General features: G+C 32.8%; 4 protein-coding genes and 1 long non-coding RNA gene across 8 annotated transcripts; 2 read left to right on the forward strand and 3 right to left on the reverse strand.

Moving 5' to 3' along the window:
- On the forward strand, positions 10,262-14,013 carry LOC109357630 (myb family transcription factor PHL7-like). 4 transcript variants are annotated; one of them, XM_019601604.1, is made up of 7 exons: positions 10,262-10,496; positions 11,247-11,462; positions 12,003-12,079; positions 12,190-12,238; positions 12,353-12,410; positions 12,478-12,547; positions 13,372-14,013. In XM_019601604.1, exons 2-7 carry the CDS (start codon positions 11,255-11,257, stop codon positions 13,744-13,746), a joined length of 837 nt encoding a protein of 278 aa, XP_019457149.1. In that variant the 5' UTR covers positions 10,262-10,496; positions 11,247-11,254; the 3' UTR covers positions 13,747-14,013. The 4 variants fall into 4 exon arrangements, with proteins under 4 accessions (XP_019457149.1, XP_019457148.1, XP_019457150.1 ...); XM_019601603.1 differs by having other exon boundaries at positions 10,263-10,496; positions 11,244-11,462; XM_019601605.1 differs by having other exon boundaries at positions 10,270-10,496; positions 11,244-11,462; positions 12,190-12,232.
- On the reverse strand, positions 14,798-18,629 carry LOC109357804 (ABSCISIC ACID-INSENSITIVE 5-like protein 2). The gene is made up of 3 exons (XM_019601858.1): positions 17,103-18,629; positions 16,954-17,025; positions 14,798-15,174 (listed from the first exon to the last, which is right to left on the reverse strand). Exons 1-3 carry the CDS (start codon positions 17,958-17,960, stop codon positions 15,094-15,096), a joined length of 1,011 nt encoding a protein of 336 aa, XP_019457403.1. The 5' UTR covers positions 17,961-18,629; the 3' UTR covers positions 14,798-15,093.
- LOC109358427 lies at positions 18,778-38,658 on the reverse strand. The gene is made up of 4 exons (XR_002108964.1): positions 38,647-38,658; positions 28,899-30,135; positions 24,013-24,018; positions 18,778-18,789 (listed from the first exon to the last, which is right to left on the reverse strand). It is a non-coding gene; the product is annotated as an uncharacterized LOC109358427 (long non-coding RNA).
- LOC109358426 (UBP1-associated protein 2A-like) lies at positions 33,401-37,263 on the reverse strand. Its single transcript, XM_019602634.1, has 2 exons — positions 35,669-37,263; positions 33,401-33,791 (listed from the first exon to the last, which is right to left on the reverse strand). Exon 1 carries the CDS (start codon positions 37,174-37,176, stop codon positions 35,686-35,688), a length of 1,491 nt encoding a protein of 496 aa, XP_019458179.1. The 5' UTR covers positions 37,177-37,263; the 3' UTR covers positions 33,401-33,791; positions 35,669-35,685.
- Positions 67,034-71,373, forward strand: LOC109357623 (adenylylsulfatase HINT1). Its single transcript, XM_019601595.1, has 5 exons — positions 67,034-67,173; positions 67,870-67,927; positions 68,839-68,928; positions 70,782-70,899; positions 71,033-71,373. The coding sequence occupies exons 1-5, from the start codon at positions 67,118-67,120 to the stop codon at positions 71,098-71,100; spliced, it is 390 nt and encodes a 129-aa protein (XP_019457140.1). The 5' UTR covers positions 67,034-67,117; the 3' UTR covers positions 71,101-71,373.

The raw sequence follows: 72,089 nt of genomic DNA on the forward strand, positions 1-72,089 counted from the left end.
TGCACACATACCTCAATGAACCTATCATTTGCCTATACTGAGTCTTATCAACCTCTTGATTTGTTTCCCCTTGACACAATCCAACTCTAGCTTCAACAAGGGTTACAACTGTATTGCACTTCATCATTTAAAACCTCTCCAATACATCAGCAGTGTACTTGCTTTGGAGCATGAAAATTCCATGCTTAGTCCTCTTGAATTCTATGCCTAGGAAATAGGATAATTCTCCTAGATCAGTCATTTCAAACTCACCTTGCATCTCCTCTTTGAATGCTAGGATATTGTTGATGTCTCCACTAGTTATGAGAAGATCATCCACATATAGGCAAAGTATGAGAAGATCTGCCATGTGTTTTCCCTTCACATACAAACCATGTTCAGTTGTGCATTTTTTGAATCCTAGTTGTTGCAGGAATGTATCAATTCTCTTGTTCCATGCTCTTGGAGCTTGTTTAATTCCATAGAGAGACTTGTGTAACTTGTACACCATATCTTCTCTGCCTTTTGCTTCAAATCCAGGTGGTTGTGTCACAAACACTTTTTTATCCAAAGGTCCATTCAAGAATGCAGACTTCACATCCATTTGATGTACCTCCCAACAATTGTAGCTAGCTAAGGTAATCACTAACCTTAAGTCCCAATCCTAGTTACTGGTGCAAAAACCTCATCATAATCAAATCCATACTTTTGTAGGAATCCTTTTGCTACCAATCTGGATTTATGTTTGGAGACTTCATCATTTGGGTTTAGCTTGATCTTAAAAACCCATTTAACAACTATAACATTCTTTCCACATGGTAGATTTGCTAAGGTCCATAATTTGTTTCTTTTAATGGATCTTAACTCCTCTTCTATAGCTTCAATCCAGCGTGTTTGTCTAAGAGTATTCTCCAAGCTTAGTGGTCCCTATTCTGCCAACAAAAGCCATGTGTACAAAATCACCTTCAATTGTGATTGTGGAGTCTGAAAAAACCTCATAGTCCCTAAGCTTGGATGATGGTTGTCACATCCTATGAGATGTCACTATGGTGTTTGAAGGTTGACCCTCACCTAACTCATCTTCACCAATGTTATCCATCCTCACTTCACTTTCACCAAGTTGTAGCCTAGTCTCATCAAGTTGCAGTCTAGTTTTGACACCAAAGTTATTGTCTTCCTAGTTCCATCTCCAACTTTGACTTTCATCAAATCTCATATTTCTACAAATCATGAACTTATGATTTAGAGGATCAAGAACTCTGTATGCACCAGTAGTGTGATAGCCCAAGAAAATCATATTCTCACCCTTATCATCAAGTTTTCTCCTCCTTGCCTCAGGTACATGGCCATAATAGATTGAACCAAATACCTTGAGATGACTCACATTTGGTTTAAGGCATGACCAAGCTTCCACATGTGTCTTGTATCCCAATCGATTGGTTGGACTTCTATTTATGATGTATGCTGATGTTGATACAACCTCACCCCAAAATTTCTTTGGCAAATTCTTAGTTTTTAGCATACTTCTAGCCATGTTGAGTATAGTCATGTTTTCCATTTCAATTGCGCCATTGTGCTGTGGTGTGTAAGGAGCTATTACCTCATGGTGAATCCCTTTTTTGCTGGAAAACTCATCAAACTCAACAAAAATGTATTCACCTCCACCATCTTATCTGAGTTACTTCAATTTCAGGTCACTCTTCCTTTCTACTTGAGCCTTGAATCTCATGAAATTCCCAAACACTTCACTCTTCCTTTTAAATAGATAAATCCATACCTTTCTTGTGTGATTATCTATGAAAGTTAGGAAGTATTTGTTCCCTCCAATTGAGTCTACTTCAAATGGTCCACACACATCACTATAGACCAACTCTATCCTTGAAGAAATGTTTGAGGCAAATGAACTTCTTGTTTGCTTGCTAACTAGGCATTCATCACACAATGTCTCAGGTGACATTATGTGTAGTAAACCTGCCACAAGTCTATTCTTACTTAGCAATTCTAAACTTATAAAGTTTAGATGTCCATATCTTTGGTGCCAAAGCCATGAGTCTTGTTCTGTAGTAGCCTTAAGACATCTTTGCTCACCAACTTGAATCTGAATATTGAATGTTCTATTTGATGAGAGTGGTGCCTTTAACACCTTCTAGTTGTCATTATCAAACAAAATCAACTCACCATTTTGCATCACCATCCTATATCCCTTCTCCAATAATTGGCTAAGACTCAGTAGGTTGTTCTTCATTCTAGGCATATATAGGACACTAGATATGTAAGACTTTCTACCATCTAGCCTTTTAATCATCATCTTGCCAACCCCTTCTGCTAAGACTAAACTATGATCAATAAACTTCACTTTGCTCTTGGCTGATTCATCAAGTGTTGCAAACCAATCTCTTATACATATCATGTGGTTTGAGCAGCCTGTGTCTAGGTACTAGAAGTCAGTACAACCATCATTTCCCTTATCATTCTTTATGGTATCTATCAACAATCAGTGGTCTTCATCAACGTCCTTAGAGTTTTTACCTTATGCCAATCTAGCTTCCTCTTCTTTACCCTTTTGCCATATGTTAATCTTGCACTTAGATGCAAAGTGACCATATTTCCTACAATTGTAGCACTGCACTTTCTTCTTGTCTTGTTTATTCTTGCTATGATCAGAATCAACAGTATTCTTCATAGCATTGTTGTCATATCTTCTAAATGAAGACCCTTGTTCACTTGTCTTCCATCTGCTGTTCTGACCATTCTCTTTGTTTTTCTTGTTCCATTGACTAGGAACTTTCTTAATGAGTCTAGCTTGAAAGGCTTGATCATCATATCTATCTACATTCCTCTCTTTCAGCCTTAATTCATGAGCTTCAAGAGATCCTTGCAATTCTTCAAGATTCTTGGATTCTTCTATTGCAACTACTATGTGATCAAATTTAAAGGTGAGTGTTCTAAGCACATTTTCAACAACTACTTGATCCTTTACTGCCTCCCTACATGACTTCATCTGATTTATGAGTGCAAGGATTTTGTTCATGTATTCAGCAATTGATTCATTTTCTTCCATCTGAAGTAGTTCATACTGCCTGCGTAGGATCTACAATCTCACATTCTTGATCTTTGCAACACCCTCATAATTCTTCTCTAAGTTATCCTAGGCTCGCTTTGCTATTTCTGCTCCACTTATCTTCTTAAAGTGGACTCCATCAACACACTGATGAATGAGGAACAAGGCTTTGTAGTCTTTCTTCTTTGCTTCCTTATAGGTTGCTTTTTGGGCCTCAATGGCACTTTCACCAATTTCTTGGTATTCATTTTGCGCTATCTCATAGATTTCCTAAAAACAAATATTGCTTTCATTTGGTTCCTCCATTTGTCATAGTTCTTGTCATAAAGAACTGGCAGGGTCATAGCAAAGTCATTGTTATTTGTCATAGTTAAGTTACTTCTTCACTTTCTTGCCTCACTCCTTGTTTTTTTGGTTCTTGGATTCACACATAATCATATTCCCCTTTTCTTCACTATCACAAGTCCCTTCTCCTCGAATCTTGATTCACACAGAATCCTACACAAAGCTCTTGATACCATTGTTAAACCAAGACCATAAGCATGCACACTCAATGTAAACACCAAGTAATAGAACAAAAAGATAGAGAAGTTTTGTGAGAAAAGTATATGGAAAAGTGAATGTATTCAAGTTGTATTGAAAGAGTATATTGAGTATAAAAATTACAACACACTAATTCACAATGTATAAGTATTATTTATAGTTTCTCATTAACCCAACTAACTTGCCAAATAAGGATACTTAACTGCTAACTAACAAACAGTCACGTTAATCGATTATCCCTATTGTTAATCGATTATTTATTCATATTCTTAATCGATTAACGAGTCTAGCAGAGATAATTACAATTTGTTTAACAAGATAAATAATACAAGATAATTGAATTGGATATCTTATTTTACCTTATTGACTCGACGATTTCTCGATTGCAACAAGATAGGATATACTATTATATTTTATCTATCTTATATTGTTTGCAAAACAAACCATATATATCTACCTGAGGTTGATATGTATATATCTTGAGCAACTATCATCATTGATATGAGGAAAACATAGAATAAGTCATATTCTATTATTTTTATTGTTGTCTTGCTTGTTTGTGACGTCTAACTTATAAACTAGCTCATATATTATAAAGTTATTTAAAGCTTATAGGATAGGAGTGAAAAACTAGAATGGGCAAATTAGTTGATTGAATCAAATGTAGTTGACAGGTGAATTAATATATAAATGTAAAAATAAGATAAGTTATCTCAAATATAGACTCATATTTTAGTACCTTATTAAATAAGTTACCTAACTTATTAGGTACTTCATGACCTTATCAAATATACACCTCTTACTCTCCAAAAAGATAGAGTAGGTTATTTACCAATAATGTGTGTGGGTGAATGTTGGGAGGTAGTCCATTTTGGAAATGGTGAACTCAGGCTTACTATTTTTGGAGTTAGTTTGGTTTGATTACCCACTTACCTGTGAATCCACTAACTTCTTTTATTTTTTAAAAGATCTTTTTTTCTACTAAATCTTGTAATAAATTATGATATTAAAAATTTGAGCTATAGATTTTGTAAAGAATACATCACCTGATCAGAATATTCGGGATCATATATATAACCATTAATCATGGTGTCAAAAAAACCTAATCAAATCATGACATTTATGTTGATTTTCTAACCACCTGCCTTCAAAAATGCGTCATAAGAGTAAATTTCACTTATGTTTTGTATATGTAGATTTTGTGACTTGGATATAGGGTATAATACCGACAAAATATATATATATTGAAGAGGGACAATAATATTTAATTGTAATTTATAATTAAGATTAATTGAATAAAAAATAAAAAATATAGATAATTGTTTGATAGTTTTAAAGTAACCTATTAATTCTAAATAATAATAATTAAAAATTAAAAACATTAAAAAAAATGTACATTCATTTAAAGTGCTATTCTTAGTTAAAGACTTCAATTCATCGATGATTGAATTAAGAGTAAATATTCCAGTTATTTATATTTCAATATAAATTATCATGTTATCTACAAGAAATTCATCTTCTATTTTACTATATAAGTTTATTTGGTTGTCTTCATTGTTGAAATTGTTCATCTTGTAGTAGTTAAATCAAATAGTTAAGATCATAAGTATAACTTGATCAAATAAATTATATGCATTCACTTTTACTATATCATCAAAGTGACATTTAATTTAGAGATGATTGGTAGTTTTTCAAATATGAATAATAAACGATAGAAGTTGACATCTCAAATAAATCTTTTCTTACTCGCATTGAAGTCCATAGGTATAATGTTTGCACAAAAATGCATATGTTATAAATATTAAATAATTTATAAAATACATAGAATGTCAGGAGCAAAAGTTTGACAAAGACAATCTATGATATGATAATATTTTCTTAAGTGCAAAATTATTATGAACTGAAATGAAGTAAAAATATTATAAGCAATATCTACATTTAACATGTAAAGAATTTTATCTATTATCTATAATTTTTAGAAGGAATATATAATTTGTATAAGGTAAAAATATATATTTGAAATAAGATAAATACGAATATTTAAAAAAAATTGCAATAAAATATCCAGGGGACAATTGCCCCCACCTGCCCTCATGAAGCTCTGCCACTGCATATATACTTCAGTTCTCTATTTCGTATTCAATCACTAGTTGCTTACACAAAGAAACGGTACACTAACACAAGGTAAAACACACATCTGACACACGTCTAAGGGATAAGGATGGACCCGGTCAATTTGGTTTTTGCTTCATCTAGACCATTAAAATCAATCTAACATTGGAGACAAAGTGATGGTTAGGGTTCTATGCCTATAAATAGAAGTGTCTCCTTTTTAGAAAAAGCACACGAGTTGAGACATATTTCCTTAATTTTTCTTCTTTCCCTCTCCGCCAAAGCAATTTTGGCTCCTTTCTCCCTATTTCTTTCTCTGGCACGATAGTTGACAACGGTAATTATATTGTAGAAAATTCGAGAATTGACATGAGCAGTTATATTATGTGTAATTAGAGAATTGATACTGGTAGATATATTGTAAGTGTTTAATATTGGTTCTCAAAATACACTAATTTTTCTTTTGGTTAAAAATACACAAAGGAATACTGAAAGTTATTATAACATTAAAAACATTAAAGATATTAAAATTTGAAACATTTAAAAACATGTACTAACTAAAAACTTGTTAAAAACTTTGAGAAACATTATTCATACCGATTATACCATGGGGCAGGCAGAAAAAACATCGCTACCTTTTATGCTATATTAGGAGTATTTGATTGAATATTACTTATTTTATTTTATTTATTTATTTATTACTCCAACACATTTTAATTGTTATTTCTTAGTATTTTAAAATTTAGTATTATAAAACATTGCTTGATTCACAATATTATCAAAATGTCAATAGCTCAATTCTTATGAGCAATTTTTGTTAGGAGAGAGTGCCCTTAGTAGTACCCAACAAAATATTATTAATTACTTTAGGAATTCAAAAAGTATTAACTAGTTTGTTAGGTTGTTCTTATTTACCCTTTTGTCTTATATTAATTACTCAAACAACTTTCGGAATATTTTTGTCAGAATAACATATTTAACATTATAGTTAACACATTCAATTATGACCTTAGTATATGTGCATTAGTCTAAATCACAATTAAAATGGGGGTAAGGAAGTATACATTCCTTTCTTTCCCCCTTATAAATTTGAAGATTACCTACTTCATTTTTTATTGAATTATTGTTTCTTTTTAAGCACCAATATAATATTTGAGTTTTGAAAACAATATTTTATCACATGATCATTAACATCACGAGTCATGTTACATAGCATCACCTAATCATTCAATTAAATTTATCATCAAATTTCATGAGTTTTGAAAACAATATTTTATCTTACCATCTGTAATTCATACATTATCTATTTATTATCTCAACATAACACCAAAGGGATTTGCATTCGACTAAATTTCAAAGGAGCAAGGAATCGGACGAAATTAAGTTATTTAAAGAGGTACTTTATAGGCCATGAATTCAAGGAAGCAAGGATCCAAAAAACAATTCCAAATAGGACTAGTTATTAAATAATAATATAATATTTGAGTTTTGAAAACAATATTTTATTACCTGATCATTAACAGCATGAGTCAAGTTACATGGCATCACCTTATTATTCAATCTTTTGTAATTTAAAATTTATTATTTCTTTACTTCTTTATTTATTAATGATACTACAATTTGAATTTTGCAAAAATTATTTTATCATCTTGTCATTCAACCATTTATAATCCATATATTATCCATTTATAATGCACAAGACCTGAATTTGAGTTTATTCAAGTGTGAAGTCTCACATTAGATATGCGGGGAGGAGCGAAAGAGTTTATAAGAATGAAAGACGCATGGAACTAATGCCTTAAGGTTTTTGTTCAAGACGTGGTGTCTCACTTGTGACTCCTCACTCTTCACATACCCATGTAACAATGAAACTCCCCGGTAGTTGGAGGCTCTCCGGTCGCAGTCTGGTTCAACAAGTGGTATCAGAGCCGATGGTTCAGCTGAGACATGGTGGACTCAAGGGGGAGCCGACCGGAAAGTGTATGATACCCACACTTGAGGGGAGATTGTCTGGTTTATTCAAGTGTAAAGTCTCACATTGGATATGCGAGAAGGAGTGAAAGAGTTTATAAGAAGGAAGTTCCCATGGAACTAATGCCTTAAGGTTTTGGTTCAAGACATGGTGTCTCACTTCTGGTCCAACAAGATTCATGTTATTAAAATTTGACTTCAACCTTGGAGATTTGGAGAGCTTGTGTTTTCTTTGATTCTGGATTGAACCACCTAAATTTTTTATCAAGAATTGACATTCCAAAGGCTTATCACTTATAGAGTCTGACGCCATTCTAGGATAACAACCTTGTTATAGTAGCTTCTAATTCTCACAACAATCAATAGGTTCAATATTTTTCTTCAAATATGTAACCACGTCAATAGTGTGTAAGGTTTTGTTAGATCCTTAGGATAACCAAAAAGTTTTGGGTTTAATTCTTGAAAGTGACACTCGTTTAAAATGACAGTCACACATCTTAAAAGATATTAATTTTTTATCCAAAAGGTGAGTGAATTTTCTTGACAAAGTACAAAAAAATCTATTTGCTTAGTCAATATCTTTTAAAGCATGCACGATAGTAACTAAACTCTTTTCTTCCTATTTTCTTCTATTAAAAGCTTAAGTAATCTATATTTTTATAGATAATTCAATTGTCTCTAATTAAAGGTTTAATACGTATTTGGTCCTTAAAACTTAACAAAGTCTTAATTAAATGGTTTATATATTTGAAGCTATCAACTAATGAGTACTCTAATATGAAATGATGGTAAAGTTGTAAAATCATGGTTTTTTCTTAAAACTTTAAGAAAGTTAAATTTAATATAATGTTATTGATTTATGCAATTCGTTTAAAAATATCATATAAAAATATAAGAGCATATATTATAAGTTGAGATTAAGACAAAAGACAATTTTAATTTTGGTTCTTAAAACTTGAAAGTCTTTCAAAAATATTTGTTTTTACTCATTCTATTTTTTAAATATTTTATAAAAATGTATTAGAAATCAGTCTAACACAGGTCCGCATTTATTAGAAATTAATATAACACATAATATTTACCACTTCATCACTTTAAATCAAAATCAAACTTAAAAAAATTAATAACCAACATCAGTACAAAAAATAAAAGAATTAAAACCAAAACTCAATTTACGTAAAGAATTAAAAGAACAACCAATATAAAAAATACTAGGATATACATATTTATGAAGTTTATAAAAAAAATTGTATTTTTCCTCATTTTAGTTTTTAAGTATTCTAAACAATTGGTATTAGAAATTAGTATAACACATGTACACATTATATTAGTAATTAATATAATAGATGATATTTACCCCATCATCACTATACATTAAAATCAAACTTTTAAACATTTTAATAACCAACATCAGTAAAAAAAACTAAGAATTAAAACAAAAACTGATTTTACTTTAAATGAACAACCAACATAAAAAATAGTACTATATACATATTTATGAAGTTTATTGAAATATCTTCATAGGAATCTTCACTGAGTCAAAGGTAAACGACGACTAATAATCATAAATAAAACACATAGATAATAGATAGCATGTACCACATGTACGGGACCCACACCATGGTCAACATTTTTCTCACATGGTTCTCTTTCTATAATCCAGTCATTTCGTGGACACAAAATAACAAAAAAAGACTCACGTTCACGTTCACACACACCATCAAATACCAATCCCTAATCTCATCAAATACTATTTTAGAAATTGTTTATTTAATATTGTAAGACCTCATTATAATAAAAGTAGGGATGAAAAAAAGTCTAAACTCATAGGTATACTTGGAGGTAAAATTGATATAGGTATAGTTAAAAGTCACAAATAGATACCCACAAATTTTATAATCGGGTTTTTTAAAATAATTTAGTACATACTGATGAGTATGAGTATTATGATACTTACGTCTGTGAGTAGCCATTATTTATGTGATTATTATATTACCTTTAATTAAAAGAAAAAGTAAATTACTCAAAACTTTCATTATACAATGTCCATCTTTTCCTTTTACTTTATTTATATTTTTTCATTGTTTACATGTTTTATTGAATTTGGTGATGAAACAACGAAAGAAAAATATATATTTTTGTTCAAAAAATGGAACAACAAATCACAAAAATAGAAACTCCAATAGGTTTAGCATTTTTGCTAAATGTTCAATCAAAAAGCAAAAAAATAATTAAACTTCATCTCATATGAAATATAATGAAAGTAGGAAATTAGAAATTCATTAATAATGTAGAAACTCACAGGTACCGTTGTACCTACAAAAAATACCTACGAAAAACTCATACGTGTATATATATACGGATACAAACAGGTATAGATAATTGTCTCATCATATTTTAAAATGAGTAGGAGGTGTCAGTTCATACCATTATCATCTCTTAATAAATGGTTAAATATTGATTTTGAAGAGTGACACTTGATTGACCCAAAATGTTGTACTAAAAAGATATCCCTCACTATACGTAAGAATTAATCATCTTTAGCTTAGTGATAGTCTGTCTCACTGTTATTCCCAGGAAGTGAAACACTTTATTTTATATTCAATCGAACCCTCAGTTTCTCATGAATACGATAAAATAAAATAAAAACTTATTTTCTCTCTTCGGAATCTCCTACGTTCTCTACCAGTTCACTTCATTGTTTTCGGTCCCCAAAAATTCCAACTACTTTCTCCATTTTCTATGTCCCAATCGAGTTCAACAATGAATACTCTCACACCTCAACAATCTCTGTGTTTTGATTCACTTCTCTAATCTTAACCCTCTCGAGGTAAATTTAATTTCCTCTCTTATAATCCTGTTTCACTTAATGTTAAGTGTATTGAAACTGATGATAGTATGGATAAGTTTTAAGGATTTGAGCTGAGAGAACGAATTGGAGAAGTGATTCGAGTGTTATTTGAGGTAGAAAAGTATCACTCAAGTTTCAGGGAAATTTTATATACTAATGAATGTTGAGTGGTAAAGAAGTTAATAAGAAAATAAATTTAAAGCAATATAGATGAGAATGTGGTGTTTGATAGATGGACTGACTAACATGGTAAGATTAATAATGAATGCATTAAGTTCGGGTAGAGACTGCAAATTAGATGTAGGATAGCCAAATCGTTTGAGATATAGGGAAACTACGAAATTACTATATGCGAAACTAAACCGTTAAGAAGGGTTTATATATAGAGTATAATATCTATGCAAATTTATACACAGTCCCAATACATCATCTACTATTCATTTGTATTACTTTTATTCAAGAGTCAATGATGGTAGAAAATGAATGATGGAAGATTCAGTGACAATATACATAACTTTTACACGATCAATGTATACATATTTTTCTCTTATATGTAAGTAGTTTGTCAATAGATTGATTTAGGATAAAACCGTTATAGTGTTGTTTGATTTATGTAGCTGACACTTAATGGAAAAGGTGTGGTGGTTGTTGTTTGTGGATGGTGATTTGATAATCTTATTTTTTGTTATATAGTGAAAATTGATCCGATTATTTATTTAACTGTAGCAGTACAAACCATGTATCACGCAAAAAAAAATTCAACGTCAGCCGTGGTGCCACATGAATCTCAATGCAGTTCTGAACTTGCAAATGTTGCGACTTTGGGTGGATCTGCCGTGAAAAGTGGCGCACCTGCTGGGGGAAGTGGGAAACAACGCTTACGATGGACATCCGATCTTCATGACCATTTTGTGGATGCCATTACACAACTTGGTGGACCAGATAGTGGGTATTTCTTTTCGGTGTTTAGATTTAACACAATTTTTAGGGAAAAATAAGTCATTTTTGTAACTTATCATGATCTTTGACTAAGTTTGGTAAAGAGAATGCCTTTTGGGAATGTAACTAATGATGCTTACATACTGCATCAGCATTCAGCAGAGATTACTTGCATGCTAGTAAGTAATACATACATGCTTTTTCGGAATGTAACAAAGCCATGCTTAGATAGTGCAATCACATGGATTATTATTAGAAATTAATGGTTTCAGGTGCTATGTGCTAGTACGTGATACTTACATGCTTTCCGGAAATGTAACTAAGTGATGTTTACTTACTGCATTAGCATGGGTTATGATTTGAAATTAAATGGCTTTAACTATGTTCCAGTGGCTGGTTATTTTAAGTTGATGTAGATTTGTTGCTCGAAAGTGGCTGTCTTCCGTTTTCCTTACCCCCTTTTCGTTTCGAGTTTTACTTCTTTAGCCTGATGATCTGGACAAAAATTAGCTAATTTTGTGGATTTTTTTGAATTGTTCATGGCAGGAGCAACACCAAAAGGTGTTTTGAGAGTGATGGGTGTACCTGGACTTACTATTTATCACGTCAAAAGCCATTTACAGGTATTGACATTGCCCATTGGTCTAATAATTTTGGTATATAAGCATAAAATCTCAGTTTGTGTATTAATTTGACATCGATTCTAATCTCTGTCTGATACCATTTTATGCAGAAGTATCGCCTTGCGAAGTACTTGCCTGAATCTTCAGCTGATAGTAAAGGTGCCTTGTTTCATTTTCCCTTGCTCCCCCAAAAGGAAATTAACTAGGAATATGATGTTGTTTTGATTTCATATTTTAAATTGAATCTGAGGGAATTCTTCTCTTGACTTTCAGACTCTAAAGATGAGAAAAGGAATTCTGGAGACAGCATTTCCGGCGCAGATTCTTCCCCGTGAGTATCTTCTTTTCCCAAGTTGAATATAACTCATGAATTTTTATTTTTATTTTCGCGTCTTCAGGGGATTTCAAATCAATGACGCTCTAAGAATGCAGATGGAGGTTCAGAAACGTCTTCATGAACAGCTTGAGGTTTGGTGCTTGGCCTTGCTCCATTTCGCAATTTCTGAAATAAAATACTATTTAAGCCATAAACATTCTTAATTATCTGTCTTCATGTATGCAGACAAGTGATTTAGAAATAGGAGTTATATACTGAAAGAACACCCAAGAAAAACTGATAATACATAGAAAGTTGAAAACAAGAAATCCAATGTTAATAATAGTGTCAGATTTCATTTGTGGTATAATTAAAATGTGGATTTTCTATTACTGCACCTGTTATTATATCATTTCCTTAAAAGTTAATGTAACTATGTAAGTTCTGCTATAGCTATACCACGTAGATGGCTTTCTTTTTGTTAATAGCTGGCAACCAGAGCATGTGATGTGTATCTTGAAGAGGAACAACTGAATAGGCCAATCATGTGGACGATCGAAGTGTTAAGTTTAATTTACAATAGAAACTTTAAATGTTATTATAGTAATTTGAAGAAATGGGTCTAATTACTAGTGACATTCAAATTTTATTTCAATTGTTTGTCACCATTTACCTAATTTTCTATACAGTAGGTAAAGCAGAAATGCAGTTCTTAATTTTTGACCTGTAAAATTTCTGTAATCTTTAAAATGTATATGCCTTGTTTGATCTCTGAGTCCTGTCCTGCATTTTTTGATAGCCGCTAAACTCATCACATATGCCTATGACATTAGCCTTCTAATGAAGAACTTGCATGAAATCAGATAAATTCTGCGTTTTAGATTTTCGAGTATTGTGCTTAGTGAGATGTCCTCCATACGTTGTAAGCATTTCTGCTAATGATAAGAGCCTTTCATCTGCTACAATGATATTCCAGGTTCAACAGCAGTTGCAAATGAGAATAGAAGCACAAGGTAAATACTTGCAGAAGATCATAGAGGAACAGCAGAAGTTAGGTAGTACCTTGACAACCACGGAAACACCACCATTGTCCCACGATGCTCAAAATAATACTCGGTCAAAGCCTTCTAGGTATAGCGATGCCCTTGCAAGTACTTTATCTCAGCTGAAAAAACAGAAAACCGATGATGATTCAAAGGATGGCTTCACTGCTTCACAGGTGCCTACAAATAGTACACAGAAGACTGATTGTAGTGCTGGTAAGATGGATCCAAACTTGCATGAAGGTGATGATGGGTTCGGATTTGATTTGGAGACTGAAAACGGTGAAAATAAGGAGAGTGAGGAGTAAGAACTAGGTTCTACTTGTAGCTCAAAATGGGTCTCACTGTAATGTCTAGTCAATCTTTCTGGTAGAAAATACAACCATGCTTGTCTGCATTATGTTTCATGCAACCCATTTGTATATACTAATTAAGCTAGACATAATAGATGCATTATTCTTCCTTGTGAGTTGGGTTGTGGTTATGGTCATGATTCATGAACTATGAATTTCAGAAGCAGGTAGCTTATCAATGTTCATATTATTATGCTCTGGTCAATATGAAAGTTATATAGACAAGTTCCTTGTAACGGGGGTGAGTTGCTTTGCTCACTTATTCTCATGTAATGTTATTCCAAATTGTTGTAATTCCTTTTTATGGAAGAAATTAAAAGAGATGAGAGATCTGGTCAGTTTATGCCAAACCACATTCACACAGTCTTTTATGTTTCCATTAAGCATTTGTTTTCATTATGTACTTTTTTATTGCTATATCATGTGTGTCAATGATAATTCCATTTTTGCCAATGATAAGTGAATCAGGTTGTATTCATAGTTGTTATAGGGTGAGCCTTTAGTGTATTCTTTTGCTTTATTAGAGACAAAAGCTTGTAACATACACTCAAGTGAATGAGCAAGGATCAACCATCTCAAAACATGTTCTGTATCAATGATACTGAAACAATAATTTTTTTAATTGACGTTTGTGTGATACAAGATTTGGACAACAAATCCTTATTCCAAGTGAAAAGTCCCATTATGATAAGTCCCATTATGATATAAAGTAAGTTGACCAAGTATTTTTTGAGGAGAAAATTAATGATCATTCTGTGTCTTCTTGATATTTTTAAGAATTAAGATTACATAAGAGAACTTTATCCCACATTCACAAATGGTGACATTTCACTCTTTTTGGTAATGTACGTACATGTCCAAATATTTTGCACCATCCACCAGCATTGAACCAAACCCAAAGGCACCAAGAGTATATTCAAGTTCCAGGTCGGTAACCCTATGGGTCACCCCAAACCAGAAACCAATTTTATGGGCCAAGACCATAACATTTACTAGGGACAAGTAATCCCAAGTCTAATACAACCAAAAAGTTAAGTGGTTAAAGCAAATGCAATAGTGTAATGGTTATAGGTTGCACAACACACACACACCAGAACACTGAAAATTTTGGTTGAAAAGCCACAATGTATCCAAAATTAGACTAAAATATATATATTAAGTGCTCGGAAAATTGGAATTCAGGCTTACAAAATGTACATGCAGGAAAACACTCATACAAGGGGGACAAATATGTATTCCAAATGAGAACCATGTGATGTAAGTGCATTAATGTTCACTTGGAACTCATTTGCAATGTAGGATTCAAAGGGGAGCTGAACTAGTTCTGCGAAGCTGATGTTTCGGGTCAGGTGATGGCAAGCTTGGCAACGCTCTCTCTATCTCCTGTAACAAAGATTCATAAGAAAAGAGTTACTACAAGCTGAGATGTATCATCTAGAATCACGTCTATAGGTTTTTTTTAATGTAACAAGTGTTTGAGTTGTTGGATAATATCGTAATTATTCCGAAAACAGAAGACAAATAACAGTAGTTAGTAAGTACCTAACTTAAAAGATCCACACCGAAAGATATATGATCTAGCACATTACAACTACAGACAATCATATGAAGACTCTCTTAACAAAATCACTTTTTTTTTTATGACAAGTACAAAATTTAAGTGTTTCCAAATGGAATTACTTAAGGTTACAGACAATTTGGTCACATAATTAAATACTTCAAATAATTCTACAACAGTACTAATCAAAACACCAATGCGAAGCAGAAACATATGATCAATGTTGTTATGACTAACATTACACATGCAGTGGCCGCACGTTTAGATTTTCAGTGTTAGTATAGATTATTATAGCATTTAACGTGCTTCGAAGTCCAAACTAGGTCTTAGCCAATGTGTTTCTACTTTAACAACTGAAATTATCATTTCTCAATATGAAATGATTTAAACTCAGGAGCTAGTAAGTAAAACCAAATTTGGAGAAATCATATGCTACCAGTAAAATTTCAATGCTATTGTATTTAAATCCTCGAAAGTCTTCAGCATAAAGACCTCAAATACTTTCTTGTATGATTTTTTATCTGAAATTCTTGATTTAGACTCTAAACTCTAAAGTGAGCCTTGGACCCGTAGCAACCAGAGCATTGATGTATACCCTCTAACCATTGCTCGGAAAAGCAAAAAAATATTAGTATGCAAGGATACAGTAAAGTAACAAAAGGCTTGTTATAGGTATGTCATGCTTCCAAAATTTTCAAGACAGTTGGGAATCATAGCCAATTGCTGTCAACAAATTACGAAACCAGTCAAATGGAAGAAATGTTCTGCAAGCCTTCTACCGCTACGAATTGCAAATAAGTCGGGGATAGCGGTAAATATCAAAGAAAGAATACTTAGAAACAGTGTATGAAGCAGGACAGAAGTAAGAAAACGTAAGAGTATGAGCACTCCAATGGTATAAGAGAAAGATCAAAATGAAAGCTATAAAGGAGAAACTAGAAATATTGTGTCTTTAGTTTAGTTTTATGGTTGACCATAAATAAGTGGCTTTGGAAAGGAGGTTAAATAAATGGTTGGTACAACACTATTTGCAATTACTTAGCTCTAGAATCTAGCAGGCGCCAAATTTTCTCCGGTAAAGATCAATTTCTTTTTCAAAGGTCATACCTATTTATAATTCATCAAAATATACATCAGCCGAAATACTTCGATTTCAATCTTTCCAATAATGACTTCCCTGGCTAGCAATTATTACAAAAGCAAAGCATAAAATTAAGAATGAAATATCAGCTTCGCCAAACAATGGAGTTTCATGCATTACATCAATGAATTATTCCTTCACTCAGGGAAATGTCTCTTTTATATTATTAGTAGATATTCCACCCAATGCTTAATAAGAAAATTAGAGGTACATATCAAAGCAATCACAACCTAGAAACAATGATAACAGAAAAGATCAACTGTTTGTAAAACTGTGTACTAGTTTAAAAATTCCATTTGTAAGCATGCACTGATCATATGAAGTATTAATATAAAAAAAAACATATCAAGTTATCAACCATTGATTTTCCTGCCGAGATGACAGGAATAGATCATCTGACCAACAAATATCGGCAGAAAAGATCGAACTACATATGCATATTGACAAAGGAATTGAAACATACATGCCGTCTTCTAAGCCTTTCATTCTCTTCTTCCAAAAGTGAAACTTTAATCTCCAACTCCTGTGTGTAAGCCTGTGCATTGATATAGATATTGTATGTATTAAATAAAACAGCAAAATGACTTCAAAGCAATAGCACCAAAATATTACCTGTTTTCTTGCCCTTGACCGCGCTGCAGATTCCCGATTTTTAATCATCCTCTTCTGCCTCCTCTCCACAGTTTTCTCAACCACAATACCAGATGCAACTCTTTTCCGACCCTGAGTCTGCGGATCTGACAATGTACCCATTAAAGAAGTTGGTGACATAGTCACCATTGTTTCTGTGTATCCTGCATCCATAACCGGATTCACTGCAGCATGAAAAGACTGTTGAACAACAGGACCAGCTATAAAACATGTCATCATAGTATTCTCCTGATTTTGACTCTTCTGCAGAGGAGCCTGCCACGGCTTTGCTGAAGGGAGCTGGTATTGATTCCAATGAGCATGCTGGGATGCACTTTGCTGTGAAGCCACATTTGAATCAACTTCAACACCAAACGTATCAATAGCATTATCCTCGGTAGCCACCCCGGCCTTAACCAAAAAATCCTCAAGGGTCATCTCACCTAGTGTAGATTGTCCTTCCTGAGTTTTCTTATCCTGACTAGTACTACTCTTCCTATGCTGCATATCTCTCCAAACCTCATCAACAGTTTTCTTGCTAAGATCCCTTGACATTGTTAGGCTGCCCTGTGGATTCAAGCACGATACCCGAGTCGGACCGTGTTGCGAGTTACTAGAACCCAATCCAGAGGGATGAACCTGAACCTGAACCGGAGAAGTTTCAGCAGTCCACACACTCTTGAGCAGCTCATCAAGATTCATGCTCCCTAGTGGTTTCCCTAAATTTCCAAGCTTGTTTTGCACCTCATCAAGGGTGAGATTGTACAAGGAACTTTCATGCCTAGCCAAAGAACCACCACCATTATTTGGCTCTTGGATTTCCATACCTTGAGATCCCATTATTTCAACAACCCCAGGACCAATTCTAAGACCTTATTTGTTTCAAAAAAGTTCCAAAACTATTTCCAATATCCAAAAAAAACACCAAAGACACAACCAATTTTCACTTAAGTTTTGAGATTTGGTTATAGTACCTCACTAACACAAGAAAATCTGTGTACAATAGGGTGGGAGAAAATTGACCACAGAAAAAGAAAATGACCCAGATCAGATATCAAAGGGAATTAGTTATATATTGGTAATGAAGAAAATTTCACTGACCAAAATAGGATCATAGTTGAGATAAAAAACCATCAACTTATTGTGCATGTCACTTTTTATCATCACATCCACCACTGTGCATTAAAGAACAAAAACCCAAAACTGTTCCTGCAAAAACTTCAACATAGAAAGTAGTTTTGGTCATAAAAACTAGAGACTTTAAACATTATCTGGGAGAACATTGCTTACACACAGTTTAGAAACAAAAAGAATAATGATTAAGCTTTCCCTTCTAAAGAAGAAAGAAGAATTTATAAATCAGTAAAGAAATTTTGGAAACTGTTGAAAGAATGAACTGTTCTGAGTTCTGACTTCTTCCTAACTTCAAACAAAACAAAACAAAATCTGAGGGACCAAGGATAGTACACTTTCAGTCTTAGATTAGGAAAATGTTTTTCCAACTTCATTTGTATTTGCTTATTGCATGCATATTTCACTTCAACTCCAAGTTCAATTATTTAGAGAATTTAAGTAAATACTATGTTACAACTAGTTAAAGAATTTATAAGTTTGATTCATCTATATACAAAAAAAACACTTTTAAAACTAATAAGAGATAGCTTCCTTGCTTTTGGGATCATATTTTCTGTCACAAAAAGTGCACCACTCCATATATCACTCTTTGTACTTAGTTGAAAAAATATGTTTAAGTTAAAAGTTTAATAATTAAATATTTTTCTAACCAATCATACATGATATGACACATAAAGTGGTACACCTTGTAAGCCAGAAGATGTCAAGGTTAAACTAGATCAAGCTAAAAAATCCAACTATAATTTCTGTATATTAAATTGTAGCACAAACCTACCTTAAGGAGGCTGTGGATCGTGGCAAGCCATCTCATATAACATTAAAAATAATTATTTAAAGTTTAATTATTTTTAATCTATTTAATATATATATATATATATATATATATATATATATATATATATATATATATATATATATATATATATATATTTTTAACACACTTGTTATGCCCAATTAAAATAAACATGTTAATCTAATACCTTAATTTTGAGTGAAGATATGATATTAAGTTCATTTATATGATTTTTAATATAACTCATTTATTAAATATTTCACTCATATTGGATTCTTATTTTCCAATACATTAGAATTTATGACTTCAATTTAATATATAAACCTGTGGACATTATTAAGAATAATATCATATTGTTTCAGTTTTTAATAATAATAGTATTGACTCAAATTGAAAAGAAACATAATATGAGATACTATAATGATGTTTCAGAATATTATTGTAATCTATAAATATTTATGTTATAAACATTACTTTTTTTTTTTTAACATAATATCAAAATGTATTATTTATTTTATATTATAAATTCATAGCATCATTATGTTGTAAAATAATCTTCACCTAAAAGCTTATTACCAAGTCAAAAGTCACAAAAAAGGAAAAGAAAAAAAATGGTAGCCTAATTGGATAAGCCTGAATGAAGTCTGGTTTAAAATAGTTTGCCGAATTGAGCTACAAAATCAGGATTTAATAAAAAAATATCTAATAAAATATTCAGACTCTATGAATTTTTTGGATTTGGCCGACTAACTCAGCCCACCCATTTTGATAAGTATAATTCAAATTCATAAAAGTAAAAGAAATTTGTGTAACTAATTTTCATCTAAGATGTCAAAATAGTGAAATTTATATGGGAATTGAGAGTAGTGAATAAAAGTTAGCCAATATTTTATAGGTTTTTTTAATGTGTACTGGAAATGTTTATTGGGAAGATGTACATTCAATACCCTAATAATCTAAAGTTTGTACTTTCTAATGTAATTATTATATGTTTAAATTCCTTAACTAAGATCTTTAAGGCATGATTGATATGACCCTAAAACAATTTATATATTTCTCTAACCAAAGGGGATATCACCTATGCACAAGAAACTTAAATGTTCATCTCCATACTTACATTCTAAAAATATATGTATACATATCCTCATACTCACATTCTAAAAATGTACATTGCATCACTTACCAATTTCTTATGTTCTACGGTTATATTTTTAGTCAGATAGATTAATTAGCCATCATATGGCAATGAAGACATTTTTGGAACAACTTTGTTACAATATATACTAAAACATGTCCGTTGATTTCACTTTCATATTATTTCCCTTTCGTTTTTCCAAGAGAACATTTTTGTTTTGGTGTTCCAATCCTTTTGTGACAAGAACTTTTATATACAAGTGTTATTTTCTTTTTGTTTTCCTTTTCCTTCAAGAAGAATTCGGCTCCCCTTGTCAAATGGGAAGAAGAGAATAAAAGAAGATTTAAGAGTGAATAATGTCTCTATACTTTTATTGAAGATAAGCCAAAAACGAAAAATGATAAATTGCAATGTGTTCTTGAATGAAATGATAAGCCATATAAGTAACCTATGGAAACTAAGATGCAGGATTCTCGGTCAGGTTGCACACACACACAAGTTGGGGCATTTGATGAGGCCTCTGCTATGTTGTTCTCTAATAGTGTGGCAATCTAGGTCGATGTGTTTGGTCCTCTCATGAAAAACTGGATTGGAGGCAATGTGTAGGGCAGATTGGTTGTCACAATAAGGGATTGGTGTTTGTGATGGCTGATGATTCGGGTCTGATAAGATATAGTTGATCCATTTGATTTCACATATGGTTAGGGCTAATGCTCTATATTCGGCTTCACAAGAGCTCCTAGATATTGTCTTCTGCTTCTTGGATTTCCAGGAGATCATGGATTTGCCTAAGTAGATGCAATACCCTGAAACATATCTTCTTGTATCAGGGCATGATGCTCAATTATTGTCACTATAGGCTTTAATGTGTAAGGTGAAGGATGTTGAGTGGAATAGTCCTAGAGCAGGTGTTCCCTTGATTTATTTGATCACTCTGATGGTAGCAGCATGATGCATGGTGGTTGGTTTAGCCATGAACTGGGCTAGTTGGTTGACAACAAAGGAAATGTCTAGCCTGGTATTTGTGAGGTAGATTAATCTAGCAATCATTCTTCTGTAGGCAGGAGCATCCTTGTAAGGTGTGCTTGAATCCTAAGATAGATGAGTGCCATGTATCATTGGAGTTGGGGCTGGTTTGCCGCCTAAAAGACATGCATCAGAAACAATTTCTAGGCATATTTTCTTTGATTTATGGAGATGCCCTTGTTAGTTCTAGAAATTTTGAAACTAAGAAAATATCTAAGTGATCCTAGATCTTTGACTTGAAAGGTTTTGTGAAGAAGTTGTTTGACCTAATGTAATTCAATAGTGTTATTGCCAATTAGGATTATATCATCAACATATACAAGTAAAATAGTCATAGACTTATCTGGAAAATGTTTGATGAAGAGAGAATGGTCACTCCATGATTGAGAGTAACCTACTTTGATGAGGAGGTTGGATAGTTTTGTGAACCATTGCATTCCTGCTTGTTTGAGTCCATAAATGGGACTTTTGTAACTTGTATACCTTGTTTTGTAGGGTAGTAACCAATCTAGGAGGGAGTGTCATGTATATATCCTCTATGAGGTCGCCATGTAAAAATGTATTATTGACATCCAATTGTATAAGAGTCCAATTAAAAATAGATGCAAGAGATAAAAGCAACCCAACAGTGCTAATTTTAATCACAAATGAGAAGGTGTCTAAGTAATCTATGCTTTTTTTGTTGTTGAAGCCTTTGGCAACTAAACGAGCCTTATGTCTATCTATAGTTCCATTGGGTTTGTGTTTGATCTTGAAGACCCATTTGCAGCCTATGGGTGTTTTGTCTTGTGGTAGGTCAGTGATGAGCCAAGTATCATTGGCTTGTAAACCTGTTAATTCGAGGTTGATGGCTTCTCTCCAGTGAGGTTGTTGAATGGCTTGTTTGTAAGTTTTGGGTTCTATGTGAGTGGATATGTTTAAGGCATGTGATTTGTATGACGGAGTTAGTTTGTTGTAGGACAGGTATGAGGAGATGGGATATTTGGTTGAAGGTGAGTTAATATTTTTGAGGAGAGCACAATGGTAATCTTTTAAGTAGGATGGTGAATTGGAAGTTCTAGTAGTTCTTCTAGGTGGAGTTGGGATTGGTGGATCAGCCAGGTTGTTGTTGGAGGGAGTATGGTGTGAAGGGGAGGGAGAGGAAGGGGGAATAGGTTGATGTTGGAAGATGTCTTCATAAATTAGGGGATTAGTGGTTGGGTTAATGGGAAGAGGGTGTGTATGATGTTGGTTGTGTTAGATTGGCCTTTGTATGGGAAGAGAAGTTCATAGAAAATGACATCTCTGCTCACTTCTAGGGATCTGGAGTTGAGGTGTAGGACTATGAAGCCTTTTATTCCTTCTTTGTATCCTAAGAAAACACATTTGTTGGCTCTTGGGTCAAGCTTGCTTCTATTGTGAGCTAGGATGCTAGTGAAACAAAGAGTCAAAAACCTTTAAGTGGTTTAATTGAGGTTTCTTGTTGTATAGTATTTCATGAGGGGAATGGTTTTTCAGGACAGGTGTAGGAAGTAAGTTGATGATGTATGATGCATGTCTTATATCATAGGGTCGATATGGTTTAGGAACTTGGCTTTGAATGAGAAGGATTCTAGCTGCATTCAACAAGTGTTGGTGTTTTCTTTCCACTATACTATTTTGCTGAGGGGTGTATCTGCAAGAGGTTTGGTTTTTTATGCCTTTTGCTGAATAAAAGTTGGGCATGGAGAATTCTCCTCCATTATCACTCCTTATGGCTTTAACTTTTAAGGAAAATTGGGTCTCCACCATGATAATGAAGTCTTGTAAAGTTTTGGAAGCTTCTCCCTTAGATTTCAAACAAAAAATCTAAGTATATCTAGAGTGGTCATCTACAATAGTCAGAAAATATCTATCATTATGAACAAAAAAATGACAATTGGTCCCCAAATATCCACATGAATTAAGTCAAAGATTTGCAGAGAATGTGTGTCACTAATAGGAAAAGTTAATTTCTTCTTCTTAGCAAAATGACATGTATCACAGGGGTGTTTCATATTAAAATCAATGTAAGGAAAACTATTCTTAATAGTATACATACAAGATTCAGAGGCATGCGCCAGTCTAAGGTGTCATAGTATAGGAGAATCACTTTTAACAATATTAAGGGTATGTGTGGATTATCTAGAATCGTGCATGTTACTCTTCATGATATAAAGCTCATGTGATAAGCTAGCTATACCAATCATCGTCAAAGAATGTCTTTCCTGGATATTGCAAAAAGAATTCATCAAAAGTTAGGATATAAGATGATTGTGAGGTTAGTTTAGGTATAGAAAACAAATTATAATTGAAGCTATGTAGATATAACACATCTTTTAGTATTAAGTCTTGGTTTAATGGAATAGTGCCTAAGATTTGTGTGATGAGTTGAGAACCATTAGGCAGTTTAACATTTATTAGTTTAACATTTTTGAAAGATGTAAATAGAGATAGTGAAGAGGCAATATGATCAGTGGTACCACTGTCCATAATCCAATTAATACATTGACGCATGGGGTTAGGGGTACCTTTACTGCATTCACTATGTAGGGTTGGATCAGTGGTGCTGGCATAGAGGACATTTGATGTATCCCTTGCTGAAATTGTCCCAGATTGTTGGAGCATGCTAACAATGCCTTTGAATTGTTCTTGGCTTAAACCAAAAATTGTCTCATTGTTGTTGTTTTTATGCCCCCTATCTTGCTCAGTGTTGGTCATACAGAAACAATTAGCCTGTTTAGCTCTATTTGATGGAAAATTTGCAGGGAATCCATGGATCTTGTAACATGTCTCCACAATGTGACTAGTCCCTTTGCAATGAGTGTAAAATTTGCAGTGCTTGAAGATCTTGTTCATGTCCCTCTGTTGTTAGATCCATAATTGCCCCTGCTCGAGTTTGTTGAATTGGATGGTGTCCTTCCTGAATTGTATGTGTTATATCTCTCATTAGTAGGTGTTCTTCTAGAGAAGCCTCCCATTTTCCAGTTGATTCCTAGTGCCATTGCTTTTGATTCAGATTGCTAATCCTGTAGTTGGCCTTCTTGTTGAGTTACCAGTAATAGAACCTTAGTCATGTTGGGCAAAGGCTCAATTAGCATGATTTGAGATCTTGTGTTGTTGTTATTCTCATTGAGTCCTTTCAAAAATCTGATTATCATATCCTCCTCTCCATATCTTTTGAGATTGCACAAAGAGTTTCAATTGCATAGTATGTTACAAGGACAATTTGGAAAGAGCTTGAAGTTGTCTAATTCATCCTGTAGGGTTTTGAGTTCAGTGAAGTAATCTGACACACTCTTCTCACCTTGTTTGAGGGCAGTGACTGAGTCCTATAACTCTGCTATTCGAAACAGGTTGTCGTGAGAGAACCTTTCTTTAAGTTCTTGCCATATATCTTACACTTTGTCTATCCATAAGATGCTCTGACTAATTGAAAGAGAAATTGGCCTTACTATCCAAGATGTGACCATATTGTTGGCTTTCTCCCAAGCCTTGTAGATGGGATCTGTTTTAGGTGGCATCTGAATGGATCCATCAAGAAATCCTAGTTTTTGTTTAAATATTAAGATCATCTTCATGGATATGCACTATTAGTGGTAGTTCTTTCCATTGAGCAAGGGAGATACCAAAGTTGTTGTTGGGCTCTCAGACGGGTGTATATAGAATGGTGAGGTTGTATGGTCATTAGGATCAATATATTGGGTCATGGTTTATGTGTGATGATTATAAGAGGATAATGGTGGTTCACTCATTGAATGTAGCAGAGCTCTCTCTTTAAAGAGATCTATGATACCATAACAGAAAAGGAAGAAGGAAGAAGAATTCGGCTCCCCTTGTCAAGTGGGGAAGAAGAGAATGAAAGAAGATTCAAGAGTGAATAATGCCTCTATACTTTTATTGAAGATAAGCCAAAAATGAAAAAGGATAAATTGCAATGTGTTCTTGAATGAAATAATAAGCCATATAAGTAGTTTATGGAGACTAACTAACTCAAAACAGAATTAACTAACTTTCTAAATATGGAAAATGGGTGAGAAATGTAAGGTAACTTGTAGCTCAATTAATAGGGGTGTATGGGCCTAGTTGGCAATCTGATGCGCCAACTTGGTTGACTGATGCACCTTGGTGCACGTTGTTTGGTGCATCTGGATGTGTCTGTTGTGCCTTGGTGCGTGTTTGAGGCAGAGTTCTCAGTCAGGGTTAGGTTGGTGTGTCTCTAGTGCGTGACTGGTGCAGGATTCTTGGTCAGGTTGGTGCATCTCTGGTGCGTGGCTGATGCAGTTTTCTCGGTCATATTTGTGTGTATTCCTTGGTCAGGTTGTGTGTGTTGGTGCATGTCTGATGTGGTTTTCTCAGTCAACTTGGTTTGATCACTTTGTTGTGATGTTGGGCTGTTTGGCATGTATTGTGACATTTATGTTAATAAATGTGCACTCACTTTCTCCATATCGTATGTAACCAAAAAGGTGCTAATGTATTTAATTAAAAGCCTAAAACCTGTAATCACTTATCAATAATCAAGAATATATTTAATAACTTAACATGTCATATGATCAATTTTGTTAATGTTAATAAACTAGTGAAAGCAGGAGGACCAACATGTTTCTATGTTGCAAAAGTTGAGAATTAAAATGATAATTTAAATTTTTTGGATATTAACTTAATAACGTCGAAAAACTTAAGGAACTGAAATAGATAGTTATTTTAATTTATAAAATGTAGTGTTTTTACATTAAGATACCTTTGACAAAATATTTACTATATGTATTTTTTTCTCTTGAACCTCTCCTTCCATTGATTTCGGATCATTCCCTGCTATAGCCTATAAGTGATGTAAGCGATATATGTATATTTATTTTCTTAAATTTTCTAAGAACGGTATATCGAAGTTAAACGTAAGGATTAAGATGTTATGCCTCCTCTTCAAAAAAGAAGAAGAAATTGTTATGTCCATCAATCATATCGAGGAGTCTTAACAAATTAACAGTAAACATGAAGTTGTAAATTTAGATGGATTTGGTTGCACTATCACACCACACATGAGTTTCACCTTTGGTTGGTTTTAATGAATAGACTTCAATGCTCAATATTATTATCTCATTTTCCATAAATGAGAAATAATTATCTCATTAAAAATAAATAATTAGCTTCCAATAAAATGAGATGATAATTTCCTTAAAACTAAAAGAGAAAAAAGCCGTACACAAGAATTTTTACATTGTTAATACATTATCTATTATTCATATTTAACTATCATTCGATCTTCAAAAAAATTAAAACAAATTAATTGTAAACAATGTAATAATCATATATAAATTTTGAGTAAATTACACTGACACCCATGAGTTTTAGTGAAATTACACAAACTACCCCTCACTTCTTTAAGTTAAACAAAATATGATATATTGTAGAGACAAGTCCAAATAATATATGAGTTAATATTTCTTTATTATTTTTGGTTCGTTACACTATATTATAAGAGCGACTTAAACATTATTTCTTTAGAATGATTGACATTTTGTAACAAAAAATAATAAAGATACATTGATTTGTATATTATTTAGAATTGTCTACACAATATGTAATGTTTTGTTTAACTTAATTACATTTATCATATTTTTTGTTTAAAAGATTACACTTATTTCTTTCTTATGCAGGGGTGATCAGTATAATGAAAGTATAAAACTATAAGAGGTATGTATAGGTGTGTAGAAATGTGAGAGATGATTTGTATAATTTCACTAAAACTCAGGAGTGTAAATGTATTTACTCGTAAGTTTTTATATGGATGATGTATAAACATTACATACTTTCAACCTCAAGGTTACTAAGAGACAAACTCATTCAAAGGCACGTGTGATATACTCATAGCAATCCGCGTGCGCGTTCCACCCTCGACCAAATACACGTGCTCTTGTTTCCTTTTATTTCCATCTCAGACTCATCTTCCAACTACAATTTGAACCTATATTTTTATATATGGAAAAAATATATATATACTAATAGTGTAAGATATTTTTATACTTATTGTATTATTTATCATTTATTTTAAATTATTATTAACTCTAGAATAAAAGTAATATAAATAAATGGCAGATTACATATGACTATGTATAAATTTTTACATTGTGGATATACTCTTTATAAATATACATATATTTATATATACCCACAAAAGCATGCCATCATCATAAATTTCTCACTCTAAATCTGTTTCTTTGATCTGTGAAACCAAGTGGCAACATCGCGTACTTTCTTATCTTTAAAGCATTTTCATAAATTAAAACTTAAAAGCTGATCCTTTCCACTTTTTAAAGCTTCACAGTACTATGCCACATATGTATAACCGTTACATTATTAAAACTGAAAAGAGATATCTTATATTGAAAAATAATACTTAATACTTTACGTAAAAGTGTTAAGCTTATTTTTTTCAATATTATTTTTATATTATTAAATAATATATTTAGGACACTTTATAGCCACTCTTGTGTCAGAAATAGATGTCCAAGACCACGAGTGTAAGCTGGCGGCATATACTAGAAAATTAGAAATACCAATTCCTATGAAAAGTTTCTCTGGAAAATATGCTTTTGTCCCATAAAATATCATACTTTTCAGTTTTGATCCTTTTCAAATGTTTATGCTAATTTTGGACTCTTAACGTTATTGCTTTTCAATTATATTTTTAAGTTTCCAAGTATTGTTAAATACTAAGTAGCAAGTGCAGTCACACTCACACCATGGCTTTCTTTACTAAGTAGAACCTACTGTAAAATCAACTTATAATTTTTCTTATCCACAAGAAAATAACTAAATTAGTCATTAATATATAAGAAAATATCAGCTTACAGCACATGTTTTCTTCATTTGTGTGTAAGAAAATTTGTACCAAACTTATCATTATTCATCTCTCATTAACGACTAACCATCCCAATACACAGTTTTAAACATACAATTTATACACCAAAGTTATATAACACCGACTGAATAGTTATCCATGTCATTTAATAAGTTTGACATCTTATATGCAATTTTAAGTAAATGTCTCACAAGCATGGTTATGAAACTGTATAATCAGTTTTTATATAAGTACGGTACATCAATTCTATTAATCTTGCAATGATATCACTGAAAATCTGTCAAAACTAGTTATATGGATATGTTTTCATTTAAAACGTACTAGTCACAATAGTCAATTTTCATTTAAGATTATATTTTTATCAAAATGTTGTAACTTTTACCAAAATGTTGTTATGAAAGATGAAACGCAATCCCTACTTTTGTTTATACTTCTAAACATGATCTAACACTAAGTCACACATGTTTTAAGAAACAGTATAAATAAAAATATTTATCACATTCTCTAATACTTTTTAATATATATATTACTATAATATATATGTAAATTGATCAATGTGATTTAATTAATTAGTGAATCACTACTATACCACCTACAGTATTTTTTTTAATTAATACGATAACAAATAACTAGACAGTAGCAAAAAACTCTCCTGTACTTGTTGCAACAAAATTAGATGCCGTAATAGAAAGAGGACCTGTATAGACCAACGAATAATTTACTACACGTCTGTTTGCGAGTTGAATTTTGGAAGAGTATAAATGGAAAGAGAAGGTTTGGGAGCCAAAACTCAACTAGCAAACAGACTCTAAATAGGTTCCTACAAACAAACTACCTCCTACACTTGGTTGGTGAAGTTGGCCAAAACACTTGTGAACTAGTGGAGAATTGGGCAATTAGAGCCTCTTCAATCTCAACCCCCTTACTGTAAGCAATAGTCTTCTGAAATCGACACAGGTAATTGTATCATGTAATTCACGCTCCAACAAAGCACATCAAGGGCTTCAAACACAGACACAGATTTTTTTTAATCAACCAAAAAAACTGATACACGTGACATTTGAAGTATAATTTAGTAATACTATAGAATTACAGTAACTATGGTGCAACTATAATCATATACTACAGTTGTTGCAACATCATGGAGACTGTGATATGAAGGGTTAAACACCATCATGTTAATGCCGCAAGGATACTATACATTGACACTAAGAAAACTGCCAAGCTGAAAGTCCTTGAGCCGAGCCCCAATTCGTCGTCCCATCCACCAACCCAGTCTCTCAGTATAGGATTGCAATGAGTCAAATCTTTCAAAGCATGTTATCCATGCAATCTTCCAAAGGTCCATAATAAATTTTGCATTCACTTTACATCACAAGTTTTGAACGATAATGTGAAGGAAAAAATAAGGCAAGCATTCACCTTGAAAGGGATTAATTCCTTAACCAAAAAGGTGAGGAGATACTCTTGGTAGTACCAAAAAAACATTCACCTTGAAACAGCAAAGGCAAAGGTAGTTAAAAAGCAAGAATGCCTATTGCAACATACAAAAATACACGACTAGTGGGAAATGTGAAGCAAGATTCTATGGACTCATCAGAAACTGGATTGGGTTTAACATATTGAGAGCCATAGTAAGAAATGTTAGACAGGATAAAAAGAAAAATATATATCTGTGTACACAAAGGGCGACCAGCTGCATAAAGCTTTCACCAAATCGTATACGGGACACAATCTTACCCACAAGCAAAAGAACAACCTCTAGGTCATAGAAAACAATGTATTACACCAAGGCTTTTCCCTCCAGAAAAATAGAAACATTAGTACAATATATTTTCAACGACAACTATGCAGTACCACAAGATGAACAAATTACAGAGTAAGAATTAGTCAGGGATCCAATTAAAAGACACCCATAAGCAGTTCATACAAGGACCAATAAAAAAAATCAGTTCATACAAGGGACTTTTACCTCAGCCTATGAATGTCCCGTGATGAATTGGAATTAAAATTTCTTGGGACAGAAGGTAAATCAAGTTTATCTCGAGTAATCGAATTAAGAACACTCTGCTAGAGCTTATATTTTCTACTATCAATCTACACAAAGCAAGCATGCATAATTAATCAATTCTTTTTATTTTGGAGGGAAGGAAAAAACGACGAAGGGGTGGGATAGGGGAAGTGATGGTTATATACCAAAGAAAGCTATCATTGAGGAGTCTGAGCCTACTTAGTACTTAATGACCACTAAGTATGACAACACACTGACTTTTAAACTAAAAACTATGAAGACAAAATAGAAAAAATAAACTGCAACTTACTTTCCCGTCCTTGAAAGCAACCTATTTATTTGATCCGAATCAGCTACCAAGACCCATTACCACATACAGAGCCAACTTTGTCTATTACTTAAGAAGGTTCTAAACAACAACAACAATCAAGCCTCAATCGTACTAGCCGGGCTCGGCTGCAAGGTTACAATGTCATAATACTCTATCATAAATCATGTTCATTGACAAAACATATATCTATGAATCTTCCTAATTGTTTGGCCCATGGTTAGTCTTTGCCTCCCTCTTCCTCAAGGACTTGGACTAATCTCTATTTGATCTACTCTCCTTATTAGGGTTTCTTCTAGTCTTCTCCACACATGTCTAAACCAGCAAAAACAAGATTATATTATTTTTTCTACAATAGGAGTTACTTCAACTTTCTCCCTGATGCATTCATTTCTAATAATATTGTCTAGTGTGTCTACTCATCCAACACAACATTCTTATCTCATATAAACCAGCATTCATTTCTAATAATATTGTCTAGATAAAGTTTATTATCATGTTGACATTTTACCGCTCAATATTTAGTCTTATATAACATTACAAGTCTTATAGTTTTGCTATAAAACATCCTCTTAAGCTTGAAAGGTGCACTTTTATCACATGACACCTGAAATATTCCACTATTTCACCCAACTCGCTTGAACCATATGGTTTATATCTCCGTCAATTTCTTTATCGTCTTGTATGATTGACCCAAAATACTTAAACCTAGTAATTTATAATATAATAAGATCCTCAACATGTACCATCTACATTAGGGTTAGTTCATATCTTGCTAAATTTACACTCCATATACTTCACCTGACTCTGACTTATACAAAAGGAATGTGCTTCTAAAGTTTGTCTCCACATTTCTAACTTGTCATTTAATTCCTCGAGTCTCTCACTAAGATAATATTACCCGCAAAAAATATGCATTGTGGCACTAATTCTTGAATATGCTCAGTGAGCACATCCAATACCAACGTAAGAAATTAAGGGCTCAATATTGACCCTTGGTGTAGTCCTATGACAATAGGAAAATCTTTTAAGACTTCATATTCTCACACTGGTTTTGACCCAACCATACATATCCTTAATTAATAATTACTCAAATGTAGACAATTCAAATATCTTTCTTCTCTAGAGCTTTCTACACAAAAAAAAACATGTTAACTTGTAAACATTTGGTTTGATGTAACATAAACGCAACAAGGTGCAAGTTTGGAAAGGATGCAATCCATGCAAAAGTCATGAAAACAGTGTTGCCTTCAAAACATTTTACCCTAGGGTTATTTTTTACAGTATCCTCTGAGTTTTGTAATTACATGCTCCATATTCTAGTCACCATTGATTTATTAATTAGAAAATTTAATAGTTGAGATTCAACAACAATCAAACCTTAGTTCCACGAGGTGGAATCAACCACATGGATCAAACGATGTCATAATGTTTTATCATATATTATATCCATTGACAAAGCATTGATCTCTAAATTTTTTCCTAATAGTTTCATGTATAATTTTTCTCAGCCTCTCTCTGTCTCTAAAAAATGAGAGTGTTCATTAATGATCGAGATTGAAAGATGAAAATGAGGGGAAATGACAACTGAACCTTTATTATCAGCCAACCCCAACCTGCCCACCATCTTCTCCAACAACTGGAGACAGTCGCCATCACCTCCATCCACCACCGCCAAACAAGCGGCACTTCACTTCCTAGAACTTCAAATAGCGACCAAATCTGGCCTCTCCACAATGCAGCGCACCGTGCGAGACCCACACAACCAGGTGCAGATCCAGCCCCACCAACCACACAACCATTGCAGTCTACACTCCGCAATTCTGCAGATCCAACCCCACCACTACTGCATCAAAACGACGTAGAAAGAATAGATTATTTGATGGGTTCAGGCTTTAGATTATGTGGAGCTCCAGTTTAATGGATTTTCAGAGTCAACCATGGAGCAGAGAACTCATGAGTTGTGACGGTTCTGCCATGGCTTGATCTACAGTTGTCGACGACAGTGGCCCTCCTCTTCTTGCAGAGGACATTGGTGTTAGAAGATGAAGGATCTGTGGCAGCACTGAGTGGCTGTGGGAATTGATCCATCACAAACACTGGTGGAGATGGCGGTGGCAGGTGCTGACATCGATGGGTAGAGTGGTGCCACATTGGAGGTGGTGTAGGTTGTGAGAGGAGCTTGGTTAGAGATAGAAAATGAGAACAAGATTGAAATTATATAAAAGTACAATATAATTTTCTCATAAAAATTTAGATGCTCCCTTTGACAAGGGGGAGCAGCAAAGTACAAGCTTAACAGCTTTAAAACTGCACCAGCATCCATTTAAGGGTAAAGATTTTGTTTCTAATCAATGGAGTCCTTTCAGAAAAGATAAGATAGGGTGGAAGGAGAAGAGGAACTTAATCGACAACAGAAAAAATACAGCATAAAATTATGGTTGTAAGCAGAAAATATGATCAAGAAAATAGCACTTGCAACATATCACAAAAGTCATTTTTAAATAAGCATGACTATGACAAAAGTAAGCGGAAATTCATGATGAAAATGGAAAATGAGGAGAAGAAGAAAGGTTGTCTGCCATATTTTTAGCTTTTACATTGTTGTGTGGTTGTAGTTGCACCACATTCATACAAGCAACTACAACGTCTAAAAGGATTTCTCAAAATGTGGAAATTTAGAAAACAGGATGAAGTCTAATTTTATATGGAAAGCATTTGTTTCTTTGGTTTTTTATTTAGACTGATTCCACTATTGGTGCATGTTTATAAAAGGGTAGCTGTCAAACATGCAAGATAACTGTATAAAAATATGTAGGTATACTTTTTAACACAAGTACAAGAAAGGAAAGAAAAACTTGACATATTGGTCTCAAACCAATTTTTTCAAGTGATAACATGTCAAATAGTAATAAGCATATCATGCAAATTTCATTTCAATGATTCTATGCTCTAGAATAAAGGAAATATGAAGTACATGAGAAATAAAACTGAGGGAAAACAGTCTCCGGTATCCAATAGCCCATATAAAACACTATGGAACAGTTCTTGAAATATCAAGTTCAAGCACAGTGGTCGACACAAACAAATTTCAAAACACAATAAGCAGAGCATCTTAGGCTCATCATAGTACAGATAAAACTAAAATTCAGAGTACTAAAATAGTTCCATAAGACTTATAAAAGTCAAAATACTACAATATTTTGAAATGAAAGCAAAGAGGAAAAGTTAGTAGCGAAAATATAACCCCATTTCTTAATTAAAATATTCTGATCATTGTAGTAAGAAACATTTCATTATAAATACGGCAATTGCATCAGCTCCTTAAACTTCAGAAGAATCAACAGGCCGGTAATAAAAGACTGGTGCACTTATGTGGAATCTGCAAAATCAATAAAATAGCATGAAAAGCAACTTCAAAGCGAGAAATACGGAAAGAAAGGGTTCAAAAACCTAGTTTTAGATAAATTGGTTGTTACTAAAAGTAAAATGCCGAGCTTAAAATAGTTTCATATTTTAACATGCTAAGAACATAAATTATTGTTTTATAAAAGCTACTTTATAAAATAAAAAACTATATTTTAAAAATTAGACAACCCTGACCAACTAAATATAGGGTGAAGTAAATACTGTGCTCAAGTGAGAAGAAACCAAGAATGATAATTTGTCAAAAAATTAGCTCAAAATAAAAGCATTTTAAAAAAGGCTGAGGTTAACAAATGAGTGAAACTTGATGCGCTCCTCAATGCATATGATATAGCCTTGCAACATTCCTTGTTTCACTTGCTTTCAGAATTCTAAGTGTAAATAACCCAAATCCCTTATATTTCTCACGAAATTAACAACAGCAACTCCAAGAAGATTAGGCACGAGCCTCCTATGCAGCAGCCCATAATTCCATATACAAGGGACTAAACTAATTAGTTTTTGTCAATCTCTCATAAGTTAAGACTATCACCTGCCTCAATTGCAAACAAATATCCTAAACATGCCTAAAAATTTGCCTGCACTTTGTTGTTATAATCAAATTCAAAATTCATAATTAAGTTATAACAAAAAAACATATTTCTTATATATAATCTATCTATTCGTGTGTCTCTTCTTTTGATATATATTTTAGCTAGGTCTTCTTTTGATATTTGATTTAAAATAAAAAAGTAACAAACTTACATACTATAAAGAAAAAACAATCAAAAAATATATCATGCAATTTGTAATGTAGAATGTAACTGTCCTGCATAACAATCACGAGATATACTAAGCAACATGAATGCTTAATCATAAAATGGTTCACTCCAATCCAATGGGAAATAAAAAGTGCCATATGCAGAAAACAGTAACTAGTTAGGCTAGGTTTGACTTCAGGCTTAGGGTGTAAAAGCCAGGCAGCAGGCATATATAAACAAAACAAAAAATAGGAATTTAACATACAAAACATATTAACAAGCCCATAACAGCTTGATGAGGGAGCAGATACTGCTGATGAGTTAGAACTTATATAGAAATCTCTATCCAAGTATGAATGCACACACATTTGCCTATGTTGCTTTCTAAAATAACTACATTATTATATAACATTGCATCACATTTCTGAGTAGCCCACATTTACACTCTCATTGATCACCCAAATTCCGAAGTCATAAGTCATAACTAATAATATTTCCATCTTGACAGTCTAACATAAGTGTTTGGTTCTCTCTCTCTCTCTCTCTGGTGACACTGGTACAAACAACTAAACTCCAATCAACAAATATGAAAACACAATAAAACATTATGTTCCCGACACACCAATATATATTCTAGAGCACAACAAGTGCAGGCAAAGAAAGTGTTACTTAGCAGGGGGAAAAGCAAAAGCAAGTAAATAATCTGACTCCATGTTCTTATTTGACACACTAAGTACTAAAATCACTCAAATGAAACAAGAAAAACTACCTTACTTTACTTTCTCCAAAACATTCCTTCTTTCTCATCACAAGTAAAAGAAACACAAACACATATATATATAGCACACACATTTATATAGCACTCAAAGGATAGAAAAGCAAACTAAAGAGTAAATGGGTGGCCTGGTGCAGGAGGCTCCTGCCCAGTGGGATTTAGGGCTGGGAGATGTAAGCGGTCATACCTTGTTGTTTCCAGTATTTGAACTCGTGACCTCTAAGCAATAACCTTACCATTGCATTGAGGCTCACCCTTAGAAAAGCAAACTAAATAGTAAAAGAATAAAATTATATGACAAAAATGAATACACCATACCGGCATATCGGCCACTCCTACTGCTGCCCCATGTAATGGGCAATACCCCCATATTGCCCAACACCAGGTTGCCCTCTTCCAGAACCACCCTGCCCTATTTGATGCTGGTTCGTCGGATATGCAATCTGATTCCCATATCCTCCAATAACACCCTGGGTTATACTCGGCTGGGCAGTGTAACCAGCCTGCACCCCATGCCCCACAGCCGGAACAGCAGGATTAACCACCGCATTCGGTCCTAGACTCCCCAACAAATTAGTCAGCCCTAATGTAGCACCCTGTGATGCAAGCAAAGAGGCCAGTGCCTGTCCAAGAGCCGGATTCAGTGCCTGTCCAAGAGCCGGATTCAGTGCCTGCGCAGCCGCAACTGTTCCCTGATTAAACCCGATCCCTGGCCCCGCTGGAGCCATCAAGTGACCCGGTGTAGCGGCAGCTGCACTGCTACCAACACCACCAACCCCAACACCAGCAATAAACCCAGCATTCTCACTCCTCTGAAATTGCACCCCCCGAGTATTCCCTTGTGGTGGTTGTTGCAACCTCCCTGGCTTAGGGCCATCAATCGCTCTCTGACAATGCAAAATATGCCCCTCAAAATCCTTATGCGGCTCCAACAATGCACCTTTCGCACTCTCCGCACTCTTATACACGAATAAGCAAAACCCTTTCGGTTTTCCAGTGACCTTATCAAGCCCCAATGGCCCTTCCTCAATCTCACCATACTTCGAAAAAAACACACGCAGCCTCTTCGGGTCCAATTCTGCCCCAACATTACTCACATAGATCTTCCTCTGCGTGTACTCCGAACCCACAGGAGCGGAAACCGTCTGTGGCACCACCAACGGAGCAGCAACAGAAGCCGCAACAGTCTGCTGCTGAGCTGGCCCAATTGACGCCAGCTGGCAAGCAGTCATCCGATTACCAATCTTCTTCTGCGGCTGCTTCAGCGCCTCACGCGCTGCACGGCGCGTCTTAAACAAAATAAACCCATACCCCTTAGATTTCCCAGTAACCTTATCGGAAACCGCCTTGCAATCTTCAATCTCGCCATACTGACGGAACGTGCTGATTAACGTTTCGGCGGTGGAATCCCATCCGAGACCATGCACGAAGATTTTCCTGTGCGCCGCATCAGCATCAGCCATCCTGCGGATCCGATCAGCTACATCGCGGTGCTTAATCGCCGCTTCGGAAAGTAGAGTAAGAATCTGATCCTTCGTTAATGGTTCTAGAAGCTTCTCGATAGGATCATCATCAGGTTCATGTTGTTGTTCTTGTTCTTGATCTTCTTCTTCTTCTTCTTCTTCATCTTCTTCATCTTCTTCTTCTTGTGGATCTTCTTCTTCTTCTTCTTCCTCTTCTACTTCAACTTCAACTTCTTCTTCAACTTCCTCATATTCTTCTTCTTCTTCTTCGGGTTCTACTAGTGGTTGGTGTTGTTGTTGTTGCTTGAGTGGGGGTTCGAATGATTGGGTGGATTTGGGTGCGAGTTTTCGCTTCCGAGCCATGGGGAATGGTTGGAAGTGGAAGAAACTTTTAGGGTTTCAGTGTTTCAGAATTTGATTGGGATCGCAGTCACTCGTGTCTGGAACCGGATATTTTTTTATTTATATGATGGTTTTTTAGATTTTCATTATTTTAGAGAATACAATCAATAAAAATATTTTGTTTTCAAATAAAAATATATTTCTCGTACAAAATCAATATAAGGATTCAAAATATGCTTTTGTTTTATCTTTGAGATGATTGTATTCACATGAATACTCTCACTTTTAAATTATCTCATGTACTAGGTTAATGTACTCAAACTAAAATTTTAAAAAGAATCATCTTTAGTATAACAAAGGCAATTGTTGTTTTTGTAATTATATTGAAGGATAAAAATATCATATTATTATACTTAAATGATAAAAATGTCACATCTTCTATTTTTATATTATTTTTTATATATTTGCAATTTTGTATCTTCACTATTGAAGATAATCCTAACTCTAATTAGGAGATTAGAAAAACTATTTCAAATTTTTAAATTTTAAGTGTCTAATAAAATAAAACATTTTTATATGCCAAGTTTTTATGGCCGATAATCATGGAAACGAAAGGGAATAAGATAATAGAAAAAAACTTGTTTGAGAATTCAAAAATAAATTGAAGGAAAGGAAAAAAAAAATTAAATAAATAGTTTTTCATACATCCAAAAATAGAATTACATCACTTTTATCCACAATAATAACTTTTATATGTTAAATACTAATTTATTGGCTCACTGTTACATCAATACTAACATATGGGTGGCATGTGAGAATAGAATCTAAAAACAGAAAGGCAAGTTGGATTTTTCTATAACTTTTATTTTTCCTCCATAATATAAGGAAAAATTCACTTTCAATTCAACCTTCATATTCTAACCTTCCTTGCCCAAAATATAAAAAGTGTAGGAAAAATTCACTTTCAATTTCCTTTAGGGTCTAATTGCGAGTTGGATTTTGGAAGAAGATGAAAATAAATATGAGGCTTGTGAGTTATCTTATAAGTATATTTCAAGACTCTTAAGTCTTCCATTTCTCTTCTTTATATCTAAAATTCAACCTACAAACAGCCTCTTCAACTTTTCCTTACAAACATGCTTTCAGTATTCCAAATCTTGCTAGTTGACCTATAGATTTATTGATACCCTATAATAAGGCAAGCCTACAAAACTCTTATAAAGCTCTCATCTCTTTTGGGATGGAGATTCTCCACTCTCTTTTGTTGAAGCGGAAGACACATAGAGAAATTTAAATAGAAAAAATGACACTGAGAAATTAACGTGGTTCAGCAATTTGCCTACGCCCACGGTTGAAGAGCAACAATGATATTATCACTATGATAAAAGAGAATTACAAGTTCACTCAAGTGTTTCACCCACTTCCCAAAACCCAAGTACACCCAATATCACTCTCACTCACTTATATCTTAAACACTAAAATATTCCTCACAATATTAGAACAAGAGAAGAAGAGAGAATATGCACTAAGGCTAGAATATTGGTGTGTCTTACAATGGCTTGAAGCATTCCTATTTATAGCCAAAGCCTTGAGGATTGTATGGCAAAAAACAAAGATGCTTCCCCACAACCTCTTCTTCTCATTGGCTACAAGCCAATATTTAATAAATTATTTCACTTCTTCCCGCATATCCAATGTGAGACTTCACACTTGAATAAACCCAACAATCTCCCCCTAAAGTGTGGGTACCACACACTTTCCGGTCCCCCTTGAGTTCACCATGTCTCAGCCGAACCATCGGCTCTGATACCACTTGTTGGACCAGACTGCGACCGGGGAGCCTCCAACCGGGAAGCCTTCAACCACTGGGGAGTTCCATTGTTACATGGGTATGGGAAGAGTGAAGAGTCACAAGTGAGACACCACGTCTTGAACCAAAACTTTAAGGCATTAGTTCCATGGGTCTTTCCTTCTTATAAACTCTTTCACTCCTTCCCGCATATCCAATGTGAGACTTCACACTTGAATAAACCCAACATCTTTTACAAGTAACCTTCTTGTTGTGATGAAAAAAACACCTAGACTTGTGCAAGTTACAACTAAAATTGAAGAATACAATTTCACTTTCAAGTCTCAAATCAAATATTTTGTGTGATTTTCGAAAATTAGGCTTTTCTCTAAATTGAGTTTCTATTTTTTTTCCTTCAAAATTGTTGATATTAATTTAGAATTTTAATATATTATATTCGATCTTGTGTGAATCAAACAACTTTTTAAAAATAATTATTTTATCTTATTCTACACCGATAAATTAATTAACATTATTGTTTAATCAATTATATGTTGAACTTACGTCGTCAATCAAGACATTTATTAATTGACTACCTTGATATAAAAATATTTCCCTAACAACACAAGCAAATAATTAAATGTTATAATTGAATGTCATCCTTAATTGGATATTTAGTTGATTACTCAAAGAAAAAAACTCAATAAAATTTATGTATTTCATTCTAAAACATTTGCTACCCAAAGAAATTGATCATGCATGATATGAATATGAGATTTATTTAACCTATAGCTCTACCCCAATTATTTTGGGAACACAGTTGTTATTACATAAAGTGTGTCACTCCATATAATACTCACTTTGATTGGTTGAAAAAATATATTTAAGTTAAAATTTTATTAATTAAGAATTTTATTGATCAAACACAACTCATGACACATAAAATGACATATTTTGTAGGCCAAAAGATAGGCTTCCAATCATTTTAGACTTATTTATAAAAGAAAAGGACAATAAGTAAATCATGTCACTCTAAAGTTTGTTGTTGTCCTTGTGTCATTTATCATGAATAGATTGTCTTCATCAAAACATAATATAGTTTTGCTTCTCTGTGCTTCCAATCATAATTATGGTTTGTTTATACTTGTGCTCAACTAGGAGCATTGGTATGGAAAATGGGTCCATCATAATGTGTTTTCTTTCTTTTTATGTATTTTATGGGAATGGAGTATCTCCTTGTATAAGGAGATAAGTTATCTCATCCTGCCAGTGAAATCATGACATGTGTCATATTTCATCATTTTCAATAAAAATATTTTAAAAAATAAATAAAATAGCACACATGTCACATTTTTACTGGCTAGAGGAGATAAGTTATCTCCTTATATAAGGATACATTATTCTCGTATTTTATTTGGCAATGATATAACTCTTGGACGAAGCAAAGACACTTTCTAAGTCAACAGCAGTTACCATACATATGATCTATATAGTCCTGGTCACCTAAAGGCATTTCCCATTACTAACTATATTCCCAAAATTGGTTCATCGTCGATTTATAACCACCAAGACTGACAAGTCCGTATTGGATAGTTGTTAAGTGTCAAAATTATCTTAATCCATATGGTTAATTTAACACTTTGTGATTCTAAATATTTAGTTTATATGATGTTGAAATTTTGATAATAAATTGTGTTAATCCTATTTTCCAAGTCTCTCTATGTGTTTCAGGTTGAAAAATGATGGATTAGTCTGAGAATGGGCCAAACTGGGCTAAGTATGAAAAGGCCACAAACCAGCTCCATTACACTCAATGCAAGAGCTGATCTCAACACAGTGGCGCTGAGCTTCGGAAGCCATGTCAAGCGTGGATGAAGACATGCGAAGAGTCTAAACTGAATGAAGGTATGCTCAGCGCATCGTTGCTACGCTGATCGCAGGAGCCCCAACTCAAAAATATAAAAAGAGCATTTGGAGACTTAGAGAAAGAGATTTTTTGATACTTTATCTTAGAATACACCCAGGGAGTTAGGAACTGATTTTTGCTATAACTTTAGTATGGTTTCTAGTCTCCTTAGTGTATAATTTATATAAGTTGGATTTAGGATGTAAAGGTTAGGAATTAGGAATAATGAGGAAATTGATGTTCATGGAGAAATTGACAAATCTACATGAACTCAAATTCCAAGTTCTATTTTTATCGAAGTTATGTATGAAAATATGTAATTAGATCGCTTCTTAACTGATATTGTTTTATGTATTCATTGATGTATTTTGTAATTGAAATTTATGAATCAAAATAATATGTTTTTTTATGAATTTCTCTTGTTGTATTTTTAATGCTTACTAAGTGTTTGACGAAATGCATAGTCTGATTTTATGAAAAGAACCTTGAGGTGAATTTCGAGTTTAGTAGTCTAAAGCGAGTAATTCATCCTTTATGCATAAAGCTAGACATAGTTGTGTGTTTAATTGTCATAATGAATACCTTTGCTTATATGTTTTCTAGACATGGATTTGTATTTGCATTGAAAACTTTCAAACTTGACGATGTGTGTTACTAGATATATAGACACATTTGTTGGTTCATAAATCATAATTTTATCAAGTTAGTTACTAGACATAGATTTAATTTTGGTAAAGTATTACTATAGGTCAAGACATTGACATCTAGCACAATTGAGGGCGTGCATTAATCTCAAGTCATTTGCATAGTTACTAGACATAAAGGTATGCATGTGTGTCCTAATCATTATTCTTGTGTTTAAGGTTTAGGCTTTATTTCATGAGTTTCTAAGTAGACTAAAGTATTAGTTCTTAGTGCATTTAAGATCTAATGTTGTGTGAAATTATATTTATTTCATTGCTTGATTTTTTTGTCGATTTATTGATATAAATATTGAGTCAATCTCACGTCTGAATTCCAACATTTTTAGTAGTAAAAAATTTCTCCACCAAACCAACACTTCGAAAAACCTTTCTGAAAACCAGCTCGAACTAGTAATTTAATATTGAAAGGTTGAGTTAGTAAGTCGATGTGAATATGACAACCCCTTACTTTCTATACTTATTTGGACAATTGAATTGTATTTTTACACCTATTGGCAAGATTTTGGCAATAGCTCGTTGAAATGATTATCTCCATATACTAAATAATCAACAAAGGGCAAACATGACATAAAAATATCAACAATATGTTAGTTTAGTGGTGTAAAGCCCTACTAGATCCTCAAGATGACCAAATGGTCAATAATTTAATTCGTGTGAGTGACACTTGTTGGGAGGGACAACCACACCCCCCGAAATGAATTAGTTCTTTACCCAAAATGGTAAGAAATACCCTTAATAATACCAAAAGCATGACATAGATTTTTTTTGAGTGAGCCAAACCAAGATTCATACTCATAAGAATACACCACAAGTCACCAATTAGGTTGTTGTATCGAAGGTTTGTGTCAAATTTGCTATATTTACCTCAACTCTAGTTATAGTTATAACTATTGTGTTTAATTAGGAGCCCCAACCTATTGGAAATTATTACATATCTTCTATAATATTGGACAGTCAAGTACTGAAGAGTATAGACGAATATGATAATGTGTGGCACAACAAACATCTAACAGTCTTGATTTTAAATTAGTTTTTGATAAAATAAATTTAAAATTTAATAAAATATTCTTTTACACTATATTTCAGTATTAAACTCTCTAGTGCTAGAGAGGACTTGTACTATCATTAGAAATGGGTCCACCAATAATGTGTTGTCGTGCTCTTTATGAATTTTATTTAGCATTGACATAGTTTTTATGGACCAATTAGTGATGGCAATGGGTCTGAATAAGTTCAAGTTCTGCACTACTCAGATGTAACATCCCAAATTTCAACTATCTGATTATATATAAAGTGCATACATATATATATATATATATATATATATATATAAGTATATATTATTTTGTTAAATAATAGTAAACTACATGAAATGTTTTTGTCCTCTACAAAGGATTACTTGAGTAAGAAGACGACTTACTTGAGTTATAGATCAGTAGTGAGAGGTGCTAACCAATGAGTTGTAAATCATGGAATTTCATTAAGAAAATTCATGATCTAGTTTGACATACATTAGAGTTATATCATGAAGTGGGAATGGAAAATAAGTGAATTGAAAACTTGGTTGAAACTTTCACACAGTTTGGGATTTACCTGTTACGGGTAAATCTATCGTCGCAAAACCTCATTCAAGCTGGCCCAATGGACCTTATGATTAGCATAAGTTGATACTATGTTATTAGTATTGAGTTTTTAAAGACTTATAGAATCATTATTTAAGTTATAAGTTTTAAAATATAACTCAGACAATGTTCTGAAAATTTGTCAACTATCATATTGACATATTTGTCTAGGAGTACCTAAAACTTTTCTGTTAGTCCTCTGAAAGTATGGACTATCATTCATACGCATCTAGATAATGTTTAATATTATCTTAAGATATCTTAGAATTCAAGAGACTCATATATATCACATAAAGTGTCAACCATGCATGTTAGGTAACTTAAGTGTCAAGTCACCTCCTAATTATATGATTAAGGGTCATTACCCTTGTAAATTTCGTTTAGGACTTCCTAAACCACTAGCCCAACCCCTTAATTATCTCCTCACTCAACTATATATACCTTTAAGCACTCAAGAGCTGTCCATAACAACATCCATAACATAAGTTCTCCACCTCTCCTTTATTCTCTAGCATGGTCACTCATTCCCTAGTGTGGAGGATGACTTCTTCTTCTTCTTCAATTTAAAAATGCAAGGGGTGTTCTAACAAAATTAATGTATAGAGAATTTTTATGTTAGATTTTGTAAATTATCTCATTTGAACTTCTGAAATTCTTTTCTAAAAGTTCAGTTCTAGTAGCATGTTGATCATGCTAATTACCTTATTGTTTGAGTTTCTCTTCATCAATTTCAATGATTGTTGAACCATTGAACTCCATTGTCGTTTTGCATGTCAAGTCCCTTCTGTTTTATGTGTTAAGCCAATGATAATGAGCTTAATATGATGAGTTAGATGTTATAGTATGTGTATGAGTCTTTGAAACTAAAATCTGCTACATGCATGTCCTATGATCATCCTTTTGATTATATTTTCAATGTGTTTTTTTTAATTCTGAGTTTGGGTTCTTTTATTGGGTGATTGAATTTCATGAGCTCAACCCCAACATCTTGTGGTGTAAAGCTCTCTAGTATGGAGTTTATGAAAGTGTGTAAACTTCTAACCTTGAATTTGAGTGTAAATGGTACTCATGATCTCAAATTTTTAAATGCATGTTTAATCATATTTTTTTATGTTTATTTCCATTCCTTAGGTGATTAGAGCTTAGAAACTCAGCCATATATTCTTATGCTTCAAGTAAGCTCAAATTTATGGTTTATATGATGGTGTGAATTCTTGTTGGAACATGGTTTATTGAAAACCATAAGTGAGAACTTTTGGGTGTGAAATCTAAAAAACTCCTAAGTAGAAGAGTTTTGAAAAAAAACAACTCCCAAGTCCCACATTGGAGATATGAAGAACTTGGAAAAAATTCCATGTTATAAATAGAGGTCCGCTCCCCTTATTATAACTCGACTCAAGTTGAATGCGTTTTCTTTCTCCCTCATAATTTTCGTTGATGCATTTCCGGCAAACTTCTCCCCCTTTCTTTCCGTGATACTAAGAATTGGCACATGCAGCCAAATTGTGAGAATTTTGAGAACTGACACTGTTTAGTCAGTATGGAGGGAAAAGAATTGGCATAGGTAGCCATATTCTGGGCATTTTGAGAACTGATACTGGTAATCAGTATTATGGAAAAAGAATTGGCACATGTAGCCATATTCTAGGCATTTTGAGAACTGACATTGGTAGTGAGTATTGTGGGAATTTTTTTGGCACGGGTAGCCATATTGTGGGAATTTTGAGAATTGGCATTGTTAGCCATATTATGGGAATTTCGAGAATTGACACTGATAGCCATATTGTGGTGGGTGTATTCGAGATTAGTTCTTATAGTGCAGTAAGAACTCGATAACAGAGATCTAGACTGTTTTATCCTGGGGACAGCGTGGTTGATAGTTTGCTTGCACATTTTGGGCAATGCCACAAAACGTCTTAAAGAGAACGACCTGGTTGTGACTCAGTCAGTAAGTATTATTTCGTGCCATTCAGAATTATTGCAAGCTATGGTAACAACAATTTTAAGACGTTTCTACTACAATGGCATTCGTAGATAATATTACTCGATCGAACAACTATGACCTGAACAAACCATTTTGGTTTGATGGGACAAATTTCAAACGTTAGTAACATATATGTCTACCAAATTATAGATGATATCTATAATTACTACAACTCATATATGTCTACCAAATTAATTTGGTATGCACTTGAGAAATAAAGAAATAATATACCGAGGAAGTTAAGATAATATATATATGATGTTATCACTACCTCAAGTATCATATGACTGATGATAAATCAGTAGAGTCTCAGTCCAATGAGATAAAGAGAATTGCTTATGAAATTATTTATGAAGGTATGCCCCTAGAGTTTTAAAATTTCAAGTAGAGCCTATGAATATGTATTCATTGGGTATGATGTAAACAATATTGCGTAAAAGTATTATGACCTTAACACAAAAATGATCATTGAGTCTAACGATGCTGACTTTAATGAGAATAAATTCCTTTTTAAATTGAGGAATAGTGGGGGAACTTCAACTAGTCACATACTTGTGATTAGAGATAATGATAAAAAAATAGAAAGGTTTGAAATAGAACCTAGAAGAAGTAAGAGAGCAAGAACTACAAGAGATTATAAACCTGATTATATGGTCTATATATTGGAGGAGAATCTATCAACTCTCCACGAAGTTTTGACTTCTTTGGATGTTGATTTGTGGCGAGAAGCCATAAATGATGAGATGGATTATCCAGAGTCTAATAAGAAATAGACTATTTTGGCTCAATCCACTATGGAAGTTAAGATGATAGCACTAACAACAGCTAGTAAAAAAGCAAGTTGGCTGAAAAGCTTGCTTGTAGAGATTTCCCTATGGGAAAATGATGCCAGTTGTGTTAATCCATTGTGATAGTATCGCAACTATTGCAAAAAGTGAGAACCACTTTTATAACGGTAAGAAACGACAAATTCGTCGTAAGCACAACACTATTAGAGAGTTACCCTCTACATAAGTTGTTAGAGTGGATGATGTATACAGTGAGAATAACTTAGCAGATCCTTTGATGAAAGGACTAGCTAGAGAGAAAGTCCACAATACTTCTAAGAGTATGGGACTATTTTCCCTAGAATGAAGATCACTCATGATGGTAACCCGACCTAACTGACTGTAGATCCCAAGAAATCGGTTCAATGGGTAATAACAAGTTGTGAAGTGATATGAGAATGAACATGCTATAAAATTATGAGAAGCATGATTCCTACAGCATATTAAGGATGAGTTAAAACTCTGAATGAGATCCACACTCTAATTGGAGTGGAGTACATAGGCTACAGTAGTACTCTTTATAGACTCACCTATGTGAATGTGGAAGTGGGGGCCGCTTCCTATGAAATTTGAGGCATAAATTTCTAGAGCATTCATTAAACTAAGATAGACGTGCATGACCTTTAACGCACGAGCTTTACATAATACACCTTTGAAAAGGTTGGGTGTGGTTTGAGGTCGGAGAGAGAGTTCAAGACTACGAGACACTCTAGTAAAATCTGGATCTTATTCACTATGCAGAGGTTCAAGTCGCATGACACCTTTGTTTAAGCACAATGTTGTTGAGACCACAAATATTCTCGGAAATTGTTTTTTATTTCAAGTGGGAGATTGTTGGAACATGATTTGTTGAAAACCATAAGTGAGAAATTTTGGGTGTGAAATCTAAAAAACTCCTAAGTCCTACATAGAAGAGTTTTGAAAATAACAACTCCCAAGCCCCACATTGGAGAGATGAAGAACTTGGAAAAAATTCCATATTATAAATAGGGGTCTTCTCCCCTCATTATAACTCACCTCAAGTTGAATGCGCTTTCATTTAGCTTTATCTTTCTCCCTCATAATTTCCGTCGATGCATCTTCGACAAAAAATTCTCCCCCTTTCTTTTTGTGACACTAAGAATTGGCACAGACAGCCAAATTGTGGGAATTTTGAGAACTGACACTGGTAGTCAGTATTGAGGGAAAAGAATTGGCACATGTAGCCATATTCTGGACATTTTGAGAACTGACACTGGTAGTCAGTATTGTGGAAAAAGAATTGACATATGTAGCCATATTCTTGGCATTTTGAGAACTGACACTGGTAGTCAGTATTGTGGGAAAAGAATTGGCACGGGTAGCCATATTATGGGAATTTTGAGAATTGGCATTGTTAGCCATATTCTGGGAATTTCGAGAATTGGCACTAGTAGCCATATTGTGGTGGGTGTATTCGAGATTGGTTCTTACAGTGCAGTAAGAACTCGATAATAGAGATTTGGGCTGTTTTATCCTGGGGACGGCTTGGTTGATAGTCTGCTTGCACAATTTGGGTAGTGCCACGAAACGTCTTAAAGAGAGCGACCTGATCATGACTCTGTCAGTAAGTATTATTTCGTGCCATTCAGAATTATTGCAAGCTACGGTAACAACAATTCTAAGTCATAAAATTGAGTGAGGGTAGTGTCTATGACCTTAATTCTTTAATTTTATGTTGATTTCCTTATCTTTTATGAATGAAACCATGGTCCTAAAGTGTTATTGGTCAATAGGTTCACCCTATCTATCTTGAATTCCAAGTAAACACATCGTACTTGATATCCAAGCACTTATATTATATCAGGTCCTTGCACAAATATTCTAGATCATTAAGGGTATGATTTAGAGATTGCAATCCTATAGTGTTTCTTCCCTTTTCATTAACTTCATTTTGATATAAGATTTTTCAAGTTTGGATAAGTTGGGATCAAGTTCTACTCTATTTACTAAACTAGTTCCTAGTGTCTCCAAATTTGTGATCGGTCATAAAGATCACTTTGAAACCATTTTTCAGTCACGATCTTTTAGATTATAAGTATCTATCATTTCACATATCAAACAAGCTTTCCAAATTGATAAAGTTCTCTCAAATCCATTAATCTAGTTGTATGCTTGTTTTAAAAAAACATATATTGTCTTAGACTAGCCATGTAGGAAGTCATGGTGATCTGTAAAGATGCCTTCAAACATATTCCTCGAAACCCTAAACCTAAAACCATTGAATACCAAAGTTTTTCCTTGTTCAATTAGCTATCCAAATTGACCAAGATTGCATATTTTCGTTTATATATCTAAGAGTTAGGCTCTCTACACTAAAGAAATGTTTTGTTGTCTTGTAGCTGAAAGTCATGGTGGAATATCACTTGATAATCAACCCGTAACTCCTAGCCTGAATATCCAATTCTATTCAAAATAATTTCATATGAAGAACATTGAACAAATATTCCATTATATGAAAGTATCATATAATTCCTATGTATGACTCAAATCCTACAAACCATTCTTTGGAGTTGTCAAGTGTATGTGGACAACATGTGTCTCTCAAATTGGAATTATTATAAATTGGGTTAGAGTTACTCGTTTATAATGATTCCAAAAGGTATGGGAATCATATTTAACCTAGTATATGTTTTTCAAATGTTGAGTGCTCAAGTTAACCCTAATGTCTTTAGTACACTTGTCAATATCCAACTGTTATGTAGAATTCAATTCTAAGCCCAAGTGACTCTAGTCGAAATTGGCTATGTAATGCCAATGAAATTTCTAAAATTTCATGCATTCAAATGAAATGTTTGAATATATTCCAATTTCCATAACCACATTAGGAAAATCTAGTTAATTTCTAATAAAGCTAAAAGATTTGTAGTTTAACAATTTTAATATTATTAAGTACTCGTGATATAGACAAGCTGTGACTGGATGGTATTATTTTGGATGAAAGTATAGGTCTGGAGATAAGTGCTTTCATGTATAAGCTTAGAAATAATACCAAAGATAGTCATGCATATCTAAGTTAGGCCTAAGGCAAATATAGTTGAATACCATTTCTGTGGTCGTGAGTAATTGGGTATTGAGGCCCTTTGACTCATAAATTACTAATTTGATATTGAATGGATTTTAGTTGATATATGACTTTATGTTGGATCTGTGATTTTGTTGGATGAGCATGATTATATGTTTATCTTAAAAATTGAAATGTCTAGCATGCTTGATGTAATCTTGATGGAATGATTATGTGTGATGGTTCCAAGCAAAGTGAATTAACTATATGTTTGATATGACTGTTCAATCCTGATAATGGAATCTTAGTTGATATGACCAATTGAGTAAATTATATTGGTTTTGAATGAGTATTTTCTGATTGGATTGATTATTGAGAATAATGAATTAACTGTCTTCATCATTATAGAATTGTCATTGTGCATCCTCATGACATGGTATATGAGTATTCCTAATGGAATAAAGTTTGAAAAGACTGTGTTTCTAAGAAGAATGGAACAAAAGGAATGGAACTTATTTTACTAAGTTTTTTCCATCTATAGTCTTTTGAAAAAAACACTAGATAGTATTTTTCGAGAAAACTAGCAAAACATTATTTTGTAAAAACGTGTCAGTATGTGGCTTTAAACAAAGGTTGAGATTTCTAAGTTAAAAGAAAGAAATTTGAGAAATCATATGTCTAAGGTTGTTTTTTCAAAGTGTCAAATAGATATAAATTGTCTTGACTTACCATACAATGATTCTTTTGGTCAAAACCTTGCGTTAATAAAGTTGCCGTCTTTACCCTGAAAAGTTTGCCTTTGTTTATCTTAAAGGAAATGTTGCCATGTCTTGTATGGATCATAAAATTCATATCACTATGTCTACTATGGGTAGCATAGTATACGGGAAGATACGACACTGCAGATTTTATGTCGAGAACCTAGAGGGGTGCCTTATCTATGTGACTTGGTTGAGGGGACAGGGTGTGGATTTATCTGTCAGGAATAGGGTAGCTCCCTTGCGCTAAGAGAACTCCTCATAGTAACCACGGTTACCTCTAGCACCCCCTTGAAGGTATCACGTTCAGGGTGATACAATGACTATCTTTGTTGGCCAGTGGGTAGACCGACATTACGAAGTGCATAGTATTTCGCCATTGAGTTACCAATGGTTGGCACGACGTTGCAGTCATCTTGTTCGCTTCCTAAGAACATCATAGAACTAGTCGGGCTCGACCAATATCGGTATTGTTGTTGTTAATGTTGTGTTAGGGGTCATGTTAGGTGTTATTTCTCTATGCACTCATTTATGTAGATGTTCATACATCATGATATTGACATTCCACATTTGATTGCATTCATGTGATAATTATTATATGACATCTACTATGTGAATCTAATACCTTATTTGTTGTTTATATGTGAAAGTGCTTACTCTCCAAACATTTTAGGGAGTACGTGACTTCATGAGAAATGATCGTGTCATTGTCCGAAGGAAAGGAAAGACAATCCTTATGGCAAAATGTGTCGCTTTATTGTATGATGTAACACCTGAGTCAGTGTATTATATTTTATTCTTGAAAAATCAAGAATTTTATATTCCTTTTGAAGGATTTTGTCAAGATAATTTTCATTCGTTTTGAAATTCAAGTAGATACTTTTGGAAAATATTATTTTTAAAATTTTCAATTTGACGTTGCTTTTGCCATAAATCCTTTCTTCATTGGTTTACTTATTTTAGTTCTGCCCAGTCAGGGTATTATATCGGACCTGTCCCATTTTGTCATTTTGGGACTGAGAGTTACCCGAACTTGCAAAGGTACCAATGGGTCCTTGAATACCCACAAATTTTAGAAAGTATATAAAATGTTGGAAATAACTTATATATTTGTGCACATCTTCCTTATAATCATGTGTGTTATTTTAGAAAATTAAAAAAATAATAATGATAATAACAACTAAAAAACATAATTAAAATATAACTACACAATATAAATCTTTTTTCAAAAAACATAATTTAAAATAAGACAATAAAACATATCAAACGTCTAAGATTTTTCCATCAACATAACATTATATTATAATTATGAATTAACAAACATAATATCACACCCTACAAAAACATCACTATTATAACAACAAATATGTTTAGTTATGTTATTGTGTATATATATTTAGGAATTTTTGGTATAGGTACCTCATTACCCTGACCTAGATTCGTTCAACAATAGATTTCAAAATCTTCATTCTCAACTACTCGTGGATCCAAATACACAAACTTAGACCTAATCCTTTATAAGTATTATCGGTGGGTCTGTGTGAGTTCGGGTATCCATTCTTATCGTTGTGACCATCCAAAGACATCATCTAACTCAATAAGGGTAATACAATCCATAGCACAAAAGGATAATATATGACAAATAAATTTATTGTAACGCAATAAATATGAATTAATTCAATCCAATTTTAATAGATGGAATATATGAGGAAATGAAAATTGTACAGTCTGCTCCAATTTTAATTTTAATTTTTAACATTAAAATCATTATTGTAAGAAAATAGCATTAGTCTTTCTCCTAAAGTATTTTTTAAATCATCCAAAAATTTCATTTAAGTAGTTTTAAGCTTGGTTTTCACATATTGTATTTAAGGGATAAACGAGATATGCTCAAAGCTTCATGCTATGCATATCTATATTTATTAACTATATAAGCAAAAAAAAGCTCATGTTGGACACATGTCAACAGCTAAGCGAAAATTTTCCCACCCAAACAACTCCACAATCATACAACGCATTGCTTCACACTTTATCATTTTCTCATCAAAAATCTCATTTAAAATTTAATAAAAAATAATTCACTTTGCCCGACAATCCCGCCCAAACATTTTATTTCTTCGGAAAAGTGATTTATAATTTATTATCCATTATTATTATTAAAAACACATTATTGGTTTTCAAATTGAATCTTTTTCGCATTATTTATCTCGTTTCGTTTCATAACTTCTTCATTTTTGTCATTTCATTTTATATTTTCCTTTTCATTTCTCTCATTTCGTTTCATATTTTCCTTTTCATTTCTCTCATTTCGTTTCATATTTTCCTCTTCATCTCTGCAAAAAGGTAAACTATTGATTCAAACTTATGTTTTTCGTTTGAAATGGCATATATTTGTTCTTAAAGTGTTTGATATTTTTTATGTATTTTTCTACCATCTTTGGCTAAAAGTTTGCATTTTTACCACTTGCATGTACTTTTCTAGCATTTTTGTTTTTGTTTTGAATGAATTGCGTATGTCTAGATGAAGTATTTGAAGTTTGTTCAAATTTTATTTCTTTTTTGTTTGTATGTTGCTTCAATGGGTTGATCTTCATTTACTAATGTATTTCTATCATTGATATGTAAAGTTTGCATTTTTTTGTCATTTCTGTTAGATTTTTTTTATATTTTTGTTACTATACCTATTGAAGGTCATTTGAATGGTTTCATTCGTTCAACTTTTGTTACTTTTTTCCTCAGTATATTGCTTAAATGTTTTGATAGTTATTTACTATTAAAAATATAATAATCTTTTGATATTTTTTCCTATGCATATTTTGCTACCTATTTGTTCAACTATTGTTATCTTTCACAAGTAAAGTTTGCATTTTTTCATTTGTGTTATAAACACCTTATCATTGAACATTTGTGTTTTGATTCTCCCTTGAAGCATCTCTGCAGAATGGTTTTTTTCTCTCTCTCTTTATGTATCTCTTATTTTGTTTATAAACTTTTTTGTTCAAATGAATCACTATTTTCATTTTTTTGTTTTATATGTTTCAGAAACACTTGTATCCTCCTCTGAAAAAAGATAAAGATCATTGTTAGTTATCAGTACCTTCGCTTTTGACTTCATGGTTAGCTATTTACTCACATTGTGAGTTTTATATTTTATTTTCTCTATTTGAAGATTTTTATATATATGTTGTTTAACACATTAATGTCGATTGTTGATTAAATTGTCGTGGCTCCATATGTATATCATGAAATAAAATTTATGGAACCCATTTCTCACGTAACTTTTCTACTTAATTTCTATTATTATTGCTGCTAGATGTAGTGGAATCCAGAAGTTGAGTTGTTCCTTAATGTCATATGGGTTTGTAGGTTCAAAGAAAGATGTTTATATTCACTACAATGTTGGAAAAACTTTTTGTCTTTGGAATTGAAAATTAGAAACAACAAATGAATATGTTATTCATGTTTTCTATTTAAAATTACTACTATGATGAGTGTTTGAAAGTTAAAGTTGAGGCTGCATTGAGGCATGACCACCTCATTGATATTATTGTCCATAGAGTTCTTAATTTTAAGAATATCAAGAGTTTCTACGTGCCTGAAATTTTTCAATCTTCAAAATAGATGATTCAATACTATTGTCAAAACCAGAAAAAATATAGGTGTAGACCCAATGAAATGAATTTGAGAAGAGAAATCACAAGTGCAATATAAATATGAAAAAAATGGACAATAACTCGATTTGATTCTAAGAAATTTGCAAGTAAGGATTGATGCATCATTTAAGATTTGAAACAAATAAAAAAATAATTAGGATCATTTTGTGTATTTTTTCCTCACTTAAATGTGTAAATATGTTCACCTACATTTTTCTGCAATTTAACATCTCCTCCATTAACTATTATATCATCCAATTTGAGCAGTTGATTACTTGATTCATCAATAACTCAATAAAATCATGCAAATATATACTTTCAACCTTCCCATATTTACGATTCAAGCGTAGAAACCTAACTAATTCCAAATCATTAATAATATGTAATCATCCAATTAATTATTCGACCAATTAATATTTTTATTATCCAATATTATGATCTCACTTTTGATAACAAGACCTTAATATAATCATTTTACCTTCTCTTATGTAGTTGTTTAATTTAAATTGAAAAATTATACAGTTTGAATAATTCAATGTTTGCATTAATCTATCTATATTATTTAATGTTTACTATTACTCTAAGAATTAGAGTATTTTTTTACCTCATCAAAGCTTTTTGATTCTTTTTTCACTAATTTTAATATCATAGTTCATTTTCTTTGGATTTTAATTTTTTCCTATTATAGTTAAAAAAAAAATCAACTTCGAAATTGAAGTTATATATATATATATATATATATATATATTAATAAAAGTGTCAAGATTTGATTTCCTTATTTTCATTAAAGAAAATCAAATTCGAAATTGAAAAATTATCTCATTTCCTACAATTTTTAAAATATTTATTTTCAAAAAAAATCACATTGTATCATGTTTCACTTTCCTATTTTCATTAGAAAATTCAAAATCAAAATTATCATTCATTTTCCTTATGTATTTGAATAGGCAAATACATAGTAACACATGTGTTCTTAACGATATAAATGTACGTGTAACATGCGTGTTTTAACTATGTGAATACATGGATGACATGTGTTTTCTTAGCAAAACGAATGTACGAATAACATGTTTGTTTTTAACCGTGCGAATGCAAGGGGTCCCATGTGTATTCTTAACAATACGAATGTACAAGTAACATGTGTATTTTTAACCATACGAAAGCACGAGTAACTTGTGTGTTCTTAACCATGTGAATGCAAATGTAATATGTGTATTCTAAATCATGTGGTAAAAAAATACCACCCCGTGTGAACGCACGAGTAACTTGTTAGTTTTTGCTTAATATAAATGTCTCATGTGTAATGTTTGTTTAGAGCATGTTTGATCATAAAGACTGCTGAATGGAAATGAGAGAAATATAAAAATTTAATAAAACTAATTTATTTTGGTTAATTGGATGAGGAAAAAAAAATGGGAATTTAGGCTCTCCTTCAAAATTAAGGAAGCTTTTGGAGCTCATTAATTCTCCTTTTTCTCTCACATGAGTCTCACAATCCAACTCATATTCTCTCAATATCTCATTTCTGCCTCATTTTTCCTTTACTCATCCCTCACTTCAATTTCTCAATGTGAACCCCTTTCCTTCAAACCCTAACTTCACTATATCCATCTCAATCAACTTCACTCAATCCATTATCTCAATCTGAATAGCCATTGCCCCAAAGAAACCACCACCACCTCTATCAAATTGTTGAAAAAGTAACAACTGGAAATTTATTTCTCCGTCTCATGATAAATGTCAAGATTACCTAATTTTTATACACTTTTCCTTGTACTTATCCTATGCAAAAATGTGAAAACCAACTTAATTCAACACTTTTTAGATAAATTTTGAATTATTGGAAACATAATTTTTGATTACCTCTTGTCCAAGTTTCCCTTGAATTTTGTAGGAAAGTGATTAATTTAAAAGAAAGTCAAGAATTCATGCCAAATCACAAGCCAAAAGTCTAGATGACAATTCTCAAAAATAAACAAGCTAAGTACAACACGTTGTATGCTTAAGCTTGTCACCAAAAAGATGACTTAGGCTTGAAGAAATGTACCTTTCTTCACCATGAAGAAACCCAAGCTAGGTATGCAAAGCAAAGTATAAGCTCAAAAGCTTACTTAGACTTGAAGAAATCATGCCAAAAGTACCAAGTAACCAACTAAAATCAACTCAAGAATCATGGAACAAAAGTTGTTTCGACATGAATAAAGGTTGGTTCCTTCACCATGAAGAAACCAACCAGCCAGGCGTGGACCAAGCTTGAGCAGGAAAACCAGGACCAAACCCAACCATGAAGAACGCTTGGCCAACTCATCAAGCAACTTGCCTATTCTTTACTTGAAGGCCAAGTATATGACCTCATGCATGACATATGTTATGAATACCCAAGTAGGAGGTGTCACCATGCATGTAACATAGCCTACAATAGGTTGTCCAAGCTAACTGCCCAAGATGGGACAAGCTGCTGACTCACCAGCTTGGGTTAGCCTGGTCAGGCGCTGGGCGGTCAAACAGGGCAACTAAGCTCCCATGACTTTGCCTATAAAAGGCACACCCACCTACTCACTTCAACACATTGTAAATACTTTGTAAATTCCTCTTCTTCTTCCCATTTCGGTTCTCTCTCTTTTTAGACCGCTCTTAGGCTATTTTTAGGTTTTTATTCATAGAAATTCAAAGGGAATGAAGTTGGCAAACGAGGTGCAAAAACATGATTTTTTAACCTCATTTGGAATCAAAATCATCTCATCCTTGGATAGATGGCTCATGCTCCTACCTATTGATTTGGATTATGGTGTAAGGTTATTTCTTCTCTTCATTTGTATAATATTTGATTTCAATACATTCAAGTTATTACTTTTTGGTTAAGTTTTGTTCTTTAAGAAGTTCTTAATGCGGTTTTAGCTTGATCACCTAAAACTTGATTTAAAAATCCAAAAATACTTCTTCTTGAAGTGTTGACAAGTGAACTAAAAAATATAACCCACATCTTAGTTCACTTGCTATATCAAACATCTATTTTAAGCAACTTATGTTCAAGGCTAAATGATGTTAATGGAGCTTGAAGTAGGGTGTGACAACCTACTCCGACGAGGGGCACTTAACTATTATTTAGTGTATTACATAAGGTTTGAAAAACATCTTATTATTCTAGGATACTAGATGAAGGATTTAGAAATGGTGTGTCGAATTAACCGAAAGTATAACACATAACTTGTAATGTTTTCAAAATCATTTGAGTCAAGAAATAATTCCATCTTTCATATCAATTTTACCTTCTTGAATTTGTAAATAGTTAGTTCTTTACTTTTTCATGTTTCTTATTTCATAAAATCACGAAAACAACTTTAATTGTTATTTTATTACTTTTGATAAAAGATACAAAGTATGACTACATTTCTATTAGAAAATTCTTTGTGGTTCAACATAACCCTATACTATACTACAATTGAATCTTGAAAGAGATACAAATGTAAAATAGTAAAGTGTTAACTTATAAATTTTATTTGTTGACAAATCAAAGTGCAATTTAATTCATAAATTGTATCTTTGTGAAAAGGAAAATACACAGTCATAATGAATGATCTAACTACTCCGCAACTAACATTTATTTTCTATCATTTAAATTCTGCAACTAACATTTATTTATTGCTTTACTTATTTATTCTTTACCAACCTTCCATAAGGAAGTAGTTTGGTTAATAAAGAAAAACGAAAATAAATATCACTCATTATCACTGGTGTTAATTTGCTAAATTCATACCATTATACCAGCGTTGGAATTTATTCCAACAAAGCCGAGATAGTATGAAGTTGTTAATAATTCAATAACGCTATGTTTTTTATTAAAGGAATATTCTTGGAACCATTATACCGGTGTTGGAATTTATTCCAACAAAGCCGAGATGGTGAGCAAAGAATCGATCTGTCATTAAATAAATAAATGAGGAACTTGCACTTCAATAAGCAAACAACATAACTCTTTCAACATCTCATCAAATCATAGTTTCATATTATTTTAATGCTTCAACAAAACTTGTAGTTTATGAACAATTGAAAAATGTGGTTGAACAATATATTTGCTGTAGTGGTAACCAAAATGAGCTGACAGTCATTAGTTTTTAAGGGACAAGAAAAATAAGTTATTGTCGATGCTCTAAATTGTAGAAAACCATTGGCTCAATTAAATAAGTTGAGTACATTGTTAGTCTTTTAAAAGTTTTATGAGCCTTCAATGGTTTATGAGAACTCATTCATTAGGATATTGACATTATAACATTCACATGCGATAAAAGAATAGATTAAGGAATACCTGGTTCCATTTCAGGTTCCCTTCTTTCTGATGCACTTTCTAGTTGCCTTTGTTTTCACCTTTCTGCCTTTCATTTATGCGTTCCTTGATGATTAGGAACTCAATTTCCTTCATTCTCTATATAGCACCACACTTTCCTTACTCAACCACTAATATACTTCTCTAATTCTCGCTTTTTGATTCTATTCATGCGATAGCACATGATAGCATGACTTTTCCAATGCATAGGTGCCTCTGTTCATAGAAGGATTTAAGAGGAGTTATAATTTCTCCATTATCATGGAAACTGCCCATGAACTAAGATGGGAGAGAGTTAAAAATATACTCCCACTAATTTGATCCATCAATTGCCAATCACCATCAAATTAGGCACTACAAATCAAATTAGAAACTTCTCACAACATGAACTATTTAGATTATTAAATTAATCTAACAATATCCCCCCACTTGGTCCATGTGATGACTTGAAGATTCATAACTTTAATTGTGCACTTTAATTGAACCTTACAAATCATCATCCTTAATTAAATTGAAATTGTTGAATAATGGTGGTTACAAATTATATGCGGCAACCTGATCCCTTCCATGTATCACAACCAACTCAACTCAACTAACCTTAATTTGAGTCTTCATTTACCTTTTGAAATCTCACCAAGTGATCTCATTAAAACCATACAAGTATATTATTTAATATGGATAACTTAAACTTTAATTACGGAAATGAAACTTTCATTGAATTCAAATGTGTCGTACAATGATAAGCAAACATCTTTACATGTATATATACAACATGTACTATCACATTAACAAGAACTTTTCTATAATGCACATCCTTTCTACATGGCCAATGTAAATCTTGGGCGAAAAACCCGTAGTTAACAGATCCACAACCATTAAATCGGTACTAATATGCTCTATAGCCACTTTCTCTTTCCGTACTTCTTCTTTAACTGACATAAACTTTTAATCCATATGTTTGGTACCTCTAAATATATGTCATTCTTAGAGAAGAACATATCTACATAATTATCACAATAAAACTTCAACGGCCTAGCTACACTGTCTATAATGTCAAGCCTTGAAGTAAAGTTTTGCAGCCACAATGCGTGATTTGTGGTCTCAAAGCATGCCATAAACTCAGCCTCCATGATGGACGTATCAATTACAAATTGTCTACCACCTCTCCATGAAATGGCTCCTCCAGCCATTAGGAAGATATACCTAAATGTAGATTTCCTTGAGTCCACACATCCTGTATAGTCTAAATCTAAATAACCGATCACCTCAAGATGATATGACCTTCTATATGTGAGCATATGATCCTTAGTGCCTTGCAAATATCTGAGAACCTTCTTTGCAGCCTTCTAGAGGTCCATTTTGAAGTTACTTTGATATCGGTCTAACATTCCAACAACAAAACTGATATTTAGTCGAGTGCGTGTTTGAGTATACATTAAACTTCCAAACATGATGCATATGGAATTGATTCCATTTCCTTATGTTCCAAATCATTCCTTGGACATTACTTTTCGCTGAATTTGTCACATTTCTAAATTGGAACTATCCCTGCGGAGCACTTTTTCATTCTCAATATCTCTAATACCTTATTGATATATCCTTTCTGAGACAATCCCAATAATCATTATGGTCTATCACGGAATATTTCTATTTCTCTCACATAGGGTGCCTCACCCATATCATTCATCTCAAAATTATTAGAGAGAGGCTTCTTTACATTATGTAACAATCATTTATCATTTGCAGCAAGCAAAATGTCATCAACATATAGGAGTAATATTATAAACTTGCTCCTACTAACTTTCATGTATATACACTAGTCAACAATGTTTTCCACTAACCCATATGACGTAATGGTATCACTGAACTTTATATGCTATAGTGTGGAAGCTTGTTTCAGTCCATATATTGACTTATTTAATTTATATACTAGATTTTCCTTTCGTGTAGTCATGAACCCTTCGGGTTGGTTCATATAAACTTTCACGTTTAAGTCACCATTCATAAAAGATGTCTTTATGTCCATTTGGTAGAGCTCTAAGTCATAATGAGCCACCAAAGCCATAACAATTCTTGAATAATCTTTCTTAGATACTAGAGAGAAAGTTTCTTTATAATCAATACCCTCTTTTTGAGTGAAACTCTTTGCGACAAGTCTAGCCTTGTATCTTTCAATGTTGCCTTTCGAGTCACACTTGGTCTTAAAGACCCATTTTGAGTCAACTCGTTTTAAACCCTCAAGCAACTAAGCTAAATTCCAAACTTTATTACCATCCATTGACTTCAACTCTTCTTTCAAAGCATTGAGCCACTTTTCATAATTGTCACTTTCCATGGCTTGTATGAATGAGACTGGATCCTTATTAATGTTCAAGTCACATTCATATTCAAGTGTATATATAATATAATCGTCAGAAATAGTTGGTCTTCTTTTCCTTTCAGACCTTCTTAATGTTATTTCTTGCTATTCTTCCATCACTTGATTATTAACGACTTCATTAATCAACTCATTAACTATTTGTTCATCCTATGAGTTCTGGATATCATCTTATTGTCTCTGTGTGTTATTTGACGGTAATATACCCAGAGAAACAACAAACTGAGCAGACATCTTCAGTGAAAAAAGATTTATCAGAAGCCTCCATAATATCCACTTTTCGTGATTTACCACTCTCATTGGTTTGACCATTCTCAATGAACCTAACATTTTCAGAAATTTTTCTCGTACTATGGTTAAGATACTAAAATTTGTACCATTTTGACTTTTCCAGATAACCGATAAAGAAACCAATGATGGTTCTTGTATCAAGCTTCTTTTCATGTGAGCTGTACACCTTTACTTCTGTTGGATAACCCCAAACATGGAGATGTCTTAAACTAGGTTTACTACAAGTCCATAACTCATATGGAGTTTTATGAATTGCCTTACTAGGAATCCTATTTAGTAGATACACAATGGTCCTTAATGCGTACATACACAACGATAAAGGTATATCACAATGACTCAACATTGACCAAACCATTTCCATTAGATTATGATTCCATCTTTCAGCCACACCATTTTGTTGCAATGTGTAAGGCATAGTGTATTGAGCATATATGCATCGACTTTTGAGAAACTTTGCAAATGGTCATGGACATTGTCCATTCTCATTATATTTTCCATAATATTCACCACCTCTATCAAACCTCATAACCTTAACCTTCTTTTCAAGTTGCCTTTCCACCTCGTCAATGAATACATTTAGGATGTCTAATGATTGAGATTTTTCATGTAACAAATATAAGTAACAATAACGTGAGTAATCGTCTATAAAAGTGATGAAATACTTTTCACCACCTCAAGATTGAACATCAAAAGGACCACAAATATTTGTGTGTATCAATTCAAGAAGTTTGCTACTTCTTATGACACTGAGTTCTTTGATATGTGTTTAGTTTGTTTTCCTTTAATACAATCTAAACAAACATCCCAATCGCCAAAACCCAAAAGAGGTAAAATCTCACTTTTCGTTAACCTCATTATCCTTTCTTTGGATATATGGCCTAATCTTTGATGCCACAAGTAAGCAGAATTCTTATCAAAATCTTTAAGTTTGCTACCAACATTATGTTCAACATTAAATAAAGGTTCCTTAAATTTAAAATCAAAGTTAGAGCAATATAAATCATTCATTAACGTACCAGAACCGAAATAGTATGAATGTTTATAAAAATTAAAATTAGAATGCCCAATCTTAAAATTAAAACCTATACAATTCATCCTAGCAACAGAAACCAAGTTCCTGACACATTTAGCAACATAAAGACACTTTTCTAGATCTAAATAGTTTCCACAATCTAGGATTAATCTGTATGTCCTAATTTCATGAAGTCGTGCCTTTATTATGTTCCCTATGTAAAGAAACTTCTCAATTTCCTAGGTTCGGATTGAGAGGAATCCTTGCACAATATCTGACACATGAGTTGTTGCACTAGAGTCTAACCACCAACTATAATTAGGAACCTAAGTAAGAAATAATTCATCGATAACGGAAACAAAATATTATCGTTTCTTTTCGATCAATTTCTTCCTTTTTAGGGAACCCTTCTTATAGTGCCCATTTTTCTTACAAAAGAAGCACTTCATCTCTTTATGGATTTTCCCTTCTTTAATGGAGATCTTTTCCTTCCCCTTCACTTTATTCCTATTGTTTGGCTTGAATCTAATGGTGCTACTTGGCTCATGAATAGACAAGTGAATGAAGTCATTCTTAATTTTCTTTAACCTTACTTCCTTTTGAACGAGCATGACATTTACTTCCTAAAAATTTCATTTCACATTTACGGTGTTATAATTCACATGGAATTGGCTAAACTCAACAAGAAGGGAGTTAATGATGAACTGTACTAAGAATGCTTTTGTCAAGTCATCCCCATGCCTTTCATTTTCACAGCCAGATTTGCCATGCTAGTTACATGATCATAAATGAGTTGCGACTAGTCAAACTTCTTGGTCGTCAACTTTGTCATGAGATTTCCCACCATAGACTTATCACTAATGTCTAATTGGGAGTACTCCTTGATCATTTTCATAAATTTCCTTGCATTATTCGTCTTAGGCATAGACAGATTGACATTGTCAGAGATTGACATTTTCATCAAGATAAAGCTCAACCTATTTGACTGCTCTCAAGCTTCATATCTTGTCTACCTCCGAGATGGTCGTAATTATGATTGGTACATTATCCACAATGATGGTCAAGTCCAACTTCATAACACCTAGTGAGAACTGGATATGTTCGAACCAATCAACATAGTTCAACCTGTTGAACATGACACATTCGTTGCCTAAGGCGAATGCATTGAGTGAAACTGAAATAATGCTCACACTTTAATGCTTTGAATAAACTTTTATGGATTCAAACAAACTTTTATTCATGCACTTAATTTATCTTTGGATAAAATTTAAATACATTAAATCATTGTTAATGATGTCAATATTATTCTTTAATGAGTAATTAATCATACTTTTTGAACATGTTTGTTACCTTTGGATAAACGAGTACAAACAAACATGCTTAAAATTTTATTGTCATTAAATACATATAGTGATCCACATTTTGGTAATCAAAATATTCATTATAATTAATGAACAAATCCAATTTATTATCCTTATGGCATCATAATATTAATTACATGCATCGATTCACTTTTGGGTGATCTAGATATGCATCATAACTTTAATTGTAAGTAATATCAAAATAAATAATTAATATTTCATACAAGTATAATTATTTCTCATTTTCATTCAGATAGTAACATTATAGGAAAACATGAAAGGGTTACAACTTTTATTGAAATAATTGACTTCAGATTGAACCAAAAGAGAAAAATTCATAATTACTTCATTTCATAACAATAAGTCTTTAGATCCATTTTAATATACTCATGATTCAATTCCACGAACACAAGGAATATCACCTTATCCCCAACCTGATGCTCTAATATCAATTGCTAGTCTTTTAAAACTTTTATGAGCCTTTAATGGTTGATGATAACCATTTCATTAGGACATTAACATTATAACATTCACATGTGATAAAATAATAGATTAAGAAATATCTGGTTTCATTTCAGTTTCCTTTCTTTTTGATGCACTTTTCTGGATGCCTTTGTTTTCACCTCTCCGCCTCCCCTTTATGTGTTCCTTGATGATTAGGAACTCAGTTTCCTTCCTTCTCTATATAACACCACACTTTTCTTACTCAGTCACTAATGCTTCTCTAATTCTCACTCTGTATTTCTATTCATGAAATATCAAATGATAGCATGGCTTGTTACATAATGTAAAGACGTTTCTCTCTAATAATTTTGAAATGAATGATATAAGTGATGCATCATATGTGATAGGAATATAATTATTTCGTGATAGATCATAAAGATTATTGAGTTTGTCTTAGAAAGGATATATAAATAAGGTAATAGAGAGATTCGGAATGGAAAAGTGCTCCACGGGGATGGTTTCAATCTTGAAATGAGACAAATTCAGTGAAAAGCAATATCCAATGAATAATTTGAAACGTAAGGAAATGGAATCAATTCCATATGTATCAGTGTTAGGGAGTTTAATGTATGCTCAAACATGCACTCAACCGAATATCAGTTTTGTTGTTGGAATGTTAGGATGATATCAAAGTAACCCCGAATGGACCATTGGAAGGCTTCAAATAAGGTTCTTAGATATTTGAAAGGCACTAAGGATCACATGCTCATGTATAGAAGGTGAGATCATCTTGAGGTGATCGGTTATTCGGATTTAGACTATGTAGGATGTGTGGACTCAAGGAAATCTACATTTTATGTATGTATTCCTAATGGCTGGAGGAGCCATTTCATGGAGAAATGGTAGACAATGTGTAATTGATACGCCCACATGGAGGTTAAGTTTGTGACATGTTTTGAGGCCACAAATCATGCATTATGGTTGCAAAAATTTACTTCAGGGCTTGGAATTATACATAGTGTAGCTAGGCTGCTGAAATTTTATTGTGAAAATTCCGCAATTGTCTTCTTCTCTTAGAATGATAGGTATTCTAGATGTACCAAATATATGGATTAAAATTTCATGTTAGTTAAAGAAGAAGTACAGAAAGAAAAGGTGTCTATAGAGCATAGTGGTACCAATCTAATGGTAGAAGACCCGTTAACTAAGGGATTGCCGCCCAAGATTTACATTGACCATGTAGAAAGGATGGGCATTATAGATAAGTCATTGTTAATGTGATAGTATGTGATGTATATATACATGTATAAATGTTTGCTTATCATTGTACGACACATTTGAATTCAATGAAAGTTTCATTTCCATAATTAAAGTTTAAGTTATTCGTAGTAAAGAATGTATTTGCATGGTTTTAATAAGATAACTTTGTGAGTTTTCTAAAGATAAATGAAGACTCAAATTAAAGTTAGTTGAGTTGATTGTGGTACATGGAAAGAATCAGGTTGCCTCATATAATTTGTGACAGCCATGATTCAATCATTTCAATTCAATTAAGGATGATGATTTGTAAGGTTCAATTAAAGTGCGCAATTAAAGTTATGAATCTTCAACATCACATGGACCAAGTGAGAGATTGTTAGATTAATTTAACATACATGTGATAAATTGGATAGTAAAGGATGCTTAATTTTCGTAGAGGTATAATTAGATATGATGGGTTTTGGAGGTTAAGAAAGTCCAACAATGGAAAAATGAAGGATTTTTGTACTACCAACAATATCTTTTCACATTTTTGTGTAAGGAACTAATTCCTTTCAAGATTTGTGGCTGCCCCTCCCAATAAGTGGCGCTCCCAAGAATCGAACTCTTGACCTTGGAGATCTAGTGGGACCTTACACCAATAGACCAACGCATTGTTGGTAATAGAAAAATGGAGGATGATTGTTGTTAAGGGTCAAATCCAGACCGATTCAGAAAAGAAATAAAAACCAATCCTAGAAAGTCTAAAATTGTTTGGATCATCTTAGGTTAGTTTTTAGAAAACTGACCAGTCTGGTTTGTTTTTTGGTTCTAATTTGAGAAACCAAACCAAACTATTACTAATTACATATATAACAAATGAAAAGTATTTTATTTCTGAATCTAATTAACCTTACAATTGATAATGTAAATGTACATTTTTTTCATGTTATTACTTATTAGTTAATACTTTCTCATTGATAAAATCATGTTAATGCCTTACTTATGGTGTTTTCCTAATGTTTTATTGTTCATATTTTTGTAGCTTCTATTTTTAGTTCAATTGAATAATATTAATGTCTATTTAAATGTTTGTTTGTATCACATTTAATATCAGAAATTTTGGAATAGACTTATGTATTTTTATGTGAGTTTGGTACTTTGAAAACTTACTAAACTTATTATTTTGAAACATGTTTTTTATTTGTACTTGACACTTTAAAAATGTGTTAGATTTATTATTTTTTATTAAAAATCAAATCAAACTGGACCGAAACATCATACAAATTTTGGATCAAATTTCTTAACGCGATTTAACCAAACCACACCACACCACATGATATTTTTGTCTTTGATTATATGGTTTTTTTGCCTAAAAATTAATCTAAACTCCCACGAATTCATGTTGTAAAAAAACATGAGAGAAAAATGGTGATCATGAAAAAAAAAATGATATTTTATTAAAATTTAACGGAGGCTTGATGAAAGCATTAAACATTAATTTTAATGATGTAATTAGTGTCTACCATATCAATTTGGCATAAATAGACTAACAAGGCGTTCATTTAATTTACTACCTCGTTAGATCTCTAAGATCACCAAAATATTAATAATTCAATTTTTGTGAGCGACACTAGTTGAAAGGGGCAACCACATACCCCAAACTTTTTTTTGGCATAAATAAAACTTATAACCAAATTATTATTTTTAGGTAAAACTAAATATTATAAGTTATTTGTTTCCCAACTTAGTGATGTAATTTGTTATATTCATTTTGTACATACTAACATCGTTTCCTTGATAAGTACTCAATTCTAATATTCACAATTTTAATGTATAATACAGATATCTAATCTATCTATTAAATTTTTAAACATTACCAATAAAAAGTAAATTCTAAACATAAAAGGTAATAGACAAATAACTTAAGGAACCAATCTAAAAAAGCAAAAAAATAAATGGATGACCGATCCACTAATTTTGTCAAATTTTGGCACTAGTTTTTTTAGTGGCATTAAAATAATGGTATTTCTTTCACTCTTTTGTTTTAGCTAAAAGAAAATTAGAAAAATTTGGGTTTTCTTTAAAAATATGTTTTATAGTATTTTTTCTATAAGTTAATATCTTTTACTCCTTACAAATTTTCACATGTACCAATTTAATTCTTTAAAAATAGTAAGTAAATATTGTGAATGTCAATCAAACAATCTCTACCATATTCATAAAAGAAAAATTAAAAGTGATTAATTTAACTCACTCATATATTTTTTGAATTAATTTTTTTGTTTTTCAATTTGATGGAACAATTGATATATATAAAAAATTTGAAGAAATTTTACTCTTTAAGTGAATAATAATAAAAGATGATGAACTAACAACATATAATACATTTGATTATATTTTTTCTTTCTTAATTTTTTTAAAAAAACTTACATCAAGAGATATATAACAACACATGTTTAAAGACAAATATACTTTTAACTATTAATAATTAAATTCTAATTAAAATTAAATGTTTAATATATTTTCCATTTAAGTCTTCATCTACTTTTTCCTATCGAGGTGAAATGAGAAAAGTGAACTATATAAGTTAGGACCCAATTTGATTAGGTTTTTAAGAGTTGGTGATAGCAGCATTGTTCAACTTCCATGGCTTCCGAGAAAGAAGCTGCTCTTGCAGCTAGTCCCTCTGATTCTCCTACCATGTGAGTTTTTCCTCATCCTTTTACCATCTCACTCTCAAACCTCGTCACCTTTTGATTCTGCAATTCTCTCTCCAGTTTTGCACAATATCCGTTTGTGTTTGCAAATGATATTTTATGTGGGAAATCTGTTTTTTGTTCTGATTTTCTTGATTAATGTGCAAAAATTCATACAAGTTTACATTTTTATGTAGTTAGGCTTTGTGGGTATTCGCTTTACTCTCATGCTTAATGGAAAGCCTCAAAGTTAACGGTTATGGTTTGGATACCATTTTTCTTGTTATTCTGTTAAGATATATGTTTGATGCAATCTGTTTGCATTTGAAAATTGGACGGTCCCTTATTTGCGTAATTATTTCTCTATTTGCATGCGGGATTTGATCACTGTATTTTATATGGACTTTGTGGAAATCTCAGTGTTTTAAATTTTGGCTGCGGATGTGAGTGCGGTCACATTTGTGGTTAGTGCGATTGCGTTCATTCCGACTGTTGCAATGCGGATCATGACCATTGCGGTGTGAAATTTTTTGTGATTGAAAAAATGTTTTTTAATTCGATGCGGCCAAAATGCAGTCCGATGCGGTTATGCTGCAGTCCGATGGGGCCATATCATTGTGATTCGGTGTCACTGTAATGGTTCTTTGTGAAATTTTGTATAGTACCAAGTATTCATTTCTTTTTGTGTTCTGTGGTAAACAGATTTGACAAGATCATCAATAAGGAAATTCCTTCTACTGTGGTTTATGAGGATGATAAGGTACTGTTTGATGTTTGATCGAATCACCACCTCAACTTCATTGTTGTCTTGTGCCTTCTTTTTATCCAATATCGAGGATGTGACTGTAATTAGTGATAGGTTTCAATATATTGAATAATGCTGCGAATGCCACACCTATTAGGAATGCTAACCTAGAGAAGTTTAAAATCCAAAGTGAAATGTAAACAGTACAAATTTTGAAGATACGTGCTAGAGTTCATTTGTTGTCTTATGAAGCCTTCACTTTTGTTTTTCCAGTGTCAATGAAAGTCTTGACTCTTCTACATTTTTCCGAAGTCTTATTAAAATTTCTCTATGTTAATGTCTGCCATACCGAGTTTTCTACTGGACTTGTATTCTTGTGTAGGTTACTGTTTGAGTACTTTCTTTTACATAGACACTGGGTTGTTGAAGGTATAAAAAATATTTGGAATTAGACATACATTACGGTTTCGATAATAATTGATTTGCTTTCTAGATTTGGTTTTATTTTTTAATACTTTTTTTACCCTCTCCTCCAGCTCTAGTTTTCCAAATTCCGATCAAAATGTTGTATCACATTTTATATTTTCGGTCTTTCACTGATCGTAGACATCATTACATTTTATATTTTGGAGTATTTTTTCCTTATCTTGTTTTAAATGATACATGGCCATATTTTGCACTGAACCTTTGAGTATTATGATATGGCCTGATAGCTGGTTTAAGAAAAAAACAAGAATATCTGCCTTGCAAAATATAGAGTTGTTGGAATAATTCTGATTGCACCTTCTGTAAATGTTAGAAGCAATTCAAGCAAGTCTTTGCCAGCGCAGTTTCATCATTAGCTGTATACTGGTCAAGCTATGATTTCCGATTTATGGTTGTCATGGCATTTGATAAACCTTTTATCTTTTCTTTTTGTTTGACAGGTCCTTGCCTTTAGGGACATATCGCCTCAAGCCCCTACCCACATTCTAATCATTCCTAAAGTCCGGGATGGGTTAACTGGTCTATCCAAGGTAATTTAATGGTTTTTCTTTGCAAGTAGACATATTATGTTGTCTCGGATGTTCATTTGGAAACAGGCATAACAGATATACATGGGGCTAATATACTTAACACATAATTTATTAATTTTTTTTTTTAAAAATTCGTTTAAAAGGACACTATTTAGGAATATTTACATTAGTGATAGATCTCCTTCAGTGTCGGTGTGCTGATATTCTAGATAAAAGTGCTGTAGATTGTATCCTCATGTAGTACTAATAATGATGTTGCTTTGAAGTTTTCATACGAGGAGAGTCTATCACTTAGGAAAAAATGAAAAATACCGAGTTGAGTCCCTAAAAGTCTACCATCATGTGTCAGATAACACTCACTAGTCACTGCTATTGTCCATTATCTTGTAGTTATTAGATGGCCCACATGTTTTTGGATCCAATCTTAGTTTTGTGGAGATGCCAAATATTGGGGGCGTTGTGGTTACTTTGTAAATATACTGCTTATAATTATTTAGGTTGATGCTATGCTAAATCTTTGACTATGGCTGCTGGTATCACATTCTTTAGCAGAACAGATTCTAGTGCCTTAGTACTATAATTTTTTTGATATGAAAAAGGTTTTTAGTATTTGTTCAAGTTTTGAATTCATACAGCTTCATTTTAAAGCAATATGGTTTGGCCTGCATGTTAGCTTGATGTGTTGTAGGCCCCTTCTATAAATTTATCCATTGTTACATATGTGGGGCCTTTGCAGCCTATAGCTCTCTTCATTTTATGATGAGCCAAGTTTGATGCTTTAGATTGCTTTCCTCAGCAACCCGAGATGTCTTTCTTTCCTTGCGCTCCTGTCCACTATACTTTATTGAATCATTGCTGCTATCCTCATCTTGTTAGCATGAAGTATTTTAGCTTGAAAACACTATAAAAAACTTATTAAAAAGTGTTGTATGTGATATGCATTTGATGTCAATCATTTTCTTGTATGAGGTTATATTACCTATGTCTATATTATAGCATTATTTCACTATTTTCAAAGTCTAGTTGACTGCAAATATCCATTTTTACAAATAGTCTAATTGTCTGCGTTACATGATTCCTAGTGGTAAATCAACTTTTGTTTGACAATTATCAGACTGTGATAATATCCTCTTAATAAATTGAGCTAAGCATTGGCTTAATCCTGAGTTCTGGGTTGAAAGTAATCTGAGTAATGTGACATGATAACAGGAACGAAAGAATAGAAGTGAACTGTTAAATTAATTTAAGCACCATTCACTCAAACAAATCCTGTCAGATGGTGCACTAAGGTGGCCTTTGCTCTCTAGGTAGTTAATCATGTGCTATCGCACAGGGATCGCGGATAAGAGGAGCATTTCTCCCTTTAATGCGACAGGTTGGCCAGTCGCGGAGCAGAAGGCTGTTGCACCCACTGGCTAGACCCTTCTTCAAATTAAGTTAGACCCTCCAAATTATGTTTCTCTTGAAGAGAGAAAGAGAGCCAAAATACTGTTTATGCACATCTCTGGTGATGGCACTCGTAATAACGTATTATGAGGTGTTTTTTTTTTTTAATTGGCTGATGAAATTGTACGGTAGAACCTTTCAACACCATGACCACCACTTCCAACTGTTCCACATTTTGTCTAGGTTATGCCTGTCATTGAGTGAGGATGAGTCTCGACGCAATGATAAAGTTGCTACTTAGTGATTAAGAGGCCATAGGTTCAAATTTAGAAACAACCTCCCTGTTTGCAGGGTTAAAGCTACTTATATCTATCCTCTCTAGACACCACTAGGTGGGAGCCTCGTACAATGGGTCATGCCATTTTATGTCTGTCATTGTGTGCTGTTTTAATATATATTGTTTCCAGGCTGAGGAGAGACACACTGAAATTCTCGGCCGCCTTCTGTACACCGCTAAGCTGGTTGCAAAGCAAGAAGGTCTCGATGATGGCTACAGGATTGTAATCAATGATGGGCCAAGTGGATGTAAGAGTTCTTGTGCATTTCAATACATCAACTTTTGACCAATCATCTTTTAATTGAGTTATAGGTTCTTATCAGTTTGGTCTTCATATTTTAATTTAGTTAAACCATTAAGGTGATGCTTTGTTTTTGGCAGGCCAATCAGTTTACCACATTCATGTGCACCTCCTCGGCGGACGACAAATGAACTGGCCACCTGGCTAAAATGTGACAAAGGATTCATAATCATGTTCTGGCTTTGTGTCTATCAATAATGGTTTCAAATAACTAATTTGTAGCTACTTGTTTGAGAAATTATGATGATGAGTTATGTTGGTTATGTTTAAACCTGGTGTTTTGAATATATTCTAAAACTGAATCATAAAAGTTGTTCCTATATTCTTTTTGTTTGTCACTGCCTATGCCATGTTATAATTGCTGCACCAACATTGTTTGTGGTGTATATGCTGATAGTGTGCTCATTTTGTGGTGTTTTTAGAGATTAAATTTTGGTGAAGTGGGTGTGCTCATCTTCCAAAGTTAATCTATGACATTCATCTTTTGCAAATTGGAAGTCATCATTAGTTTTGATTAAAAACTAAACTACCTATATCGAGGAGTTAAAATGTAGATAATCTCTTGAATTCTCCGGATTCATTTGTATGTGTACTTTAGCTTTTTTGGGTAGTTTGTAGTTTTTAATTTAGTCAATAAGCTACTAAAATGTTTGGTAAATAAAAATTAAAGGAAATTTGTAACTTTTAAAAAAAGTTTTTAATATTTTAAAGTTATTTTTCAGAAAGCAACTTGAGGTAGTGTTAAAAAATAAAAGTAGCTTTCAATATTTTGCTTACTAATTTTACCCTTCAAAGTTTTAGTAAATTACATAGTTACTCCCAATTAAAAAACCTTACTATTTTTGTGATGTATAAATTATTTTTATATTTGACTTTTTTGTGATACATAAGTTATTCTTGCATGTGGTTTTTAAATGAATTTATAAATTATTTTTATATTATATATTTTTAACGATCTATAGTGTTAATAGGAAGAATATTATAAACTTATACAACTTAATCGTATTTTTTGAAAGAAAATAATTTGAAAATTGCTAAAAATGTTAAAACAAAACAAAAAAAGAATATTGCATGTTTAATTATGAATAAAATATTAAAATTTGATTTTAAATTATCTATGAATATAATTGTTCCATT

This window comes from Lupinus angustifolius, chromosome LG10 (genome assembly GCF_001865875.1).
Source record: "Lupinus angustifolius cultivar Tanjil chromosome LG10, LupAngTanjil_v1.0, whole genome shotgun sequence".
Classification (NCBI taxonomy): Eukaryota; Viridiplantae; Streptophyta; class Magnoliopsida; order Fabales; family Fabaceae; genus Lupinus; species Lupinus angustifolius.

Excerpts from the sequence above, each read along its gene's own strand:
- LOC109357623 (XM_019601595.1), top strand. The coding sequence starts at position 67,118 with ATGGCTTCCGAGAAAGAAGCTGCTCTTGCAGCTAGTCCCTCTGATTCT. Across the intron at positions 67,174-67,869 it reads CCCTCTGATTCTCCTACCAT|ATTTGACAAGATCATCAATA; the intron begins GTGAGTTTTTCC and ends TGTGGTAAACAG. Across the intron at positions 68,929-70,781 it reads GGTTAACTGGTCTATCCAAG|GCTGAGGAGAGACACACTGA; the intron begins GTAATTTAATGG and ends TATTGTTTCCAG.
- LOC109357630 (XM_019601604.1), top strand. The coding sequence starts at position 11,255 with ATGTATCACGCAAAAAAAAATTCAACGTCAGCCGTGGTGCCACATGAA. Across the intron at positions 12,239-12,352 it reads ATCTTCAGCTGATAGTAAAG|ACTCTAAAGATGAGAAAAGG; the intron begins GTGCCTTGTTTC and ends CTTGACTTTCAG. Across the intron at positions 12,548-13,371 it reads GTCTTCATGAACAGCTTGAG|GTTCAACAGCAGTTGCAAAT; the intron begins GTTTGGTGCTTG and ends ATGATATTCCAG.
- LOC109358426 (XM_019602634.1), bottom strand. The coding sequence starts at position 37,176 with ATGGCTCGGAAGCGAAAACTCGCACCCAAATCCACCCAATCATTCGAA.
- LOC109357804 (XM_019601858.1), bottom strand. The coding sequence starts at position 17,960 with ATGGGATCTCAAGGTATGGAAATCCAAGAGCCAAATAATGGTGGTGGT. Across the intron at positions 17,026-17,102 it reads GGTCAAGGGCAAGAAAACAG|GCTTACACACAGGAGTTGGA; the intron begins GTAATATTTTGG and ends ATCAATGCACAG. Across the intron at positions 15,175-16,953 it reads AAAGGCTTAGAAGACGGCAT|GAGATAGAGAGAGCGTTGCC; the intron begins GTATGTTTCAAT and ends TCTTTGTTACAG.